Consider the following 72,089-nt stretch of genomic DNA (forward strand, 5'->3'; position numbering starts at 1 on the left):
CCCATTGAATGGAAATCATAGGATACCTTATACTTGTTTACCAAGAACTAACAATAGAATACACCTCAGAAAAGCTTCTGCTAAAGTGGACAGCCTCAGGCATACAAGAGGAATGACTGTTTAACATACAGATTGAGGGCAAACTGTACTGTGACTGTTTTATGGCTGGGCACACCCAAATCTTCCCTTTACACGTTAACTTCTCCAGGATGTGTATTTATCTAAATATCTTTTAACTCATTGTTTCTGCTTCTAGGAAGCAACAGCTAGTATTTTTTATTTATTTTTTCTGCTGGAGTAGAACGGCTAAGCTTTACTTAAATAAGTCATTGGTCGTTTGTAGACTAGTGTACAAGGACATTAAAAAAAATAAAAATTTCTTTCCAAAGTATTTTTATTATACAATATATCAAATGGTACATTTAGTATAAGGGAGAGGATTTTGTAAATGTGATTTATTATATTGTTGAGGGAAGAAAGTCAGTGGTAAAGCCTGAGGTGTGGAAATGTTGTAGTAGTATATACTTTATATATACACACATAGTAAATGTGTCACAGTCAACCCACCAGGCGTTGCAGTAAATAAACTGCTTAGCTTTGCGGGGGGGGAAGGACTCCCATTATCAATTCAGTGCATTTCCCTTTGGCTTTGCCACTGCGCCACAGGCTTTTACAATAATCATGGCAGTGATGACCACACGGTTATATTACTTTGGAGTATCCATAGTCCCGTCTGGACGACTTGCTCATAAAGGTGGAAAGCGGCTCAGACCCTTCTGTGCCATCTCTTGGACTATAAAAGTGCTGGAACCTGAAGTCCCAGTAATTTCCCTGTCAGCGGATGTTATTCCTCAGCCTCATCTTGGACACCAGAGTGCAGGTGGTGTTCCTTCCAGACAGCAAAGTGCGCTCTCTCCAGCCTTTTCCATCTCCTCTGTATGAAGCTGATGGGGAAGCTGGGCTCCTGGACAGCCTATGAAGGGTTATTTAGGGGTGTAGTAACAATAATAATGAGGGGTCTGATTCATTAAGGATCTTAAATAAAGAGGTATGTTATTTCAGTCTCCTGGACAAAACCATGTTACAATGCAAGGGGTGCAAATTAGTATTCTGTTTTGCATTTAAGTTAAATAATGACTGTTTTATCATGTAGCACACAAATACTTGATAGCTTATTTGTACACTGAAATTTAAAGTTGATATTTGTGTGCTACATGAAAAACAGACAGTATTTAACTTATGTGCAAAACAGAAAACTAGTTTGCACCCCTTGCATTGTAACATGGTTTTGTCCAGGAAACTGAAATAAGATACCTCTTCATTTAAGATCCTTAATGAATCGGGCCCCAGGTTCCTGCACATATGTGCATTCAGTGATGTTTAAAGCATTTGTTCTAGCAAGGATAAGCACTAACAATTGTTTTGGGGGTTTTAATTCATAGGGGCAGATTCAATTGATAGCGTTACTGGCAAAAGTAATGCAGCGCGCACACTATTGCCGTCATTACAGTAATAGTGCACGTAAATACCGTTATTACGGTACCTTTCACGCTGGAGGGAACTGCGAGCTGAAATCCGGCTTCATATTACCGTAATACTGGTAATAGTTTTAACGCCGCTGGAACCGCAGACAATTGAATATGCCCCATACAGTCTAATGTAATCCTGTAAATCTGGTTCTATACACTAGGCAAAGTAGTAAATAGTCAAAATTAAAAGTACCTTATGAAATTTAAGTTTCTCCTTACGCTTTGTATTTGCGATGTTTTGCACATTTTTATGAAGCATCACTTACATTAGGGTTCTGTATTAGCTTTTTTATAGTGTACACCAGTGAGGGGTAACGTGATAGAGGCACACGCACAGAGGACGGAGAGCACAGTGCACTTCCTCCCTCCTCCGGGTATGCCCTGTGACCTCCCTTACTACGCAGAGGTCAAGTGATACGGAAGTCCGCTGCCCCCATTCCGCTAACATGGGGAGCAGCCGGCTCCAGGTGAAGGCTCTACACCAATGAATGTTACATATTTAATTGGATCACATAAAGCTTTTTTTGGTTACATAGTGAAAAAAATATTTATTGCATTGCAGGCAAAAAACAAAACGTAAAACTTTCTCCACTTATATGCAAATGGTGTATAAATCCACCCTTTCACCACAAATAAATTTATTTTTAGCTTTGAGTGCTACTTTCAATATGAATGAAATTGTTCACCCTGAACCAAGCAGCTGGTATTGGTTAGGTTTAACCGTAATGTTACATAATACACTACAGACTGAAATGATAACCATCGTTGCAGAGACATTAAAACTGTACTTATTGAAAAACTATTATAACAGTTCTTCGTTTAGCTCAATGTCTGTTTTGAAATGAATTCCCACAGCGAGACAAAGACACACAAGACAACGAACAGTCAATAAATAAAAATTGTGTTTATTAAAATAGTTTTAAAATGTTTCTATTTTACACATAGCACTTAGAAATATTTAAGATGTAATGATAAACCATATACATTCATCTTTGTTTACATTTCAATCTGTTGGTTGGTAAGTCTGAAGAGATCAGTGGGTATCAACACTGCAAGTGTGCTCAGAAAACACAGTTCTGTAGCTGCTTCTTATGAGCAGGTACAAAACTTACAGGTTTCAATCCTCCATCCTAACAAGGTAATCCTGCAAAGATCAATCTTCTGCCAGCACAACACACCCCTCAATCCAACGTCAGTCCAACACATACCATCACGCAGTCCTCTACCAGCACTCGGCACACCATTCAAGCTCAATTTTAAGCCAATATCGAAGAGCTCTCAACCCTACAACTACAAAGTTCTGAAACATTTGCCACCATTCCACACGAGAACCCTACAGAGCCTCCAAAGTTTAACAAACATTTTAACTTCAAAATTTAATATTCATTCTCTCATTATCAGTCACCCTTGAGGAATGCAAAACTGAATATTTTCCCTATACACCACTACACTCCTACACAATGGTGTCTCAATCCTGCTGCACTGCTCTAAAGAATACCTTTCACCCATGCAGCATAGGCTGTCAATCATTTTGCAACCTGAACTAAAAATACAGCCTCGGTGGACCAGCGACCTCAATTCAGTATTAAGGCTCTTTGATATCAAGTGTGTGAAATGGAATCAGAGGTGTCATCAGGAGATACCAGGCTTCCCAATCTGCAGTTTACACTCTAGTGCTTTGCAGGTATTTATCAAGGAACATAGAGTAACAGGTGAGAGAGCAAAAGTAGCAAACAATAGGAGCTTCTGTCCCCCCCATGGAGTCCACCAGGACCACCGTCCGAGATACTTGATGCAGATTCATTACAACAATCGTCTGGATGAAGGAACTCAAGCACGGCCCGCCACAGTCACATGTTTTAGCCACAGACAAATCTTGGCAAATGTTATTAGGAATGAGTTGTGGTCCATATGGGATTCTGGAAAAAATAAAACAAACAGTATTGTGAAAGAAAGAAAAAAAAAAAAATCTACAATAATTTACTGTGGAAAATGTAACCCTGTATCCACACACTAAGAGCAGCTGGCCAACTCATAAGGCTACTTGAACAACAAGCTTGTGCAGTTTAAAGGGACTGCAACCTCAACAACTGTATTTGCTTAATTGTGCATAGAGCAGGGGAATGTATTTTATCTACCCCTGGACAAATAAAGTAGAAATCAGAAGCCAGAGTCAAATAAAGTCATTGAGAGCAATAGAGATGGATCTTGAAAGTTTGGCACCAACAGAAATGTTTTGTTTAAAGATTCATTGGTTACCTGGCTCCAATGAATGGTTCACACCTGTGCTACACGTAGTTCTATGTGATACCTCTGTGCAGGCTATTAGCAAAATCGGGGTCTACTATCCCCTTGCCTGCAAAGCTATCATACTGTCACCTAGCCATGCTCCCAATAACTTAATACCCAGCCCCCTAGTACCATCATACATATCCCTCAGGATACTGTACTATGAGGATTATCACATCAATAAGATAGGTAACAGGTGCAGTACAGACGGGAAAGGATGAATATTAGCAGATGCACTAGTTGCCGGTGTCATTAAACTGGAATTCTTCTTTTAAGAAGCGTTTCACCTTTGGTAAAATGTAGGAATCAGGGTTGTCCACACCTAAGAACCCCCGGGGCTCTATACCTGAAGCCAATCATGTATGTAATCTGCTCACATTAGAACTATTGTTTCAGGGTTTTGTTTTTTTGAGAAATTCAAATGATGCCAGTTTTGTTTATTCACATGCAAATAAAAATATATTTTTCATGGTTTACAAAAACATTCCATAAAAGCCTTGTTATCCCACCTCCCCAAAAAAACAACTAAATGCAGTTTGGGATGGAGTAAGGGGAGGAAATAAAAGAAAACGCTTCCTTTCTTGATCTTGCTCAATCATACAGGTCCCTGAATGGCTTTAAAAAGGTCCAAGCAGGAGATCATCGGTCTTGCCTGAAGCAGGCTCTTCTCAAACTGGGGAGTTATGGAGAACGTCCTTCACAACACTCAGCAGTTTCAGAACGTTTCACCCTGTGCAGGAAAGATGATCTCCTACTACAGACATTGAACATCAGTGAAGTGCAAGCAAGAGATCTTGTGTTAGTTTACTTGCCTCACCGAACACCACACAAAACAACATTTATGGTTTGGATCAGAGTTAGTGTAAGAAAGGGTTATACCATACGTTTCCAAATAACTCCGATAGGCATCTAAGAAAATATGAGACATTGATCCCTGTGGCATTTTAAGATCCCTACACTGTTATACTGGAGATGTAATAAGTGATGGTCGCCATCGGTCTGGGTAATAGAATTACCCAGTCCCCACCAACTGTCCACAATCATCTCATATACTTTCAGCATAGAGAAACACGGAAGCCACATGCAAAGCCATTGCCCTTTATTTTCCTGGACCATTGCCATGAGACGATTGATCCCGTTGTGGAAGTAGGCCAAAGACTGATATAGAAGGCTCTATGTAAACACATAAAGCGGTTTATTGCAGTGACTGATGTGTACAGAGTGTAAACACACTTCCAGGCTGTACATAATAAAGCAGTAAAATCATTAGTGTATTAACAAGGTGCTGGGTCTATAGAGTCTACTAGGGTTTAGGGAAGGCATGTTAAACATGAATGACAGAGGACCAAATAGACTTAAATGACAATATAGCGGGACACAACATTTGGGAGATCTGTCCCTTTGGAGCTCAGGCCAAACCGTCAGATGTATTTGGATTTATACATGCGGCCAAACTGGACATAGATAAAGCTGCTCTGATTGATAGGCTGGATCTACTGCGCGTGTGTAAACTTATTGGATATATGGTATATCCTGACAGTAACAAACAAGACGTTTTGGTGGAATCTCCCAGACTCTTGGCAGTAAAAGGGTTAATTGATAGCTGTGGAATCATTAGAAATGTAGGGAAAATATTTTACTTTTTTTGGTGTTTAAATTATAAAGAAACCCCAATAAACAAAAAAAGGCTTAGACAAGTATAACAGAGGTGACTAACTGTTTAAAAGTGCAGAGAGTACGTTTAGTGGAAAGTAATGGAGAAAAACATCTAAAGAGAAAGAATCAGTGTTCTGATAATAGATCAAAAGATATGAAATTAAGTTAAAATTAATCATAGGAAACAAGAACAATGCTTAATGGCATATGAAACAATCACCCCAATGAGCTTTTATAGAGAGTCTTTATAATAGAACATATGGGGGCATATTCAATTAGGGTTCTGGTCCGCGGATTTTTGTACACAACCCTATGGGCTGCGAAGGAAAATCCACGTTATTGCGGTAACAGATTAAGTTCGCGGCCCGCTCCGGCGCGATCCCGTGGACCAGAATTGTAATTGAATATGCCCCATAGAATGATTAATATGGAGACGATACATCTGTGAATATTTATCTTCCAACACTGCAGATACAGGAAGGATCAATATATTGTTTTTAATGGTTTTAAAATGAATTGGTTTTAGATGTGATCTTAAATGACATGTGTGTTATTTGATCATTTGTAGTAATATTTTATTGTGTTAAAAAAACCAAACAAAACAAAACACAGCTTCTGGTTACTCAGGAAAGGAGAAACTTAATTTGATGGTTCCTGGAGTGTATGTAAAGTTTGACGTTCCTGTGTATATTGAGCTTTGCTAAAGTCTTACCAATACAAAACGCGTTAGTGAAGAATTGGAAGAACATTGATTCAAGGGGTGAAATACACCGAAGATCAGTCTTTCAGCCGTCTCTGAACAGTACATTATATTACAGCGATCGAACTAAAAGAGCTCTCAATTGGGCTAAATTTATATCCGATTAAAGAATGGTCTAATAGCGGCTGGGATACTGAGAGTCTACACAAACTGGGGCAGTACCGGCGAGAGGTTTGGCTGCTGATTAAATATCTAAACTGGGAGTCTCCAAACAAGCAAATAATTTAAGGCGGAAATATCTGTCCTACATTTGGAATTGGGCATCACTGTATTTTCAACAGGTATGAAAAGTGAATGGGTCACTAACCCTAAAGACACTGTTAATCCCAACATCAAATTTTAAAGACAATTAGTTCCTAGGTGGGTCCAGTCTTCGAATAGCCATTTAATATATTTATATGCCCTAAATATGAGGTGTTTGAGAGAAAATAGACAAAATATGTACCAGGTGAAAAACTAATCTGTGTATGCTAGAATATTATGATCTATTGTTAATAAGTTATGGACAGCACGGTGGCTCAGTGGTTAGCACTTCTGCCTCACAGCGCTGGGGTCATGAGTTCAATTCCCAACCATGGCCTTATCTGTGTGGAGTTTGTATGTTCTACTCGTGTTTGCGCGGGTTTCCTCTGGGTGCTCCGGTTTCCTCCCACACTCCAAAAAACATATACTGGTAGGTTAATTGGCTGCTGACAAAAATTTACCCTAGTCTCCCTCTTTTTCTGTGTGTGTGTATGTTAGGGAATTTAGACTGTAAGCTCCAATGGGGCAGGGACTGATGTGAGCGAGTTCTCTGTACAGTGCTGCAGAATCAGTGGCGCTATATAAATAAATGGTGATGATGGTGTGGTCATTTTTATGCTTTTGTGTTTTAGTACTTTAAATCTAATAAAAGCCTTTTGTTACAATTAGTCTGTCATATAAACAGTTTTAGCCATATAAATATTCTCAGGTGTATATCAACACTGGTCTGAAACCCCTTCAAACATCTGTTTCAGCTTCCACCTGTCTTTGATGCAAGACTGATCTTCATCTCTCACCGCCTCACATCCACAGCACCACTCTGCAATTTATACCTCCGGAATCCTATTTACTCACCCCCACCATCCATCCATAGATCTCAAAACTAATCTGGAAATACTCTCCCTCCTATAGCTACACCTCACCTCCGATAACCACCTCTCAATCCTGCCTACAAGACGTCTTCTGTACTACTACCCGCCTATAGCAGTCCCTACCACGCCTGGTCAGACTGTCCCCCAGCCGTCTGCGGAAAACCCAACTCTTTATCAGAGTCTATACTAATCCCCACTGGTCCACAACTGTCCCAATCTCCGCTCCAAACCACACACACTCCTCTTCTCTTTTTCCACTAGATTGTAAGCTCTATCCCTACCCTTTGTTTTTATGTCTGCATTTTGTCTTCCTTATTTTATGTATCCCCTGTCTAGCATTTATGAGTTACACCAACAAGCAACTATTACTGGTAGTGTGAAGTGGCCTCATGTGAAAGCAAAAGCCCTCCACTAATAGAATACAGTAACAATAGGCTTCTGACAATGGAAGGCACACACATCCCTGCCTCAAAATAGCGACGCTTCACAAAAAAAAAACCACCAAAACATTTAATCCTTACTTTATGAACTGGGCAGACATGCAAATCTTTTCTAATTCATCTTTTCTGTATTCTGGATATATGGCTATACCTCTGGTATTAACCACCAGCTTCTCCACTAACCTCTATTTTGTGTGCATGGGCCGGGGTTATAAGACAATAAAAACATATATTTTATAGCAGGGACATGCGAAAAACTTCTGGAGGAGAAAGGATTTTTCTGTAAAGAGCTGCACCCAAAGTAATACTCCTACCTGTAACTAAGAGTTATTCTTGAAGCGGTTTCCAGTAAAGATAGTGGGACTTTCAGCTGAATGTCTGGAGCCATTGGGTTTGCCTTTACAAATGGATTACCAAACAGATCCAGGTTTTCAAGCACTAACATCTTGAAGCTGTTGGGAAGATACGGAAGTTTATTTTTGGTGGCGGTGAGAAACCGTAGTTTAGCCAGCTTGCCGACTGCAAACGGTAGTTGTACCAGTTCATTGCCGTCCAGCTTCAGACTGACAAGTTCTTTGAAGTTGCAGAATTGGACAGGAAGAGCCTTCAGTTTATTCTCACTCAGGTCCAAAGACTTCAGCGAGTGTCTCAGGGTAGAATTACACAGCGCTACCTCAAAGGACTCCAGGAAGTTACTGTGTAGGGTAAGTTCCTGAAGGCACGCGAGGTCACCTATAGTCTTTGGCAGCTTCTTGATATGGTTGTTGCTGAGGTCGAGTTTCTGAAGTTTCTTTAAACACAACATGCGCATGTCCACCCGAGCCAGCTTACAGTACGATACCTGAAGGTGCTCCAGGGAGTATGGGAAGTTCTTAGTAAGGGGGTAGTCTCTCTTGCAAGTTATGATCAACTTAGCCCTGGGCTTCTCTATTTCAGAGGTCTTGGCGGGAGTTAGACGTGACAACGGTAAAGGATTGGCATCTGTGCCTTTATGTGCCAGACCCACGGCAGAAATAAAGTTCTTTAGATTAGAGGCGTCTGCCTAAAACATGGAAAAAAAAAATCAGAAAATATAAATATGAGGGGAACTCCCAAAGTGATTCAAATATTAACTCTTTCATAAAAAGAAACCCCAACAAAACAAATATATAGAATCTAATATCAGGAATGTTTTTTCATGTAAGGGAACATAATATTTTGGAGCGCCATGCCTAAAATATATTATTTTACAACTATAAATTAGCCCAGCCATTCCCTACACTGCGCTGGCCATTCTCCCCCTTGTTATATTGTGTAGCAGTGCTCCTAACAGTGTCTGTAAGAGGCGGAGCTCTAAAAGTTTATGGTGATTAGCGACTCCTGTTTTAAATTAGTGGCCCACATGGCACAATGCAGCCATTTACATTTCATGTGTTTGCTATACAAGTTCCCTGGTCTCCTTTGTAAATTATTTTTCTTTTATTCTATCACTTCAACTTTTTGATCAGGGCTATTGTGTCATCATAAGATGAATTCCTTGTTATATTTAATTGCATTATGTTGATCTGTGTTTGAGCTTTGAATACAATTTATTACTATTTATTGGCCTTAGTTTGCGTTTCCGTGGATAACCACTTTTTACTAATATACTAATCAGTAGTGTTGTATAAGGCCTTCAGTTATCTTTTATTCATTGTTTTAGGTTTTCTTCTCACATAAAAATCATTAGATAGAGCTGTTTCTGTCTTTGTTGTGGGATACACCATTCCTGTGCTGAGCTCACCACCTAGGGTACCTATCGGCTATGTGTCCTATCCAGGACAAAGAGTAAATAACCTCTGCCCCATGACATAAGGACATGGCTAAAAGACGGAAAAGAAAGTACAGACAGAAACTAGAAGGGAAATGTCACCTATTTATCAAAGGTTGTAAGAGGGCATGTAAAAAAGACAATACATTAAAGTCATCAGAAGGTACAAAACCTCTAATATGTCCTAATTCAACAGCTACTCAGAAGATACAGTACCTATAGCTTATCTTGCTGTCTCGCAAATACAAACTTGTTAGATGTGTTAAGTGTACTCCCCATACTCCCCTAAAAGCTCCTATAGAAGTGACACTTCAAGGGCCACAGATCAGCCTTAGTCTCCTGTAACAATACATTTAATCAAAGAAAGAGGCACCTTCTGTAATAAAACATCAGCAGCCACTTTAATAAATTAAACAAGTGATACAATCTATAACAAACAAAATCGGACATTAAAGCAGAAAGGAGCTGGGGCAAGTGTAGGCTAGAAGGGCCACAGGTGGCCTTAGTAACTGTTGCCCATCACTGTCCTGTAGCATTACTTGACTTTTTAAAGGAACGCAAAAATCTAAAGTAATATTTTTAAATTTTTTTGCTTACAAATTACCTACCTCTGCTCTCTCTTTACCCCCATTAGGCAGGTTAAATAAGAAGAACTGCTGAGAGTAACAGTGTTGCCTGTTACTGCATAGTAAGATGGAACACAATTTCTGCTGGTTTGTATTTAAAGGCAGGCGGCACGTCTTCTCTGATGGAGTCTTGCTGTTGTAAAGTCACTGATACATGGTGAAAAGGCCTTGCTGTAGGGCAGTGATGGCTAACCTGTGACACTCCAGGTGTTGTGAAACTACAAGCCCCAGCATGCTTTGCCAATAGATAACTAGCTGATAGCTGGCAAAGCATGCTGGGACTTGTAGTTTCACAACACCTGGAATGTCACAGGTTAGCCATCACTGCCCTACAGCAAGGCCTTTTCACCATGTATCAGTGACTTTACAACAGCAAGACTCCATCAGAGAAGACGTGCCGCCTGCCTTTAAATACAAACCAGCAGAAATTGTGTTCCATCTTACTATGCAGTAACAGCATTACCCCAGAAGCGTCCCATTGAAATCCTGAACAATTTAGGGAAAAAGGGAAATGGGATAAAAAAAAAAAAAAAAAAAAAAAAAAAAAATTTACATAGTTAAAATGTCCAAACGTCCACTATATACAAACATATAGGGAAGATTAGCAGGCATACTTACAGCAAACAAATAACAGTGTTATATTGCAAGTGAACATCACTTGATTGTACCTTGCTCAGGCATATATCCACAGCTGGTTCTTTAAGTCGTATTGTAGCCTTTCCCTCATTTAAAAATTTGGAAAACAAGTTCTCAATGTTTGCCTGCAGCTGTATAAGAGAAGAGTCAGGGTATTAGAATATGGTTTACTTTACATAGCTGCTTATAGACAATTAACATGTTCTCATGTTTCTGTTACACACATCGTATGAGCAGTTTAGAAGAACATTTATTAAAAACAAAAACCACACATCAAAAAGCTTGGACACACTGATGTTTCTGTGGTACTTCCATCTGAACTGTTTTCACCTCAATTAAAGTAGGGATCATTGATCCCTATAGAGAACGTACCTACAGGACAGACAAGTGTTTATATTAAGTTTTAAACAGAGCATGGACACAAGAAAGCACAAAATTCTACATCTGAAGTCTAGTCAATTTGTCTTTCCTGTGGGTGTGTTGCCAGTAGGGACTGAATCACAATGCTGACATGTACTGTACATCAGTCACATATTTATTTATTTTTTTACTAGCTTTAGAATTAAAATCTTCAAAAAATAAATATTGTGAATTTCGCTCATTTAGTTTTTATTTCTCTCAAATTTTTGCCAATTTCAATGGCAATTTATTAAATCAATTTCCATATATTCCCCTATATTATATAATGCAGATTTCAGTGATTTTGTCAAGTCTGTCAATTCTTTTTTTAACTTTTAAAAAAACAAATTACTTTTTGCAATTTCACTTGAATAGATCTTCCAATTTAAAAATCACCCATGTAAATAGCTAAAAACTGGCGATGTCAATAACTATTAATGAATATCACACTTTAGAAGATTTCCCCCTAAATGGTTAATTGAAATTCATTTTTATTTCTTTAACATGTGATATTGAGGTGGAGGGAAACATCTTTCCACATCACACTACAGCAAACATTACACGCAGAATTGTCAGTGTTTGATCACTCCTATGTAAAGGGCAGCATGGTGGCTCGACCATGGCCTTATCTGTGTGGAGTTTGTATGTTCTCCCCGTGTTTGCGTGGGTTTCCTCCGGGTGCTCGTTTCCTCCCACACTCCAAAAACATACTGGTAGGTTAATTGGCTGCTAACAAAATTTACCCTAGTCTCTGTCTGTGTGTGTGTGTGTTAGGGAATTTAGTCTGTAAGCTCCAATGAGGCAGGGACTGATGTGCCCAAGTTCTCTGTACAGCGCTGCAGAATCAGTGGCGCTATATAAATAAATGGTGATGATGATGTAATGGGAGGAATGACTCCCTCCCCCATTTTAACTTGTCACCATGAGATCATTTGAGACTGTGATTTGTAGTTGGTCCTCCCTCTCCATCACCCTTTTATAAAAAAAAAAAAACCCAGCTGAGCTGCCAGAACATCGGTCTTAGGGGCACATTGGTAAAGACTTATCTAGGATGAGGTGATAGTTGTAGCTTTACAACTGCAGACAAACACTGCATCCCCAATTGTAAAGCGCTACAGAATATGTTGGTGCTATATAAATAAATGATGATGATCCCCACTGATATAGCACCACTGCAGCATGTGTTGTACATGCAGCACCTGATATTGCACTGTCCACCTGGGGGCGGTATGGAGAGAGGAGGTGATGACAGGTATTTGCCCCAGTGATAATGAATATATAGAGAATGACATTAACTACTCAGTGCACTAGATGCTACAGAACTTCTCCTGTTGCCATGGTAACAGCCCCCCCCCCCCCCCGTTGTCATGGCGACTGTCAGACTGAAGAACCAGGGACTCGCCTTGTATCTGGATCCGGCCTTGTCTTTAAGGGTACAGATCATTAAATAGATAGGGCCCCGCTCTCTGGAGCCCTTCTCCTCCTGTCTCCCCACGGACAGCACTGCCCGGGTGCCCTTCCCCCTGTTCCTCATGCCGAAGGTGGGCAGCATGCGGCTGATCACCTCCACCTCACACTGCAGCTTCATGGCGGCAGCTCCACTCCTCCGGGATGATAGAGAGCGGGCCAGGAGTACAACCGCTCTATCCCGCCACATACATCACAACTTTGTGTTCCCGCTCGTTACACCTGTGACGTAGAATGTCCTCCGGGATGATAGAGAGCGGGCCAGGAATACAACCGCTCTATCCCGCCACATACATCACAACTCTGTGTTCCCACTCGTTACGCCTGTGACGTAGGGGAGTCCTCCAGTCCTCCGGGATGATAGAGAGCGGGCCAGGAACACACCGCTCTATCCCGCCACATACATCACAACTTTGTGTTCCCGCTCGTTACACCTGTGACGTCCAGTCCTCCGGCATGATAGAGATAACACCAGAATGTCTCTCGTTCTCTGTACTGTTCAATAGGCAACTCTCTTGTCTACACCAGCAGATGTCACTATAATTAATGTGCGTTTGTCGCCACCTTGCGGCGGAGATAGTAATAATACTGAGGACTGGACCAATCCAATCACAAAACTTTGAATAAGAAACCTGTATAATAACAAATAAGTAAAAGGTGTTTTTCTTCTTACAATATTGTGCATGTCCCTCCCTATTACCTTCCACAAATCTCTCTTTTTTGTCTTACTCCCTCCATTTTTGCTTATAAAGACTATTGCACCTAATACTGTTGCACCTTATCTCTAATCCTAACCTAGGGCAGTGGTACTAAATCTTCTGTTAGCTGGAACCCCAAACAGGAAACCATAGAGGAGGCAATCCATGGTTTTATCCATACCTCCCAACTGTCCTGATTTAGGTGGGACAGTCCTGATTTGAGGGGCTCTGTCTAGATAGGGAAAACTTGTCATATGGAACTTGAAGTTGGTACAAATGTCTCGTTCACCGCTGCTGTGTGGGTGCAGATGCCATAGGTGTGCGCTGCGTTGAAGAGGAGCTTTTATTTTGAGGGGAAGAGGACTGAGGGTGGTCCAATGTTTATAAAAAAAAAAGGAAACTTCTAGATATCATCATCATCACCATTTATTTATATAGCGGCAGTAAATTCCGTAGCGCTTTACAATTGGGAACAAACTTTAATAAAACAATACTAGGTAATACATACAGACAGAGAGGTAAGAGAACCATGTCGGGGTCTGTGTCCATGAGGACCTGGCTGCCCCTAACAGCCTGATTGGGATGCCGGAGGCAGAGTGAGCTGGGTGTCAAAATCAGGCACAATTGTTGCCTATATAAGTTGAGTTAGAGAACCTCTTGTGAGCATTGTCGAATCTAAATCAGATTGTTCACCTGTAAGTGTCAGTTTATGAGCTCATCACCTGGAGAGAATTAAATACACAGCAAGTTCTGTGTGTACAATTAGCTCTACTTTATTAGTTACAAGTCCATAGCTATATAGCAAAGAATCATGTATTACAGAGAACAACACCCCGAAAGGTTTTAACCACTCATGCTGCCTCTACACAGATCTTGCTACATTCTCACATTTTCACACAGGAATACTCCCCAGGGGGGAGTTGGTTTATCTCCTGTTCTGCCATAGTCAAGGTAATGGGTATAGTTTCTTGCAAACAATGAAATACTCCTACAAACTAGCTGTATCTAATCTGTCTTTAAGCTATAAGAGAACAAAATGGCTATAAGGCAACAAGATGGCGTCAGCTTAGCAAAATCACATTTCACAGCATCTTACCTCATACGTTACCAGCCCGGCCCTCCCTGCCTATATATAGTAGTTTTTAAAAAAGAAAAAAATAGATCATATAGTTGTATTGTGCAAAATGCAGGGTTTTATTATTTTAAGCAGTATTAATATATATTTATTTATAACTATCTGTACTTGTACTCTTTTTAGAACTTTTATATATATATTGCTAATTTTTAATTACAGTTATATATATTTAAGTTAGAAGTTTGTGCTATTAAGAGGGGACAGGGGAGGGAAGGTGGGGTCTAATATAGGCTCATGTTTCTGCGCATTTGTATAACTGAACAGGAGCAGACCCACACGGAGATGCAAATATGGCTGACAATAGCTTGATGTGGGCTGTTATAGGGCGGTATGATAAACCAGAACTTCTCCAAACTACTCTGTAAACAGGAGCAACTAGGAGCTGCAAGTAAAGGCTCCTGTTCGTTTTCTCAGCTGGCAATGAATCTCCTAATCAGTGTGACAGCTTTTTTGCATTTAACTATGGCTGTAATTAAACAATACATTAAATAATAAACATACAAATTATTGATATAGGTTTTTGTGGACACATTTGTAGCCAAATCAGCATCAGCCCCTCATCCTCGTGTATCAAAACTTCTATTTTTATAGATTGTAAACTTGTATACCAGGCCCTCTTGCCACTTTCTCTTTTTCTTAATGTCCAGTCTTGTTTTGTTATTGCGTTTGTTCCAATTGTATAGAGATGCGCAGTATGCTGGAAGTATTAGAATAAATTTATATATATATATATATATATATATATATATATATAAATATATATTAGAATAATATAATTACATTTTGAATGAATTGTACTTATTATGAGAGAATATTTGGATTAAGGAGCCAATTTACTAATGGCTGCATTTCTCTACTGTTACGTATCATTATAAATGATGATACAACACGGCGATGCCTTTCCTTCACTAACAACCCTGGGTTCTGACACAAAGGGCTAGATTTACTAAACTGCGGGTTTGAAAAAGTGGGGATGTTGCCTATAGCAACCAATCAGATTCTAGCTGATTTATTTAGTGCACTCTACAAAATGACAGCTACAATCTGATTGGTTGCTATAGGCAACATCCCCACTTTTTCAAACCCGCAGCTTAGTAAATCTAGCCCAAAGTCTGTATTGCACATTTGCGACCTTAGGTCACTCTTGTGAAGGGCCATTTTCATTACTTAGCGGAGGGGAAAGCAGGAATGCTGCGGAGAGAGATCCGAAGATCCTACTCCTGCGACGCTCTCCCCATAGGGCAGAACGGGGTCAAGCTCCGAAAAACTATGCTTTTTGGAGCTTATTAATTTGGCCCAGACTGCATTCCCCATTGAAAATTTTGGGGACTCCAGTTTAATATGATACTTAGCCAATCTATAATATCTCCTGAGTTAGACTTTTGTTAGATAGATGTATTACATTACAATGCCTAAACCATGCTGAAAAAAATGTTTCTGCATGGTTTATGGCTCAGTAAATAGGCCCCTATGAAACATAATGGATATTGTGTAATTAAAATGATGTCAATATACCTAACACAGTTGTATAAACTGTAATTTCCCATAACACTATGTTACTCTGTTATTCCTTCTCTGATTTTACTTTGATTAGATTTTGTGTAATTGTAATATGAGTATTTCACATACATTGTTCTAATGGGTGGGCATTATTCATCCTCTGATACATATTGCACAATTGTTGAGTTACAATTAAAATCGTAACTAAGAAAGTCACATCTGCCCACTAATTGGTGTCTGAAACTCATTGGACAACAATTAAATATCCTAATAAACAATAACCACAAAAAAATTATAAAAAATCAACTGTTCTCTCTAAGCTAGAATGCTGGTACTGAAAAGAAGGCTTTTGCTGGTCTTAATTATGAATATTGTCATAAAAGGAAAGGAACATTGTTACAAATGGCCTACATTCCCCCTTCTCACCCCCATTCCGCACTTGAAGTCGTAGGCAGTTGTGTCAATTGTGTTCGGACATGAGTTACATGGAATTGTGTACGTCCCATTGTAATGCATGTGCAGAGCGAATTCACACAAAATACGTCGCGCAAATGGACTTTCGTTGGCAGATGAATCAGGCCCAGTATCTTTAAATGCAATATGTTTGATTCAAGTCAGTTCCTATCTGTGTGGAAGTTTTGTTCCACACAGATAGGACCTTTGTTTCTTCTCACAGTCCAAAGACATACTAGGTTCAAGGCCAGTGCTTGATTCTCCTTTTTGGGGTTCCGCTATATGTAGTTTTCTGTAATACATGATTTGTGCTATAAAGATATGTACTTGTAACTAATAAATCGGAGCTAATTGTACACTCAGAACTTACAGTCCCTTTTATTCTCTCCGGCTGATGAGCTCATAAACTGATAAACTTGACGCTTACAGGTGAACAATTTGATTTAGATTCGACACACCCATGATGTAAAGACGATTACATGGCGTTTTACAGAGGGGGTGGGGCCAAAATATTGCTGGGGGATGGCCTCCTCTCCCAGGAGATCTACCCGGAACATTGGCGGATCCAGGGGGGGGGGGGGCGATCGGGGCGATCGCCCCCCCCTAGCAGACACTTGCTGCCGACAGCTGCACAGTATGTGCAGGTCCGTCCAGCCGTGACAGGCAGGGACAGTGTGCTGCCCGGCTGCTCAGAGCAGCCGGGCAGCACACTGTCCCTGCCTGTCACGGCTGGACGGAGCTGCACATAGTGTGCAGCCGTCGGCAGCCTAAGATGTTAGAAAGGGGCGGGGCCTAAATCCCCCCCCCCTAAATCGCCCCGGGTACAGCATTTTTCTAGATCCGCCCCTGACCTGGAATTTCAGGAGTCTCCTGGATATTCCGGGAGAGTTGGCAAGTATGATTTAGACCAGGGCCGTAACTAGGGCTGTGTGATAGGGGCGCCCACCCAGGGTGCAATGCTGAAGGGGGGCGCAGTTTCTGATTGTTTTAGGTTCATTTGGCTAAAATTCAGGGCTGGGGCGGGGCATTTTTGTTTCTCGAAAACTTTAAGTTACGGCTCTGATTTAGACTGTAAAGCTCCAATGGGGGCAGGGACTGATGTGAGTAAATTATTCTCTGTACAGCGCTATATAATGAGGTGGCGCTATACAAAACAATTATCTTTATATAAAGTGGTCGAAGTGGACGTTTATAAGCAGTGGGATGAAAATGTAAGTGGATGAATCTTTATAAGTTCAAAAATTAAAGCTGTAGTGGGAATTCTTGTTCCTACTGGATTACTATTAACCTGTGAGCAAACCCTTTAAGTTGGGGAAAATAGGATTTTAAATTATGGCATCATAAGTACTTTGAGTTAAATATTTTGTGTGAGGTACCTGTTGCCCTATTCAGGACACATGGTCGGTGTATCTGCATTTTGTCTCTCCTGACAACACTGCCTGATGTTGTACGTTGTCTGTAAATCTTTGCAATAAAGTTGTTGAATAGAAAAAAAACCCGACGCCATCTCTCCATTGTGTCTGGATGCTCGCGATGCATTGTGGGATGTACTGGCAAGCGAGGATGCGCGTTGCATGCTGGGAGGCCTCGGCCGGGTTTGAATAGCGCCTGCGCGGCTCCGCCTCTTCCTTTTCACGAGCAGAGAGTCGGAGAAGATGGGTCACCAGCAGTTGTACTGGAGCCACCCCAGAAAGTTCGGCCAGGGATCCCGCTCCTGGTGCGTGTCTGCCGGCTCTGGGCTCTCAGCCGGGGGGTGGGGGAGAAGGGACCTGGGAGAGCGGGGTGGATGGAGGAGGGGGGCTGAGGGTGCAGCGTGTGGGGATAGGCCGCATGGGGAGCATCATGGCGGATGAGAGACCCGGATGATGGCGGTGGTTGGGTGGAGCGGACTTCTAGCTGTAATCCTCCCAGCGTAGAATGGTTCTCCGTCACCTGTGCCTGACCCCCCTATAGTGACCGGACTGTACCCCGTTATACACAAGACCACTCCCCCTGTGACGTCACACACCGGCTATAGTGTGTGTCTAATATATAATTTTTAATGGTATTGTATGGGGGGGGGCGCTTGGTGTTGCACCCTGGGGTGTCCTCTGTATACTGGAAATATTTATAATCTACATATAGCTTAATCGGTGTAAAAAACAAAACAGAAAAACAACCCCAAAAAACTATGGTTACATTTACTCTAAACCAGTGGATCCCAAACTTTTTCAGTTTGAGGCACCCTTATAGTCTCCACAATTTTTTTCAAGGCACCCCTAAGCCAAAATAATTGCCAAGTAGTCCCCTGTCTTGCTTATCACTGGCCCTATCCGGGGCACCCCTGTGAGATCACCGAGGCACCCCAGGGAGCCTAGGCGCACAGTTTGGGAACACTGCTCTAAACTAACCTGTCATCTCACAGCTTATTTCCATTATATACAAATGATTCTCTACTTTCTGGTAATTGCATAAAATGCACAAATTTTCATCTTAAGGTCATTTAATTGTTTCCAATAAATAATGATTTTGACTATTCACTGTTAACAATATATACATTGTGTTCTGTCTACCTATTGCAATATAGTCACGATAAATAGTTTGTGTCTGCAGACTTTAAAGTATTTGATCCCTGGTAAGGAGGGTGACATATCAATGGTTTTAATTCAAAATAGGCATGACCTGTTGTCTGCATTATAGGTAGTGGTGCATTCTGCATTCAAACTTTTTCCAATAGTCACCAGATAAATGATTATGATGGTTTGTAACTTTCCATCTTTTAATGCATACCATATTTTTGTCAACACAAGTTATGTGACTTTAAACTCTCGATTTTTCAAATGAAAAAACTGGAAAATTTGAAATGCAATGTAGAAGTATTGTATCTTTTTCCTGAGGATGCTTAGCAAGTTTGTTGCTTGGCTGTTGCACATCAATTTCATTAATCAGATTATTTTTTTTCTCCCTTTACAGCCGTGTATGCTCTAACAGACATGGATTGATCCGCAAATATGGCCTAAACATGTGCAGACAATGCTTTAGGCAGTATGCCAAGGACATTGGCTTTGTTAAGGTATGTTATTGTGGTCCTGTTGCGCTTTCTGTGGGTAATGTACATGGGATTCAGCACAAAACCAATAACATCCCATAGGATTATCTCTATCAGTTTGACTTGTGCCAGTCTTCAGCTTTACTGTTTAGCATAATTTATCTGCTGTCATATTCAAGACCGTTAAAGGCTTTATTGGCTGATGCAGAATAATCAAATATGAAATACTCTGCTGCTTGTGTTCATCACTCGGTATTTGGACATGTTTAGCACACTAGGTACAGGTTAAGTTGGGGGAGAACTCTCCTGCGCTGGTAACACCAGATGGTGTTGTTGGGTCTGGTCACTGCTGTCTTGTCGGTTGAGAAAAAAAATTGTTTAAATTAGAAGCACTCCCTGTTCTCAGCTCTGTGACACTTAGTGAATTGCAGGGTTCTGAAAGTTGGGAATACAGAAGTGTTAAATATATAGGGGAGAATTCAATTCCCTGAACGCAGGCCACACTCAATTACTGTTACTATGGTACTTTTAACGCATATTTTTGCTTGCGGCTCACAGAGCTGACAGGAAAAATCAGTGTTGAAATGACCATAGTAACGGTAATGCACATCTACTATCGTAGTAATGGTAATAGTGGGCGGCCTCCGTTGTTCAAAGGAACGTGGGAATTGAACCCCCTCCCCATAGAATCTTAGCTTGTCTTTAAGATTTGCTGTTAAAGGCTTCTCCGCCTTTGCATAGGGATGTTTTTTTTATCAAGCATCTTGGCAGTACTTGTACTATTGTAATACCTGTCATTGCCACCTTAGCTGTTATAATATAATTTAAAATAAACTTCTATTCGTGGTAACTGGTTAAGTGATTTACAATGTTTGTTTTTTTTGGTCTGCTCTTAATTGCTTATGGTAAAGTGCAAACTGTAGAACTGAGGATCCAGTTAATAGGCTGGCTTAGTGTATTTCTTGGTTCGGTGCTGTTTATGCAATTTTTGTTGAAAGACAGATTATTTGACTGCTGCAATTCCTGTTCAAAAAGAATGTGTGTAACTTTGTGAATTGCTGAAATGAGTCTCTACAATGAACAGGAAAGCCATGGTGAAAATATACACAAATTACAGAGCATTGTATTGAATAAATACTAGAATTGGTTAGATTTTAGCTGCAAGCTTATGAGGCTATTCGCCAACCTAGAGACTATATGCAAATCCATAGCAGGAACTTATCCTCTAAACAACACTTACATTGCAATGGTTTAAGTCTGTCCTACCCCTGGGTGCCCAGAGCACTGGCTAGTATTAGCCTGAATTCCACATAGACAGGGTTGCCCTATTTGGTGCTCATTAACACCTGTGACTTATACACTGGTGTAAATCAAGTGTGTATAACTGAACTAATATAGAAATTATTAGAAACCCCTCCTTATAACTAGGTAATGTAATTTCTTTAAAAAGTAGTATAACTATGTATTATGTGTAGAATAGAACTTTATTTGTATGTAGTGTCCTCTTGACAACGCCTATTCTTTGTTTTGTAGCTGGATTAAACAGCGGTTTGTACAAGATCCATGGCCAGAAATCTACCACAGACATTCCACCATCTTCACATCGGCACCAATGGAAGATTTCTGACATCACCCTGATTTGTACATAAACAAATAAAATTGGTGCAGTCTTCACAGCTTGTTTGTCCTCTTTTTATTGTAATTCTAAATATATCATGAATATTCATACGTAATCCTAAAATAGGAATTGGGGCAAGATATTCAGAAGAACACTGACTGGGATCCATAATGGGTTTAGTAATTTGTACCTACAGCCCACACTAAAGTGTACAATGCTTGCTTATTGTAATTAAATACAATGTATGCAACTAGGCTATTGGTGAAAATAGTCATCTTCTTGCCCTAAACTGTTCCTCCAGATTATTTATAAAGCACGACTGTTAAGCAGCACTGTTCATTTGATGGGATTAGGATACAAATTGTGTACAAAACAAGGTAAATATAGCTCTGTCCAAATTAGTAATGAAGACCAACAGGCTAACATACAGAGGGCTGGTGATATTTTACTAGTCGGGCTTGGACTGACCGGTTGCATACATTATATGGTTCTACTGTGATCATACTGATGTTCTGAATCATTGGGGAGAGAGACCAAATAAGATTAAAAGGGCTGGACAGCATGGTGGCTCAGTGGTTAGCACTTCTGTCTCAGCACTGGGGTCATGAGTTCGATTCCCGACCATGGCTCTCACTGGAGTTTGTATGTTTTCCCCATGTTTGTGTGGGTTACCTCCCAGACTCCAAAAACATACTGGTAGGTTATATGGCTGCTAACAAATTGACCCTAGTATCTCTCCGTCTGTGTGTGTGTTAGGGATTTAGACTGTAAGCTCCAATGGGGCAGGGACTCTGTGCAGCGCTGCAGCATTAATGGCACTATATAAATAGATGGCTGTGCTCTACTATACCTGTGCTAAACACCAAGTGTATTCAAAACTTGCATTAATCATCTGAGTGTCAGGAGCCGCGGCGGCCACGGGCTCCGCCGCGACTCACCTCCCCCACTGTTCCGATGTCCTCGTAGTCTCCATGATGACCGGAGCGTCACTTCCTGTTTTTCGGCCCCGACCGCAATGGTCGGACTCCAAAACCTCTAAACAGATTGCCCCGGCATTACAGAGCAGCCGGGCACATGCGCTGCAACAAGTGTACATTCTGTGGGCTGATTAAACTAATTAAGGTCCTACTCCTGATTGGTCTCTGGCACTATTTAAGGCAGGGAGGGCTCCCTGCCGGTTATAACGTCCTAGTTTAGTACTTGTGCTGACCTGCTCTGATATACTGCTGCATTTCTGTTGTGACTTTCTCCCTGTTTACTGGACATTGCCTGTGACCCTCACCTTTTGGTCTGTACCTTGGATTCTGCTGATCTGTTGGTGACCCTGACCCTTGGTGTGTTTTTTGACTATTCTACTCTGCAAGTGACCCCTGACCTTGGCTTTCATCTGACCATCCATTACCATCTGTACTGCGGTTAGTATAATGAACCTACACTACTTGGCGTTAAGTCCTGGGGGCATCCGAGTACCTGTGAGCGCGTCTAGCTCTGCGGGAAAGGTGTCTGCTATAGGAGAAGACCTCCACTAGTCTGTTCTGCAGGTTCATTATCTGACCACAAGCAGCCTAACAGTGAGGTGCACAGTATTCACATCTGATTACAATGTAACATTTCTAGTGTAGATAAAAGTAAATAACCATCTTGTACCACCACTAGCAGCCATCTGTAACACTGGTAACAAGTAGTATTGTTCAGTAATGTCAACTGTTTTGGCGCATAATGTTGCTTCTGATACGGTCTATGTAGTACTAGTGCCTATTAATGGCAGTGCTTGTGCCTATTGATGTACCACCAAAAGTAGTGTCCTGAGTATTGTACAGCTAGAACAATAGGCCTTTACCTGGCCTGTTGCCATTGTCTCCTCTCAATAGAGCTTCTGCCCTCATCCGGATAATACTGCTCCAGAGTTAACTCATCAGTTGGTGCGACAAGAGGGCCTAATCATCTAATGCAAATTAACTACAACCAGCAATGCTTTTACAGTCCCGCTCCCCCCAAAAATCCTAAAATTGGGAGAGAGGAAAACCTATAGCTACTGCCAGCGGAGAGCAGGAAGTCACAGCCTGCCAGTTGTACACCAATGACAGAGTTAAGGATACAGATGGGTAGATAATAAGGAACTATATTAACCTGAAGGTAGAACAAACCCTTCAAAGGAAACAGGTTTCAGGATCAAACAATAAATATCAAATTTAGGGCTGTACAAATGGCTCAGGTAGTTTGATAAACCAGCTAAATAATTACTGCCTATTAGTAGTTTTTTAGCAATGTCCATAGATGTACTGTCTCTGGTTCTTTATAAGATAATTGTGGATCCTAGATTTGTAGATGGTCTCAAGCTTGGTTATATAAATCCCCATATGAAGTGCATATACTGTATGGTTTTATTGCCTCTAGTTCACATGAATGCAGGTGCAGTAATTGCAATAAAGACATCATATATCCTAGACATGACAGCAGTCTCTCATTGGTAAATTTCATCAATGCCATGGTATTCAGCAACAATGGATCCATTTGGGAAATCATACTAACCACCTTGACAGAAGCTCCCATCATACCAATAAAGGAACCATCTTAAGTCACAATATAACCACTCTAATTTCCCACTGTAATGTATTGCGTACAGTCACATTACATACAGGTGTACACATAACAAGCTCAGACATTTCTTCTAATAGCACTTCCTTCTCACAGCACTGGGGTCATGATTTGGATTCCTGACCAACGCCCCCTATGTGAAGTTTAAACAACCTTTCGGTGTCTGCATCGAATTCCTTACACACTACAAAAGCAGACAGATTGGTTACCTGGCTGTGACACCATTAGGGAATTTAGACTAAGCTTCAATGGGACAGGGAATGATAAATATCTCTACATCGCTGCATAATTGGTGGCGCTACATTAGTGGCATTCTGAGCCCCAGAAATACCTTAATGATTAGAGAAACGTGCACCGCTGTCAATACAATTGTTATAATCAACTGGCCACCATTCACGTATTACTAATAATGAGCACAACAGGATTTTTTTCTTATTTATACACTGAAATGTCATTGGCACTTGCACCCCTCTCTCTCATTAAATAAAAAAAAAATGTTTTCCTTCTGCTTTTCAGGACCATCGTCGTGTGTGAAAACAACGGATGCCTGATCATAATCAAAGTGACATCAATCCGATAGTTTTATATAGCTGTCAAGTGAAACCAAGTAACTAGTGTAGAAACAGTGCGTCTGCAGTGACCAACACGGGCAAACCAAAAGTGAGAAATGTACTGTACTGACCCTTTGTCTACCCTTTACTGCTCCCTCCGCCCTTCCCTGCGCTATTGAGGGTCTATGATCAGGCCCAATTCTTAAGTTACAAGCAGAGCCCTATGTCCGCAGCCTGAATAAGCGGCTGACATTTGAGTTTTCCCGCACCAGGAGGATTAAAGACGGTGGGGCAGACACTCTTTATAGCATGAGACAGATATAATCATGGATCCCACTAGCACACAGGAGGATGTTCAAAGGTCAGTGACCCCATTGCTAAAAAAAGGGAGGGGGTTACCTTTGTGTATAGTGAGATTTTGAAAAGCATTGTCCTTTAACAAAAATGATGACAAGAATCTTACCTTATTCTGTTCTCCTGAAGTCCTGTGTCAAACCCCCCCCCCAATTCATGTAATATTTCCTGATGGCTGCACTTTGAACTATTAGGGGCATATTCAATTCCGATCCGATGTAACGCGCGTTACCGCGGAAAATGTGCACTACTGCCGGTAATACATGGGCTGCGAACGAAAATCCACGGTACCGCGGATTAAGTTCGCGACCGTTCCGGCGCGATCCCGCAAATCGGGATCGGAATTGAATATGCCCCTTAGACTGTAAGCTCATTAGAACAGGGCCATCTTTACCTTCTGTTTCATGTCATCTGTTTATGTTGTGACCCCCTAAATGTTCAGCACTGCCTATATCATACTTATAACTAAATGATACTAATGATGATCATTGCACTGTTATACCTTTGTTTAGTGTACTCACAATCCTTAGGTTATAAAGACATTAGAATGTATGTGAAAGGTATACAGACACCTCTTATGAAATGTGCAGAATCCATTAATGACTGCCAGAACCCAGGTGGAAATGAAGTGGTCACTGGCTTAAATCTATCTTTGGTAACCAAATTTTTAGGACACCACCAACTGGTGCCAGGTAAGGAAGGGTCCTGTTTGTTGTTTCATAGTATAAGCTGGGGGAAATCCTTAGGAAGCCTCATGTGTGACAGCCCTCAGCATACAACCAAAGTTAATTCCCATCACCCAGTGTTCAGCCAATCACTTTAATGATTCAATTCCATACTGAAGATGTTCCTCTGGATTGTATCCAGTCTGCCCACATGAAACCCATATCAAACAGGAGTCCCGTTTCTCACTGCATGTTTGGTGCAGATACTCTTGTTTCTACCATACAGATTTTTACCCAAATTTGCATGGTAATAATCTTCATGGTTTTGCATTTGTTTCCACCATGCATTAAAATAAAAATAATATGTAAAAACAAATGAAACAAGTGTGGAGAATCCCTGTAAGTGAACCCACTGCATGCACACATTGGAGGCAGCTGTTTCATGCACTAGTGATGTCCACAGTTCCAAATGAATTGACTGGCAGCATTTATCCTGAAATCCGCTCACAAACCGGCTGCCTCCACTCTGCAGACACCATGTCTGTTTTCAGTAGACAATAAAGAGACAACATTCCATAAGAAAACGCTTGATGGGGTTGTGCGGTTTTTATTGTTTTTTTTGTTTTTTTTTCAATGGAGAAATACATCATCTGTTTACAAAATAGCTTTTGAAAAATACAAGGAGTACGGGTACTATAAAACAAAGCAAACTCCAGTCATAAGACAAATACATACATCATGCGGAGGCAACAGTCTGATCCTCAGGTTGTGGAAACGAGTTAAAAGTTACAACACAGTGGGTGGGCAAAGAAAACAGCCAACTTCGTCTTGGGGGGAAAAAAAAAATACCCCAAACTGTTTAGTTGCTATGAACTAGAAGACCATAATTAAATGGAAAAGAAATATCTTGGTGTGTGAATGACTATACCAATCTGGTGACCGGTGTAACCACGCGGAATACACATAGGCCTTGCATGGTTCAATTTGCGTGTTTAAAATGAGAAAATGAAGATTAAAGGTAAAAACATTTATGAGCCTAGGGGGGTAATGGTCAGCTGGGAATATTACACTTAAAGAAAAATAAAACACACCCAAGTCAGACTCAGAAAACGTTTAGGACCGTTAAAGTAGAGTCGTTTCAAATGGTTACCCCCAGAAACCCAACACAGAAAATGTACATGCCGAGTTGAAGGAAAAAAGTAACCGGCACTATGTTGCCAGCGGACTGGACGCCAGGCATCTACCACCTCGACCAACCAAAAACTTCATCTTGGGTTCAAACTAATATTCTCATTGTTTTCTCTACCCATGCCATTACTACTGACACCCTGTTTGTGATATATTTCCTATAGCTATGTAATTTAGAAGGCAGATAATAGCTTAAATTCTGAAACAAAAAAAACAACGGGTGAGGTGGTCGGGCCTAGATTTGTTAGCCAATCGTTCTCTAGCTTTGCTCAGCCAGCACAATTTGAGGCATGGGTTTAACATTGAACAAAAAAAAAACCCCTTCCCAAGAACCCCACATTCTAAACAAATTAGAGACTAAATATAAATCACATCTCATTGGCCATCATAGGTCATGTGATTACAGACATTTACACCTTTTTCTTTTTTTTGAAGGGGTGGTTTGACCATTTCAACATCTCCCCTGTACTTTGTGTAACCCAGTTACAGGTTAACTGTCATGTTAGTAGCAGAACTTGTTAAGAGAGCTAAATTGTACTTCGAATGGTCACCAATATTCATGCCCCATAAATATAAACAAAAGAAATAAAAAGACCCTTTAAAATTGGCCTAAGTAGAAGTTTCAGAGCTCGCACAAAAAAATAATAAAAAAAAATAGCCCAATAAGACAAAACATCAAGATTTCACTTTCATTTTTTCGGTAAACCCATCAAAATTATACGTCCAGTGTTGGGGTCCAACATGTTAAACTGTAGCACACGAATGAAACCAAAAGGACAATTAAAAGAAACCCGTCTACATGTTCCTCACTACTGTTAAAAGAAACAAACATAAAAGTGCATCTGCTGAGAGATTTTTTAGACCAGTTGTATTGTCAATTTTGCAAAAGACACATGAACTATCATTTAGTACAGATACAGTTATCAGTCTCGTTTGTTTTCTTTAGAATTTGAGTCCTTTAGTATAATTATAGAACCGATGGCAACACGTTAATAGTACTTCATTTTCATCATACTAACCTGGACTTCCAGAAAGGATGCTTACAGCCCAATAAAATAAGTCTAAACTCTGTGTCAATCACGCCACACTGTCGTGCTCTTCTCGGGAGATTCCAGGAGACCACAGTTTCTCTGGCGGATGGATTGTTAATGGACCCTGAGGTGCTAACTTTGTAGGACTTTTACCGGTTCAGTCTCAGTTTTATAGAATTCTTGATAACTGGGATAGGATTAGCAGGTAGAGCAGGGATATCAGACAGGTCTGTACTGGACGATCGCTGGAGAAAAAATAAATGTCGGAAGGGGTGAGAAAAGGACAGAGGAGTCTTACAAAAAAAACCCACAGAACCACTCCCCCGCCCCCCCCATAAAAAGTAGAATATATTAACCAAATAAACAAATTGTGAATTCAGTGTCATAAGCATACTGTAACAATGAACTAAATAAATGCTTTCTTTACCAAATGATGGGCTCTCAGAACTAGTAAAAAATAAATAAAAAATATATATATATTTTTAAAAAAAAACAAACTAAAAATCATACCTTGGTAAGGCTTACCAAATATCTTCTATGAGTAGGAACTTACTAAAAGCAAAGGTTAGGAACACAGATCAAGTAGAACTTTACAATGGGAATAATGTGTCCCTGATTGCAAAATAAGGGTATTAGAAGCTTTATATTTGCAGGATTCAGTCCTCATACAGGTCAGAGAACGTCAATCTAAGTTCGATCATATTTCCTATTTTACAGTAGGAGATGATATTCCTTATAATGCAATTCCTCAATTAAGAACAAAAAAGTTGCTGTATAAGGTGGTCGGAGTTCAGATGCTTAACATCTCATCACGGAAAACGTTCAGTCATGTGACACAAATGAGCAGTACTCACATAATATGGGGAATTTTATAAAAAAAATATGTCATTTGTGTATTACATAAGGCCCCCCCAACCAACTCTTCTGAAAAATAATATACCCAAAGTCAATGAAAAGTTCTGCAACTGTAACCAAGTTAAGATAATCGTAGGTGGCTCCTAATATTCTTTTATTCACAATAAGGGTACATTATTCACTATAACACGAGTAGTTTTATCACAAAGAAATGGATAAAGGGCTGAATATGGGTGTCATGTTGTGTGTATTTTATTATAGTGTATAGTTTTTTTTATATACTGTAATAGCAGAGATAAATTGTGAGGAAAATGAAGGAGAGAAGCTATAAGTACTATGCAAAGACAGTATGAGCAAATGAAGTGTATATTAGTCACTCTGGCATGGATAAGCAATGTCCCAACATTTCTTCTGTAGTGAAAAATATTTGACAGTGTTGACAGAGGTATCTTACATGATTAGTGTGAATTGTTGTGTAAACAGCTGTGTAATATATACAAGATAATGTACAGTCTACTGTATATTACAAGGTGTTATAGAGTTCAGAGCCCACATAAACATTTTATATAGGTCACGGATCCTGGAGAGGACTTGTAATATCCATAACTTACAGTTTAGATGCGCTATTCTGTGCACACAAGTTAATAATTCACACACATGCTTTTCTAACACTGAAGTGATGAACTCACCATTTAGACAGATCTTTCCAGGAGTCAGTGTGTGTGTGAGTGAGATATATATATATATATATATATATATATATATATATATATATATATATATATATATATATATATATATATATATATATATATATATATATATTACTGTCACATGTATAGTATAGCTATTAATGTACCTGGATCTCTACTGGAAATTCAGAAGAATAAGCCCCAGTAAGGTGACTATACAGTGTGTTTCGTAAAGCCAGCGTTGCCAAAAGAAAGCCCTGGTATGGTCATCCTAAACTAAACTGAAACTGAGTGGATGTACCCCAACACTCAAAATAATGTGGATATCATATCTGTTTCAGGAAACGTAAAGGCCATTTCAAGAATGATTCTCAAGATCTCTCTATTTTTTTTTTTTAAATCTGTTAATACAAGAGTTTACAAAGGACAATAAATTAGGCAATGACAACAACTTACAGCAACAGACATGACAAGATAATGTTGGTAAAACCTTAGGGAAATAAAAAAAGGTCTCCAATAACTACTTTTGACCACAGGTTTAGTCACAAATTGTTACAATTATTAAACACTGTGTAAACTACTCCATTAATCACAAGGAAACAAAGGATTTTTTTTTTTTTAAAACCAAACCCAACAAAAACCCTCCCACGAGGACTCTACGTGCCCCTGTCGAATCGGCACAGAGCACAAGTAGGTCGTCAGTGGACCTACAGAGCCTCACGTACTCCAGCCCTACAGGTAAGATGGGGTATAAACTGTCCTTCCACCTAAAACTCAATTTTTCATGTTGGGTGGAATCTTAACCCAAAATCTTCAGACTCCGATATGCAGAGAGGGGTTGTCTGAAGTTTAAACGAAGAGCAGTGAGCTGGGAGAAGGAGCTAGACTACATATAGGGACACCACAGCGAGAGGATCCACGGACATCCTATGTGCTGCTTCCTGTGTCAACTGCTGGAGTACCGGCGTTTCCTTACACAACATGAGACGATGGAGGAGTTTATAAAGCGTGTTCATGCTACATGGGAACGAATCTGTAATGTGGATTTTCAGTTTGAGTAGAATTATTCTTTAACGGTGTCCTCTGACATCACCTAAATCTACTAGAAACCAATTTAGGCAAAATTTAGGGAGAAGTTAAGCTTAAAAACAGTAAAATAGATTAGCAGGAAACCCCCATTTCCTGTGATGGACATAGGCAGTTATATAACAATCACAGGACCCCTCTGATTTTGTAAGTAAAATTTGAGCATAATTGCACTTTACGTTGTTTCTGAGAAAAGTAGCAGAAAAACAGCTAAAATATTAAGTTATTTTTGTTGAAAAACAGCTAAAATATTAAGTTATTTTTGTTGTTTTTCATCTTTTGGGTTTGATTCAGAGCTATAAATAAAACAATCACTTGGGTGTGACTAATAAACGCTGTTCGAGCAATTAATAGCCATGTTTGAAACCTACAGAAGCCTTTACATACATGTCAATGTAACAGTATTTACAGTTAATGTTTTCTACGATAGCTTCAAACATGCCTCTCCCACAAAAACCATTCCAATCACGTGAAGGAGAAAGTCACATAAAATGGGCATCGATAACAGCTGCCATAGGAGAGAAGATAGCCCTCCTGGACCATTGGGGGGAATGAATGAAGGCCATACCAAAGACAAAACTTTCATTAACATCTCATCTTACTGCACACCCCTCAAAACTATATTCTGTTTTGGGTGAAAGCCTTCAAAAGTACGCTTGATGAATGATCTCCGGCCTAGTGTTTAAATGTTAGATTAGAACATGCAGAAATTAGACACTGAATAATACCTGAGACGATGGCAGTGATCCAGGGACAGGAGATGAAGATTTTAGGTCAATGTCTTGATCCTACAATGAGGAAGGAAAGTCAGTTCCATCAAGATAAATTTAAAAATATATAGTAATACTGTTACTCAAGCGGCAACCATCTTCTAAATGGAGAACATTTGATTTGTGACATCCAGAGGAGGAAGTCAATTTTAGCCCATTGAACTTCCCTAACTTCAGCTCGAGGATGGAAATAAATCGGAATACAATTCTGTTATGTTCCCCACAGTAGAAGTCGTCGGTAAAGAACCGTATCAGTACCATTTCCTTGGAGCCACTCCCCTGGCCTCACCTTTACAGTCTCCGTTTCCTGTGGTTCCTCTGAGTCTGTCGCTGTACAGGCATCAACGTCATCCTAGAGAGAAGAACATCATTCTTTATGCAGTTTCGGTTACTAGGAATTATGTTTATGTGGCCATTTTATTGGACTGTTTTTACTCTAGGTTGTCACACTCTATATACCCAGTGTGCCCCATGGATGAAGGAGAAGACAGCATTAACAACCTATGTAAGGATGCCTGGCTAGCCACGACAACATTACAATTGCACCCACAGACACAAGAAAGACCTTTAGACAAGACAATCCTAAACCAAGCAGGGATGGGGGGTTGGGGGTCTGTAGAATACATACAAAGTTAGAATAAATAATACCTCTTCAGTTTTGGTTTTCTTGGGGCTCTCCTCTTTTGTTGGTGAGGAAGTCCGCTTTACACCCGCTACTGGACTGGGCATTTTTGCCGCTATGCCGGCAAATGGCTTGGGGACTTGGTTCACCAAGCGGGTTGCCGTCACAACTCTGGACACCACAGGCTTTGGTGTTGACGTAACGGCTGGCGGCACGGTACCATCACCAGGAATGCTTTCGTTCAAATTACCTGCAATTAAATCCTTCACTTAGACATTACAAGCGTCAGTATAGATCCCCGAGTCCATGAGCTCAAATGCATTTACCTACCCCAAGACGTGTCTGCAGAATTGCTCTGTGGCACAATGACTTCAGTAGAAGGTACGTTGGTCACAGAAGAGTTCACTGTTGCTCCAGGACTGTTCCTACTAAAAAGGGAGGATATAGATAGAAATACTTTGTAGAACAGTTTATTGCTTATGTACAGAGCAAACAAGTGGTTAGAAAAACGTTTTGTTTTGTGCACAAAAAAAAATATAAAAGTGTCTTACCCCTGAGACAATCCAGAGGCATTCAATGGACTGGTTTTTGTGGCATTGGTGGGAGAAGGCACAGACATACTATTGTCACTGTCCATTGACAGGTCCAGGCTGCTTTCATGCAAAGAGACCAGTTTAACGCCATCCACTGAATGCTGGAATATAAGGAGAAGAAAACAATTATTTATACTTGCAATTTGGTAAAGCTTTGCCATAGGAATGAAGGTACAAACACAGAGTTCAGCTACTGTATCTAAGTCCTCATATTCAGAGTCAATATGTAGTATCACAAAATGGCTTCCAGTGAGTGGACTGATGAAGGGCATCCACATAATGGTTCCTAATGAACTGATGAAGGGCATTCACAAAATGGCTTCCAGTGAGTGGACTGAGGAAGGGCATCCACAAAATGGTTCCTAATGAACTGATGAAGCACATTCAAAAAAATGGCTCCTAGTGAATTGATGGGGTGCATTCACATCAAGGTTACTACCCCAGTAAGTAGAAAAGAATCAAGTTACGACAGATAATGAAGAAAAATAATGTAAATGTTGTCGTATCTGGGTCACAGTTTAATGGGAGGGCCAATGAACTAAAGAACTACAACAATCATCTATTGGTGTAAATGGGAAAAGGGAGGATAAAATCTACTTTATATAAACAGTGGGTCATCTGTTAGCCCATTTTAGCGTCTAGTGACTGTCAAATGAACCTCAAAACAATAAGCAAAATAATGGATATTAAGGTGAAGCAAACAAGACTCGGTCACAGATAGTCAGAGCCGACTAGCAGAGCCATGCGTTATTGTACAGCCACTTACAGAACACATTTACAGTTCTGTATCTCAAGAAAACATTTTAAACCTTTAAAAGAAATGACTCAAGCACTGCTCTGCTCAAAAATGCTATTTAAAAAGCCACACACAGCCTTGTTACAGTGTAAAGCCAAGAACCCGAGACCCGGGATAATGCAGTGACTCTGGCGCTGGATATTTGAGGAACGTTTACCTTTTTCTTTTTGGGGAGCACGTGTGTGGGGAGGAGCTGGTGGAGCTGCTTCTTTTTGACATGCATTGCTGCAATTTTCATGTCCATTTCAAACATTTTGCTGTTAATAGCCTGCCTGTAAACTAGACAAAAGTCACACGTCGTCATTTCACCACATTGAAGACAAGATGTACATATGCCAGCAGGTGCACTAGATACACAGCCACGTCTATGGCGTAGGCCAAGGTCTCTTACCAGTGTCTGTGAAAGACTGGATGTCATAAGTGAGATCAACACTGAGATTTTCTGAGTTTTCCATCTTTTTAAACACCAGTCCAATGACCCACATGGTCCGAAATTCTTCCCTATAATAAAGAGGGAGCAAGTAATTGCCTGGTACACATGTTGATTCAAAGAGTTATGTCTTTCATACATGATGATATTGGAGACTTTTAAAGTGTATTGTTCGGACGTTGAGGGGAATAGATGGGTCCCACTAATAAGGTAGCTGCCACCACTGTGTATAAAGTAAGATGAAATAAACAGAAGGAATCGGTGTAACTATCAAGCTGTTATTTGTTCTATATAAAACCCATGACCTTCAGTTAATTGCACAAACCGTACAAATCACATGCTTTATAATATGGTTAAATAATGTCATTGATGTTATAACTGATTGTGTTCTCCTACAGCCTTGGACGAAGGGATTTGTAGCACCCATAGAGGACGTGCGGAACTGATGGAGAACTCTTCTCTTCAGTTTACAATTAACCCAATAAGAGCAGAGTCCAGGCACCCCTGGATGAGTTGGTCTGCGCCCTCCTACAGCCACAGACAAAAAGATTTAATGGCAAGGACAAAAAAAACTCAGGTATCTGCTTCACAGCTATAGGGTAGCAGGTGCAGAGATGTCTCAAAAATACCCTTAATGGAAGGGGTGGAATGCTGAAGAACGCGTCCACCAAAGGTGCCCTCCACAGAGGCGGCAATGTCCAGTTTGTAAAACTTTGATAATATGCAAAGACGACTATGTAAGCCTTTTTTTAAAGACACCCCATGATGTACTGCCATCCCTGGTCATTAACTGGTTTACACTCGTGCCCTGAACTTGTCATAGCTGAAGATTTGCCGGCTTAGTGGGACATACTGTTTATTCTGAAACAGACATTAATGGCAGTGGACTTACTTTTCTGGGTTTTCTCCGGGGGCTGGGAATGATTGGGGGTTCACGTGAGCCAGCGTGATGAATTCATTCTTCTCCAGACTTCCAACAAGGATACGGATCTTTGACTCCACCAAACCCACCCTGTAAAATGGGAACACCGTTACATACAGGATTTTCATTTTTTGTTTGTTTCTTTACAAAAGGAGCATGCTGTGAAGACCTGTCAACTCTTAATCCGGTTCCTTATTTGTTAATTACAAGCTGCTCAGTATATTTCATACAGATAGATGCCTGTTCCACCACAATGCTTCTCACTGGTCTACAGCACTGACAGTGCATGGGGACAGCAGGGGCAGCTATGGCATGTAAGTTGGGAAAGTTTGCATGCTAGTTAGATTCATTAGCTTACTCCTTGCCTAATCTATCCGCACCTCTCCAGGGCCAACCGAGCAGAAGGGATGGATTATTATTATTTTTATTTTTTTTACACTTAGGCTTTACACAGCCGTTAGTTAATTAACAGAAGACAACCAGTCTCAGAGGCTACAGGAGCACGCTAAGCGGGGATGCGTTGTTTCCTGAAGGATAGACCCTCACAATACTAGCAGCACGGCTGACGTCTCAGGACCGAGAACAGAACCGTTCCTAAAGCATGGCACCTTCGAACTTTGCCAGACCAATTTTAGAAAGCATGTGGCTGTCCGTTTCATGGCTTCTCCCTGGTGCAAGGAAATTTTTCATCTAGGCTACAACTAAAACTCTTAAAATAAAGCAATTGGTCTTTTGCTACAAATTGCCATAAAAGGCATACCAATAACAATATAATGCACTAGGTTCCCGCACAGTATCAAGAAAACGTAGCAACACAAATCAATCTGCAACATGTCGTGCCTAGTATGCCGTGTGCCTAGTATGCCGTGTGCCTAGTATGCCGTGTGCCTAGTATGCTGGGCTCCTATACATCTGGCTTCTCACGCACTGAGCACTGCTCGATAGGTGCACGTGCCTGCAAATACCAAGAGGTGCGTATGTGTTTGACCACACGCCTATGTCAATTAGGTCTCCAATATGCCCTTTCACTAGCACTTGTGCAGCAGGTTGTGTACCTACAGTAGAGTTTCTCTGTTCTGACTGCATCCCTGTACACCAACCCAGTTTGTTTTGATCATGATAGTTTGATTGTGACTTTGAAATTTGGCTCCGTTACCTGCCTCTGCCCTTGGATTTGTATTCTGATGGTGTACCGGAGCTGCCAGGCCCAACCGCGGCCTGTATCTGACCACTCCGGTCAACAGTTGTCTAGCGAGACTAACCCGAGGGCCCGCAACCTGTAAGTCTCCCGCAGTGAAGTCCCACAGGTCAATAGTGGTCATCTATGTTCATCTACCAATCGCATTAAACATTTCAGAAAATCCAATCAAAATCAAATGTATCATTATCAAGCATTACTGTTGGTTTTGGGCTACACACTTGGACCAATTGCCTGATAATTACATGCTCCCAATTAAAGCAACTTAAATTGCAGACCTATGGGGTCCTTTAAAAGTTATGGACTAAAGTGTTTTTCTGCCGCCTCTAATTATATAGTTGTGACCAATCAATTGCATAATACAGAGGGAATATGGTATTTAATAGGATTAGAAGGTCCTTGCAGCTACCATATAACCAAGTGCAATTTCCCCAGTTACTCGACTCAAAAGGAGCAGTCCAAAAACTGGGCAATAGGTAATATATGACAGAGACAGAAGAGCACAGATTCAGTGAAACAGCCTTGTGTCCTCCCATCATGGTTCCAGCGGGTCTGTACTCACCACTCCAGATGCTGCTTCTCTGTTGGCGCACTTGCGAGAAGAATAATATAATGCCTTTGAAGATAAAGACAACTATTTTAACGAGTACAAGCACCATTACCCTTTATGGTGTCAAGATTGCTCATAACATTTACAGACAAGACAACCTATACAACATCTGGTAAAGCAGACCAATAATGTAAAAAAAAAAAATCCCTTTTAAAATCACATTTCGCCCTCCACTACCACCTCTTGTTTAATGTGTGAGCAACTATCTACTTAGAAGTTGCTCACAGCTTTCAGGACATTTACACACAACATAAAACGGCTAGATAAGACCATTAGAAAATGAACGGCTTTACAAAAGATATCTGCAACCAACTCGACTGTCAACCTGTCACTGCCAATCACTCCTTACATCTACAAACAGAGGCTCTTAGATGGATTTATAAGAATTTTCGTTTATTGTGGGGGCTTGGTTTACTTTTATATAAACAAAAGTAACGACAATACCATTGATATTTCAACGTATGGAATAAAACATTTAGAATCCATGTTACACAGGTCTGTGAGACTTGGGAGTCTTCCAACGTCAATGACACACATAATAAAATAAAAATGACATTACGATAGACGGTCTCAGACCCGAATCCAGCCCTCTTCCTACTGGAAACAAATGTGATCTGGGGCAGCAGTAGATGTACAGAGGAGCAGCTCTGTGTTTCAACTTCTGACCCCGGGGTGGGGTCCCCCAGCAGTTGATGTAGAAACAGGTAGAGAACAGGAGGGGGGGGGGGGGGGGGGGGGGAGGGGAGAATACAAACAAATCTTACCTGGTACTTTTTTTTTATTCTAAGGAAACAAATTCAACTGTAAGGTGAATATCTACACAACACAATATACCCAACAGCATGAGCCATGGTTAAAGAAAAAAAATATCACAATACTGTTTGTCTACAAATTGCCAGTCCCTTTTGCACCCCTGTAGACTCCAACTACAAGCAAAGCTAATCCTTCCAGTCTGTGTGCAATGCCTCTAATTATGAGCTGCTACATGTACCATTTAGCAGGTTTTAACTCACACTATAAACATTTAAATGTGCAACTTTAGATTTCGCACAGGCTGATTTCTGACCTGTGGAGCCACCAGTTTAGGATCATGGAATGTAATATACAACGTCAAGACTAAGAGCCTGATTTTGAATTAGGAGCAAAGCAAAGAAAAGGAGCAAATTTGCACATGGACAAAAAATGTTACCATGCAAGGGGAACAAATTGACTTTTTTGCATGCAAGGAAAATACAGGCTGTGTTTTCATGTAGCACACAAATACTTTATAGCTTTATTTTTACACAACGAAATTAAACTTTATCTAGGACATGCCGTATCCCAACTATGAATCTGTCCCTACATTTTAAATTTACCTCCCTTCTAATGCAACATGGTTTTGCCCAGGTGCAAAGTTACTCATTTTCTTTGCTTTGATCCTAACTGAAAATCAGGCCCTAAATCTTTTGTATTAAAGCTGGTGGATTTTGTTATGCTCACTGCTTCCAAGGGCCTCCCATATTTGAATGTTGCATAGGTAAACTATTAATGCTGTAGGTGAGCAGGAAGTATACATCACACAACTAGCTCCTATCCTGTGCCCATCTATACTACAGACACTGACACACCATTACTGCTGCCCCAATCTCGTTCCTCTTGTCTCAGCTCTGCCCTTTTCCCACTAAACTGTAAAAACTCACAAGCAGGACCCTCCCTACCCTTTATGTCTGCATTTGTTGTGTCTATCATATATTGTCCAGTTTTATGTTTGCTGGTAGTGCAGGACCTTACAATAATAATTAGAGCTCATTAATGTGTCAAGTGCAACAGAAAATAGCACTACGACCCAGCAGGACATCTCAGGTCACTACAAACAGCCATATGAGACTGCATTTTAAACGGTCAGGAAACAGTGGGATATATTGTTTCCTGCTAGAACCAGTCATTTGTGTATGTGTGTGCTTTACTGCACTGAGCAGCATCAATATACCAATCTTTCCTTATAATAGGAGGGGTTTTTTTTATTTTGTAATTGCCAATAATTACTTTTTTTGTAGACAGTTAAGGGGACACAATAGTTAGGTTGTTTTACGCCTATGTCACAGGAATCCAGGGGAGTTAAGGACCCAACTGCTGCTCTACCCATAAACCCATCTGCTCTTCCCAACAAGACAACATTAAGAGCAGAAACATTCCTGGGTGGTCTGGTCTGTGTCCCTGGGGAAAAGAATTTACACTTGACTTCTCCCTCAGGAATAGGGGGACAGACAGTGGAACGTCACATTGCCACCCTGAACGGGAGGGGAGGGATGCCTAAGATCAGCTGACTGCATGACCTCTATGTCAGCCTTTGAGGCAATAATGTAAACCTTTTATAAATTGCAAAAAGAGACCACCAAGTAGCCACTCTGCATACCTAGGCCCATTTAGCACCCCCCCCCCCATATACACTAATTGCCCTTTGTTGAGTAGTTTCTACATAATATCGGAGTAATTTACGAGAAAAATATATAACTGCCTTTAAGAATGCATTTTTACTTCAGCTGTATTCCTGCTGGCCCTTAATGCTGCCTGCAGATTTCTGAGCTATCAGACCAAGAAATTGTCCGTTGTAGGCAACGATCACTACAGTACATAGTATAGTTCAGGGCACAGAAACTAGTCACCAAAATATGACACATACAGGTCTGCATTTAAAAGACCACTAAAAGATTGAAACAAAACACAGACACAATCTCTTCTTTTGTTTTTTTTTCTTTTGTTGTTTTTTTTTTGTTTTTTTAATATTTATTATCTATTAATATACAGAGAGAGAAAAAAAAAATACAGCGCACAAACCAACCCAATCTGCAAATCAACCCAAAATATCACCTCCCCAAAATCAAGAAATACAACTTTCCGGTGTTCAGTGTCCCTGATATCTTCAAACTGTATCCAGTACCACAAGATTTTTAAAATACACCAACTGAGATTTGACATGCACAGTGGTCTTAAAAAGACAAACTTTATTCTTACATTGGTTTCGATGGAAAACGGTCGGAGGTGAACAGTGATTGGTGAGGCTTCATTGCACATTTCTGCAAACAGTTTTCTAGGAAGCAGATAGCCAACTTCAAAGGTTGAGCATCTCCATTAAACTGAAGTTAGGGTGACTATAATTCAAAAGCAGCTCTGGCAAATATTTGTGATGTTAAGCATTCTTGAAACACTATACAAGGCTATTTTACATGGGATCCGGCACTAAAATAAGAATAGCTATGTTTTTGTATAGTAATGATTCATGCAAAAATCACTAGGCCAGTTGTCAACCTTTAACAGAAAATGTATTCACTGAAACCCCAAGTTAAAGACCATTTTTTTTTTACATGAATTGCTCTCCAGATTTATTTACTTGTGAGACGGGGTTGTACTCTTCAGTGACTGAATAAATAGACCATGTCTTATATAGAGTGGTTTCCAGATTACTAACTGGGGTAAAGCCAGCTGGTTATACATGGGAAAATAAATGGGTAAAAAGCTACAATACTAGACAGAAAAAGTATTCTGTAATTCTTATCTATCCCGACCTTCACAATACAGGTCCAGTTTGAGTTAGTTTGTGGCTGCCTGTGATACAACCAGAAGAATTGTTGCCTAGATCCTGGGAAGTCTGAAACTTTCTTTTAAGCCATAAGTGTTGTGTTTAAGGAGGGGGTGATGTACAAAAACCCCCGCAACACTACCAAAAAACAAAAAAAAAAAAAAAAAAAACCTTTTACATTGTCCTCATATGCACATATATTGTAATGTAACGACCATGTGTTTACAGTACACTTAAAGCAGCAACCCCCCCACACGATTTTTCCCCCCTTTAAATAGCAAGATAACCTTTAAAGCATGCACCAGATAGTCTTATTCTTAGCTATACTCCTACATCATATAATTTTCAATTCCTCTCTGAATGGCAAAGTATGGCTTCCACAGGGTTACAGAACTGAGCATATCATGTGATGGCAGAGGGGATGATATCACAGTGTACAGATCAGACAAAGGTCAAATGGGTGTTCCAAAGGGCCATGTAACTGTGGTTGCCATGGTAGTCTATTACCCTGCACATAATTATACATCATAAACAGGCTTATAGCTTGCCACAGTGATTTGTGATTTTATTGGGATTGCTGCTTCAAGTTATAAGTCACCTGATACAATAGAGTTACCAATATTAACAATTTTTTAGTTATAAGACCTATACTGTGCCAGAACTTGATAGTTAAAATTGCATCTAGATTTGCTATGCAGCTAAATGCAAGATACAGTTTTGTATCAACAGCTTTTTTTGGCTAAAGGTGACAGAGGCTGACGACAAAGTCTTTCAACACGATTCCTGTCTATGTCAGCTGTGTGTAGGAAAATCTCTCCTCAGAACTTTCTCAAATATACTCTATTCTGATAAAAGTGCTTAAAAACCATTACATGAATATTTCTGAACCTTATTAGTCCTTTCATAAAACACAACTTGGTATGTTGGGTTCAGTGGTTCGAACTTCATATGAAAAATTAATTGTGGCTTAAAAAAATACAAAAAACCAAAACCCACGCACATTCATAGTCTAAAAACCAATGAATATTAAAAATAGAGATTATACAAATATTCTAGGTATTTAGTTTGTGGTGAATTTCTTATCTGGGCAGGAAAAAAATGTTGTACCTTGTAAAAATCGAAACAAAAATTTTAAGTGAATAATATGTTCTTTAAAACTGCACCTACCACCAATTGTTGTCCTAAGGTGGCCGCCCTCCCAGCCGAAGCCCCTGGGGCTCAGCCAGCTCTATAACACAGAACCGGCAAAAATAATTTTGTTGACCAAAATTAAATCACATCGGAGGGGGAAGTATGGGCATTTTTGGCCAAGGCTGTGAATAAAAGAGGAGCCTTGGAGAAAAACCTGTACATATAGCATCTCGGGGCCCCAGCCAAAGCGAGGGCCACCTTACGAAAATCCATTTACCTGCAGAGCATTATAGGTTTTTAGAGAACACTTTAGACATTTTCTGTCCTGATCTACAAAGGCTTTTGCCATGACGATGGGTGGCAGGATCGTTAAAGGGATAGATTTATCAAACCTTCTAAAAAGGAAGAGTGTAGGCGTTTCCCATAGCAACCAATAAGACTTCTGGTTTATCTAATACACTACAAGAAAGTGATCGCTAGACTCTGATTGGTTGCTACGGGCAAAACCTCCAACTTTAGGTGGTTTGATAAATATATTCCAAAGAGACTTTTCTGGTTCAGATCAAACTAGGTTTAATTTCGGATGCATTGAAGTTTTCAGACCTTAAAAAAATAAAATAAAAAAAATCCTATAATGTCTTTACCATATTTGTTGTGTCACACTGTAATTCATTTATCAAGATATAAAACAATTACATTTTGACTTTTGCCTTCTACAATAAGCGGTCAAAAAGTGTTGGGAGGATCTGCAGAAATCCAACTTAATGTAGACTTGTCACCACAAAACAAATACATTGTCTATGGTATTTACAACTCAGCTTCCTCTTCCCACAACTAAAGCAGAACCTCTCTAATGTCAGTAACATGTAAAGCAACATAAACGAGGGAGACAGACACGTGAGCATACATATATTTATATGACCCATATCACTGTAGCTTTTAAGAGGAATGAAAGAATGAATGTCTCCATTTCAAAACAACCACTATATTCCAAAATAACCCTCAATTATGAAAAGCCCACCTATTACCCCAACACTGAAGTTCTGCAGGGGAAACCACTATAGGGGAAGAGTCCATCCATCTGTGGATGGTCAACCAAGCACTTGGCTTACCAGTTGGAATTCCCTCCTTTTCTACAAAGCACCTATTATACCACTGCAGGACTCCAATCTAGCAAGGTGGCAATTATCCACACCGCCTACTTCAAACACTCAAACAGAAGCAGGTATTCAAACCAAGTCCCAGCTGAGTGTGTACTTGCCAAGGGGTAACAATATTTCTCAGGTAAGATAAGAGTAGGTTACTAAGGACGTGCGAGTGTACTTTAATGTCACTCATTTTCAACACAAGAGGAACAATTTGATCATTTAACAATCACTGGTTGGCAAACTCCTCTATAATGTCATAGAAAAAGAAGTATAGTCCACACATACCTCATTAAAGGAATTATTTTCGTTTTATTTTTAATTCCACCCCCAAACATTGCAGACAAGTTATAATATACATACTTGTATTTTTGAAAGAAGTTTGGAGCTTCAAAAAGTTTGGACCAATCTGCTTTACCAAGCAAGATCTCATCGGTTATAGCCAGCCCTGCGGAAAGTGACAGGGGAAATAAATGGAGCAGATTTAAAAGTTAATATGTAAAGTAACTAACTGCAAAACAGAATAACGGTGTATGGTTGTAAAGAGTCCAAAAAACGATGGGTGGCGGTAAGCAAGAAGAGACTATACAAATGGTGCAGAGATCTCAAATTGAAAGTATATGTAATCGGTGTAAGTAGTAAGCAATTATGGTACCACATCCTATTCAATATTCTTGGATGACTGTTGGATGTAATGCTGGACACTGACTGGGACCGGACGCACAACTAGTTTTTCCATCAGGTAAGTGCCTGTTACTTTGTATGCCAGGTGAACCTACCTTGCTTGAATTCTTCCACCATCACCATTCGTGTGGAAACGGACACATTGTAGGTAGAATTCTGCTGGGGGTAAGCCGGTGTAATGATGGGCATGAGGTGGTACCGGTCACTGGGATTCACCTACAGAAAAATCAAACTTTTGCATTTACTTAAAATGGACAAAATAGCACAGGTTTCAGGTACAGTGGTTCTGTTTTTACAGAACAATTGTAAAGTGTAAGGGGCTGAGTCAATTCCCGGCAATGTGCCGCTGAGTGTCTCTGGTATAGTCATGATGGCACTCCACGGCAATGCATCTGATGATTTCTCATTGCACCCCACAGGAAAATCAGCAATGTTCCGGGTACCATAGAAATGAGCGCAGCCAGACATTGCCGCAAAATCTGGCGGCACGTTGCCGGCAATTGAATCGGTACCTAAGAGCTAAAGATCTCAGTGATGCATTAAATTGTTCACAGTTATAGTACATTAGAAATTTTTACTTACCCTTGGGTCCCACACAGGCAAATTAAGATTGCACTCTTCTGGCTGCTTTAACAACACCGGGTTAGGCCATTCCCTGCATTGGAATAGAAAGAAATAAAAGGATAGAATGTTACATGTAAAAGAGTGGTTTGTAGAAGAAAGGTGGAAGCATTGACTGATGGGTGCAGAGACTCAGGGGGGCAGTGGTGCAGGGCGACAAATGGAAAACGGACAGTTTATTTTGTTTATATCATTTTTTTAAATGAACAAAGTTTCTCTCGTCCTTTTTCCAACATTAAATTATTAACGCGCTCATAAGCAGTCTGTTGCATTTTACCTTCCAAGGTTATAAGCTAAGAGTTTCTACCAGTCAAACTAATCCTTCGTATTTCAGGTACATAAAGAAAATAAACGCAATCCTCCAGTGTAAACTTACTGTTAACCCAATAACAAGACCCTTACACCTGCATAGTACATAACTTATTTAATAAATCACATTACTGGACCCAAAATCATGTCTTAAAAACTATCTACGTCCCGCAAATATATACAAGTTTCCGCCACGTGACTTCTTACAACATAAAAATGATAAAATCCAAAACAAAAAAAACACCACAAAACTAATTATATTCTGCTATAAACTCACCATTTGGAAAAGACCAAGAAAAACTTATGCACAAGAGTTGAGGCTATTGCATTTGGATACAGTTGGCATGTCCTCGCCACCAGCATAGCCCAGGAAACACCTCCAAGAAATCCCAGGATGTTGGAATATATGTTATGGCCTGAAGAAAGGAAAACGAAATGGAGATCAACCCATCTTATAAAGCACTAATGCAAACATTATAACTACCGTATGTTTGGCAGAGGAACTTACGCTTGGCCCATAGCTTGATTGCTCTCAAGGTTAACCTGAAGTTATCAATGTTTGGTACTAAATGGAGGATTTCATCAGTTACCCGACAACCTGTAGATAAAATAAAATATTGACCTAAACCTAAGGAAGAACATTTACACTCTAATTTGTGTTTAAAGGACACACAACAAACAACTTTAATAACTATTGCCTCCTTTTCATTTGTTCATAGTTAAACATGAGAGATCGACACTAACGACAATGAATACACAAATATTCTGCACACTGCCATCCTAGCAAAGTGGTTGACTAACAGGGATGGGTAAAGTAGACATGCTCCCTCTGTACACTACACTGGCACTTCCTAAAGGTCAATTATCACTATGTGACAATCAATGTCTACTCCATTCATCTGACAAAACACAATGGAGGAGACGCAGATTAAATGTTACTTGTGTGTACAAGAACATAGGCTAAAAATGGAAATAAACTAAATAGAGACTTGAATACCTTATTTACAAGCATTTAAAAAAGGTAATTCTGGAATGTCGCTACAGTAAAAACAGACAGCTACAATTATAAAACAGGGCTGGATGAATACATCCCAAATCTAGGAGAAAAGGGACAAAAGTTAGAGCCAGCAATTTTGTAAAGAAAAATTGTGAGGTGAGCAGAGTGCATATATCAGGATGGGGATTAAGCAAATGATATAGCCCATAACAACTGGTATAGTCTATGCAGCTAGTGTCCAACATTAGACCACACCTTCTCTCCCCCCCAGAACACCAACAGTGCACCCACAGTACATGATCATTATATGTGTGTCAGAACGTTGCCTGATCGTTATCAGCGAGCGTTACCAACATCCAATGGAAGATAAGCTATGCAGTATGTTTACCATTAAGACTCCGTATACATCTTATGTCTAAATTCTTCAGCAGGCTATCATCTCTCAGGTCCAAGTCCTCAGGAATTGTCTGAAGTGCAAGTCTAGCAAATAAAATATCAATCTGAAAAAGAATTTGGAGAAAGATGACCCCTTAGGAATCAGATGAAGATGGCTGAAGCCCGACTATCACAGGGCAAACCTAGTACACCTGCATTCAGAACACACTATACCACTACAAAAATGTATTAATGGATCAGTCTTTATCTAAAGAGCTCCCTTTCTTAAAATATCCCCCCCCCCTTCCTACACCCCTTCAGTCAGAAGCCCTGCCGGAGAAACTTCTCCAATCAAAGCCTATCTTCGGTACTTAAGCTATGCAAGCTCACACTGGCATATAGACAGTCTTCATTGCCAGTATATACAAATGGGAGAATCGACACTGCATGTCTCCTCGTGGAGTCTGTATAGCATATGACCTATCACCGCAGATGAAGACGGGAGGTCCCGTCCTTATCTGCGCACCCTCGCCCATAATTAGGGTAAGCAGTCACTAGCTCGCATGAGCCAAACATAGGGGGATGTTTCACCAGCAGGGCTTCTAAAGGAAAGTTCTCCACAGCCAGGTGAGTATGGGGCTTAGCGGCGAGGTCATTTACATAAGCATTTAAATTTAGGTTTACTTGTCCTTTATAATACTAATGATAGCATTCTGTTCCATAAACAAGAGAAGACGAAGTAAGAAAAAACAAATAGGCTTATTCTTAGCTTCCCTCTGGCTCAAAACACCAGAACGTGTTCATTTCAATGTCAAGATACATCAAGTGACGTCACACAGGCTCTTTCACTTCACGTTTAAAAGCGCTGCATGTTATTTGTTCCACATAGAAATCATTTAACGGCTTGAGTGGGCTACCAAACTGACAGCAGCATTGTCTAAAGCACTCGTGAACACACTACCACTGAAACCCTCTATATTGCAGCATGCCCTGTCACACAGCGATCATTAAAAGAGGTGATCTGAACAGCAACGTTTTTCCCAATGGCATAAAAATGCTACAGAATTAGGCACGAGTGCTTCTGAAGCTGGAAAAGGGCCAGTGTAACGCCACTCTGCGTCCAAATATTCAGGGAAAGGAAAAATAAACAAATCATGTCTCCCAAAAATACCTCAACCCGTTATATGTGGTCAAAAAGTAAAATATAGTAACTGTTACCTCTATCCCGTCAAAGCAAAGCTTAATCACTGGTACAAATGCTTCTTCCACAGACTAAAGGGGAGTAAAAAAACACAAACACTTATAAATAAAACAAAAAAGTTAAAACAAGACAAAATCACAGATAATTGTAAGAAGTACTACACTACTCCCTGAGGAAGCCCACTGTCATTGACTACGGGTGAAACGCGTTGGTTACTATTGCCTGAATATTGCCAGGATTCATACAATTGGACGTTATTACTTCTTGCATAGCTCTTCCACACCTGGCCAAGGGTGCTTCGGTACCCCAGGAGGGATCACCATTCTGGACCGGACCACTATGACAGCGTTTGCACTCTAAGTCCTCTTTGAACTTCTCACATTTACCAATTTTATTTTTATACAACCCGGATCTTTATTATTTACATCAATACAAGTACTATCGGTTTTACACCTATATATGGACTTGGTAGACACCCAGCTAGCGGGTTGAACAGCTCCTATCAGAACTTTTAACTTATCTGGTGACAACAGTATAGCAAATTGCCACATTTGCATACTAGTGTCTGCCATTGCTTTCATGCACCAGTGTATCTGTATGAAATTCACTTTTGAGACTTGTTGCTGACAATTATCCAACCTTTTTCACAGGCATGTGTTTCTACAATCGGTTATGATTTTGTGTACCATTGTAAGCATATGCTATCATTTGCCACGCTATTGTGTACCAGTCATCATAATACACTATTTGTTCCGGCCGGAACGTGGTATGTACCAAATAAAGTGCTTTTAATTTCACATTTACCTTCACCCTAACTTTCATGTCACGTACCTCAGCGCCCAGAACCTGCTTCAATCTGTATTGAGAATCTATCCTGGGAGGGTAGGGATTTCCCTTCATACACTTTCAGGTTCTATCCTTTGGCTGCTTTACATATTTGAAGGAAGCACGACCTATCCCGATCTTCCCCTTTTTTGTACCAATTGTAAGAAGTAGTTTTACTTCTCACAATGTGATTTCTATAATGTGATGCAACTCACAATATACAGTTTTAATAGTTATGTCCATACTACTATTCAGTGCACAATGACAATCCAGTTGTTCGCACAAAGGGAAATTTTACTTTTCTTTAAAAACCTCTATTCAACTTGCAAACCTCACACACTGGGAGATGCAGTTCAACAACTCCAGAAGCTTATTTATCTATTAACAGAACAATAAACGGTGAAGTTGTATGTGCAATTTCTATCACAACAGGGGAAAACAATTTTAGCACCCGTCACTTGAGCAAGAGGATACTTAAATTATAGCTTTAGTTCTGGAAGAACAAGCCAAAAACAGAGAGATTAAACTTTTGAGAGTATAGAGAAAACTTACACGCAAGTCCTTAACTTTGTCTTGGAGTTTCAATTTGTCATAGAAGGATGAAAAAAAGTCACTTCTGTCGACATGTCTTGGTGCCACACACAATGCATCGATATCAGCACCTGATGTACAGAAAGACAACTCAATACTACAGGAAGGCAAAGTCACTCAGGACAGCCAACAAGGATGTAAAGTGTCGGGTAATGAAATCAGAACATTCCAATAAAGTTCAGGAGACCCATCACCTACACCAGTGTTGGCTAACCTGTGACACTCCAGGTGTTGTGAAACTACAAGTCCCAGCATGCTTTGCAAATATATAGCAGCTTATTGCTGGAAGGGTATGCTGGGACTTGTAGTTTCACATTACCTGGAGTGTCACAGGTTAGCCAATACTGACCTACACAGTGTGGAGAAGCCATTATATGCAGGGTAAAACAATACGCATATGGACTCAAACAAGTGAAAATGCATTTGATACAAGTATTAGTTTTAGCGTTTTGAAAGTCCCTGGAGGTCAAATAATATTCTCACATGTGTTTTCCAGTGGTAAACACAAGGGAAAGGAGCAAGCACGTTCAGAAAAATGAAACGCACCCGAACATTATTAAGGCAAGTGTGTATGGTGCCATAGGAAAAAATTGTTAGTCCCATTTCCATGCATTGTATTAGCATTAAAGGCTGGTAAATGCGTGTGATTTAACCCCAGTGCGTGTGAGGCCACAGCAGGAGGGGGGCTGCATGAACCACTCATGGGACTGATATGGAGGAGTACCAGGGGTTTGCAAAGAGTCAGTAATGCCTGTACATGTGTTAACGTGATCTCTGGATACTAAACAGCTCTACTGTGGCTTATATAGCAGAACTCCAGACAGCATTATTTGCATGAAACTAGAGGGGAGAGTTCTATATTCAGCATTAATAGAGGTCATGGACTGAAACAATCTAAAGTATGGCTCCATCCTGTGGCCTGTACTGTCTGCCGATGCAAAACCAGTGTCATTTACAAGGGGGAAAAGAAACATTCCAGGATGTTCACAATAGTTTTCCTTTGTAAACAAATCAATAGTAGGAAATCATTTTTAATGATAGATCACCTGAACCTCTGTAAACAGGGTTAGTGGAGATAGCAATTATTCAAATACAGAAAAAATATGTAACCCATGCCCCGTACCTTTTGTGTGGACACCCAATCTGTATGACCCAAATGTAAATATCTTGCCTCCAACATTCTCAATTACAGACTGCGGTAGATTCTGGTGGGATAAAGTAGTAATATTAGAGGTAGCAGACACATTGCTTAATTATCGAATAGAAAAATAACATATAGAGAAAAGAAGTTAGTACATGTAGAAACTCCCACAAATAATATCTGGTGATTTCCTGTGTCCTCAGTTTCCTCCTGTTAATTAGGGAAACTTGTGTATTAGAAGGAATACAGTGCCCCCTACTGTAAGTTACAGACATTACAAGTCATTACATCATTTCTGTAACTGGTTCTTAATTACCTGGTATACAACATCATACATTCATTTTATTCACATAACTCTTTGGTGACTTCCTATAGTTAGATTATCCCATATAGACAATAACTGGACTGTGCATTGCATGACAACAATCCCTTTTTTCACTTGGCTTAAAGACATCTTTACGTCAAACAAGAAAGCCTAAAGCCATGAGGATGACTTGTCCGATAAGTGCACATATCCAACATTACAAAGCATTGGAAAGACCCGTCTACACTGTGACTAATATCAGCTTAGACAAACAGAAGATTCTATTTGTACTTATGATAGGTATGTAATATATTATGTGTATTATGATAGGTATGTACCATTCTATTACATGTATAAATATGCCCCCTTTTCATCAAACAGCAACATGAGTTGAACCCTAGAAACCGTTCCAATCAAATAATTATACAACTTACGGGTCCAAACTTACTTTTATTTCACTGATTTCCCGAATCCATTCTTTCACCAAATTGTTCAACTTCCCCAAAATTAAAATTCTGTGCGCAGGAAAAAAAGGGGGCAAAAATTAGCTTTTACTTAATTTAAAGTAAAAAAGAAATAGCCTACAAAATAACCTGTAAATGGTGAATGTAAGTGTGGCAAGGAGAAACTGTATATGATGAGATAATACTGGGTTGAAGAACTCTTGCGGTGCTTTATAAATAAAAAAATATATATTTAATTTACACAACAGTAATATGCACTATCCCTACTTCTGCACAGTAATAATTAGGGGCAGAGTCAATTCCACGCGTTGTTCTTTAGAACACGGTGCACGCATTACTAACGTTAGTACGGTAATATTAACACCGATTTTTCAGAGCCGTGAGCAAAAATCAGCATTGAAGTTATCGTACCAACGGTAAAAATGCACATCTATTACTGTAGTAATAATAGTGTGCGGCCCGTTTTGTTCTAAAGAACAATGCGGGGAATTGAATCTGCCCCTTAGTGTTTAGTAAAACAGAACTTTTATGACAAATTGACCACTAGAGGCACCGTTCCAACGCACTATTAATTTCATTAACTTCAGAAACCAAAGGCGCATTGCAATACTCATCGCAACTGGCCAGGAACATATGGCAGCAGTACTTGGGCATACAGAATCCCTGGATTGGACGAGATCATCATGTGACCAGGCCCGAAACGCCCTCTTTCAGACAGGTAAGCCCTGCTGTTGTCAAAATCTACAAGTAATTGTGATGCGCCCCTTTAAAGTAATCTCCGTTGAAAAAACATTTATAATATACGTTTGAGTGCAGTACTTGTATAAAAGCACTACCTGGGTATTGTAAATTTAAAATCAGACAACTGCACATTATTCCCCCAGAAATACAAAGCTGCAGTTGTATATATTTTCCTCACGAGTATTTTTTAGCTTGTGTCAGCATTCACGGTCACATGTAAGCTAAAATACAGCAAGAATTGTTAAAAGTTTTATCATAATGATCCAATTCCTTCTTCTACATGGTTTATGCTGCAGTCATGATTCATTGAACGCTCCACAGAGATATCAAACAGCTACAAGCTGAGGAAACAGACTCTTCTCTGCACATCATTAAGTCTGATGTTCATGCAAAAAAAAATGTTTACAGTAACTTTAGCTCTGGGAACTTTATGCAACATTTAGATATCAGTAGCTGCTGCAGCTATTTAATAGAAACAAACCAGCACGTCATTCCAGTGACCAAGCGTTTACTCACCTCCGTTGCAATTCCTCCTCCTCTTCAAAGACACCAAAAGGTTTTAAAGTGTCTATTAGTTTGTGTGTGAGGGTGCAATCCGTGTCCTTCGGTGCCGCTAAACTGATAGGGGAGGTGATACCAAAGTTCTTCTGTGTCGGCTGCTGTGTTCCCTGGTTTCCCAGTGGACTAGGGAGAAAGATTGAAACCAAAAACAGACACTTAGGGAAAAATATACTTCTACCTGGGACAATTACTAAACTGACCGTCCTTGTGAGGTTGTAGGAGCAGGGTCTTGGTAAGATGCAGTAATAAGACCAAAGTCTAACAATCATATTGGAGTTCATAAGTAAGCAGATAAAATCAAGTCTGTTTATCATTTAAAGAAATATGCAAAGTAGCGGAATGTTCAAATGTTATGCATTGGTCATTAAAGCAATCTGGTGCACAGCACAAAAAGGTGCTGTAACCAATCGGGTTTGCTTTCTTTTTCTAATTCAATAAAAACAAATCAATCTCATTGGCTGCTATATTTAACAGCACCTATCTTTGCACCAGTTTTAATACATATCACCCTGTAGACTATATATACATTTTGTTGGCACCTGCCTTTTGTTCAAGTGTAAACTATATAAAAGATTAACATTACCGCTAACGTACATTTGAGTCAACCATACATTTTTTTTCCTTCAATTTTTTCAAAACTATAATAACTTTACATAGAGCAGTAAGAAGATACAGAAGTTAATTACTTAACATTTTAAATATTTATTGATCACCAGAATACAAAAAAATATACTAATACTAATGTGGATATATTTTCTGTTTGGTCTGGAGTAGAGTAGGGTCCAGAAGAGGTCTGCTACAACTGCTTTTAGCTATACACTCCCATTTGAAAGGAAAATCACATTGCATTTATGTACAATTTACAAGTGTTTTCAATCTGCAATTCTAACATCAAAAGAGGAAGTTATTTTGTTCATGCAAATATGTACTGACAATGTTATATCTGGTCACTGCATGTCTAACGCAAATTAAGAGCATGACAATGCCAGTACATACGCAGCACACAATATCTTTCTTCTGTAAGCATTGGACTTCCTACAATATAATAAAGAGTATCAAGTTCTACCTTAAAGAACTCATCAGCAAACTATAAAATCTAAAAGATATTGACTCAACTCAACTAAGGTGTACACCATCATATCTATAAACTTATAAATAATCCTATTATGTCTGTAAATATTTAATAAATATCCACTCTGATTTCTGTTTGTCTATTCTTTACTAATAGCTGTTATTATAGCTGAAGTACAACTGAAGCGTTTCTGGGGGTACATGTCCTATATTGAGGAGCTCTGCCCTAGCTGTGTTTGGGGTCAAAATGAGCCCTAAATGAAATCACACAGCTACAACATGATATTCTTAAGCTAGTGTCGCACAAGCAGAGTTCTGGAGCTTTAGTAGCTGAGGCCTATTAGTGAATGAGAGACATGGAAGCTGCTTCAGCTGTGAGAACACTGCATGCAATTTTCAATAGAAACAGCGTTTTCAAAAGGTCATGATTTTGCTGGTGTTTTTCAGGAGAAAATAAAAACACACAAGCTTAGTAAAAGCTCATGTGCGGATTAAAGGTTTGCCAACGGTGCATGAGCTGCAGACAATGCTCAGATGTACACAAGCTTAAATAATTTGTACTTCAGTTTTATCATTGAGTCATAGAGCAAGTTAAGTCACATAGTAATGACAGTCATGTAAGGCTCATTAAGAAATATTGTAGGAGTGTACACAAAGTTCTCAAGCAGAAAAAGAAACTTAACACCATTTCACAATTTATAAACTTTGTTAAAAGTTTATAAATTGTCTAATTTATTTAAAAGCTTATAATATATAAAAACTATTTTTTAGGTAGCATCTCTTTAGTAGACACCCAAAACTAAAAATGGAATTGTGGGTGGAATTATACAGTAAGTTCTACAAGAAAAAGTCAGCTTTCTGCATTCCCCAGATGCCCCTAACAATTACTTGGGAGATTCTACTCGTGCCAGGTTTTTTTTAAACTGCTAAAAGAGTTGTCATGGGCCCTCCCCCATGAATTTCAGAGTCTTATCAGAATCTGAAGCTCTGTGGGAGGGACCTTGACAATGCTACCAGTGTGTTTTTTTTATTTTATTTATTATTCTGCTCGGACAGTTGTGGGACTCTGGGGATCAATGGAGCACAGGGAAGTGACTTTTTTTTACTCACCCAATCAAAATGATTTTTTTTTTTTAAAAAAAACGTTTTGAGTGTAATTCTCTTTTAGGTAATATGTGGGGTGCTGAGAATGAACCAATCATTAAACAGCATTAAGGAAAAAAATATAGAGATGCCCCCCTATAAGTGTTGAACCTTAAATAAAATACATTTTATACATTTTTGAGAAACTGCAAGAAAGGAACTGAAGAGCTAATATCAGGAAGGTGTCTATTGTAACTGATGTAAAGATATTTCTTCCAGTATGTTACCTAAATAAGATACATAAAAATACATGTGGGTATTTTAAAATAGCTATTTTTGGATCACATTATGTAAAAATTGGTTATTGCAATATCTAATAAAAATCATTATATTGGGTACTACAGCTTACTGAAGAGACACCTTGCACTTGAAATAAAACTTCTGGCTGAAATCACCTGGTAAAATATCAGAAACACACTGCTGCTGCAACTATCTCACCTTTCATAGCACCATCTGTGAAAAACGGAAACAAACTATAGTGTGCTGAATGTTTCTGTGGCTACAGATGTTGCTATGGAATGTCAGTTGTCCACAAACCATCCGACAAATGTCAACAAAATGCTTCAGGTTTTGACAGCAATTTAAGGCAGGATTTAGATTTCACGGACCTGGTTTTTTGCAATTTCAAGATATTGAACAATGCCAAAGACCGGACGGCAATAAGAGGAAGACCTACAATATCTTTAAAATGCAGGGATTAAAACTGCCACATGGGTATATTAGGCAAAGCTATTATATATACACATATGGCCCCACTATAACTTTAAAGGTGAATAAATCCTGTAAAGGGGATGGTTAGCTCCAGAATTTGCTCCTTGCTAGTAATAAAGCAGGAGGCCCCTACAACTACAACGTTGCTGACCTAATACACAGAGGACATGACTCCCGTTGAGATCACCGACCAATCGTCATTCTCCAGGAAATATTCTATTGTTATTGTGACAGACACAAGGCATGTCATCTGGATAAGCTGCTACAGCAATATTTTTGGCAAAATCTTACAGTAAGTAAAATGTACAACATGCATATAGCAGGTCAAACTCCTGAGGACTGTTCTCAACTCATGGCATAGATCCTAAGTGGGTACCTTGTGCCCACGAGACTACACAAAATATTTCCTAACAGTCCAATTTGTGCCGAAGGATGTGTGGCAGAGGGCACTCCGCTCGATATTTTGTGGGAATGTCCAAACCAGATACCTACTTTAGAAGAGGTACATTCACTTGCCTACAAGATGACTAAAACCCAAATGCTGAACACAACGTCTTATTCTCTTTGTCTGTGGCCAAACCCAGGTACCACTAAGAACATACAAAAATTTATCTGGCACAATTTAAAGTGCCATAAAATGTCAGATCGAACCCTGAAGTGCCATTGCTTTCTTCCATAATAAATAGAATATGGCACAAAATAAAGCATCACATGGATTATCAACACCCCCCCAGCTAAGTTCTCAGTGCACGAGCGCCATGGTGGGCACACATTAGGACTCCCCCACCTCTCCACTATAACTTTGATAGCCTTGACAATGGCGAGTGTGACTTCTTTCTTCATACTCCTCATTCCCCTGATGCTCATTCTCCCACTAGTTTATTGCTCTAATGGATGTGTCAATTCCATTTTTAGTAATAATTTGCTCTCGTTGGTTTGCACATCTAAAATGCTTTGTTTTTAGCCTTACTAGAGGTTTATAAAACAAAATACTGCATAACAGCGTGGAAGGTGTCAGCATCATCTTTCATGCTTCTGGAGCCAATTAAACAAAAGTAAGGAGCATTAAACAAAAGACTAGCTTGTAGGGGGGGGGGGGGGGAATGTGTGGACAAGTTTCTGTTTAATCACATTGGGTCCATCTATACTTAATTATAAGAGTCCCTCCCTCAAAGCAAACAGAATAGGAGTATGTTTTTTACATGGCTATATTTTTGCCTCCTCTGTTCAAATGCCAGTTTCTCTATTATTTACTTCAATATGGCAACTAATTCCCACCACCCTAATATAACTTATGTTTACATTCTATTTGTGTCCTGATTGAGGTCTATGTAGAGAAAGGTCAATAGCACATGATTTCCTTTAAAGCTGAAACCAATAAGGGCCTATTATGATTTATTGATTGATATGTTAATGGATAATCATGAGGTAACTTTTCTATAACGATTAATCAGAAGACAGTTGTCCACATTAATTTTCCAGGAATCCGGATTTTGCAAAATAAAAAAAAACAAATCAATTCAGTACAGAATAAAAATGGAAAACAAGGTGGCCCAAGAGGATCAGGCACCTCTTTACCAACAGATATGGATAACACTGGAATATATGTGTATATGGTAGAACTTGGTCACAGATGTAGGAACAAGCACTATTTACCTTTGGGACTTACTACATAATCTTCAGCAACTAAGTAGGGTTTCATTTTTAATAGGAAATAAATAATACATATGCAATAGACAATAGTGCGATAGAAACTCACATCAGCATCACGTTTATTTTTAATCACAAACTAAAATTTGGAGAGTATGTGCAAAATTATACTATAGTCATAACAGCAAATGAAAATCACAATGCTAATCTAAAATGGGACATACGGAAACATTGGTGCACCCAACCTATGTGCATAGACCAGCTGTGCAGCTAAGCAGCCCATGCGTATACCACCCCTATGCTATGCATATATGCTGCATACATAAATATAACCATGTAATCTACGGGTCAGTATTCTCCCCAGCACCCATTTCCCAGGAGCTCCACCCAGCTGGCTCTTTGAGCCTAACAGAGTTCTATTATAATAGGATAAACCATAATTTCTCCTGTTTTAATTGGCACTATGTGAGCACTACAGCCAGCAGTGTGTGTTAGACCACCAGTTGGACCAGTCCTGGCAGGTGTGGGCAATTTTTCAATATTACTGCAAAGTGTTGCACCGGCTGGAAACATTTTCTGGGGAGAACCCCTATGATATGTATACTGCATGTATGTATATACCCATGTAATCTACCATCATTTATTTATATAGCACCACTAATTCCGCAGCGCTGTACAGAGAACCCATTCACATCAGTCCCTGCCCCATTGGAGCTTACAGTCTAAATTCCCTAATATAGACACACACACAGAGACAGACAGACACTAGGGTCAATTTTTGATAGCAGCCAATTAACCTACCAGTATGTTTTTGGAGTGTGGGAGGAAACCGGAGCACCCAGAGGAAACCTACGCAAACACAGGGAGAACATACAAACTCCACACAGATAAGGCCATGGTCGGGAATTGAACTCATGACCCTAGCGCTGAGAGGCAGAAGTGCTAACCACTGAGCCACTATGCTGCCCTATGGTTATAACCCTATGTTAGACATATTCCTGTAGTTTATATACATACATGCACTATACATAACATAGGGGTATATCCATAGGTTATATATACTGCATGTATATAACCTATAGGTATACCTCTCTGTCATGTATGCGGCATGTATGTATATAACCTATGAGTATAGCCCTAGGTTATGTATGTAGGCTGCACGTATGTATAGAACCTATGGGCATACCTCTATGTTATGCATGCTACATGTATGTATATAACCATGTCACATATGGGTATATTCCTATGTTATACATGTATGTATATAACCATGTAACCTTTGGGTTTACACCTCAGTGTTCAGCACTTCTGCCTCACAGCACTGGAGTCATGCATTCAGCTCCCAACCATGGCCTTATCTGTGTGGAGTTTGTATGTTCTCCCCGTGTTTGCGTGGGTTTCCTCCGGGTGCTCGTTTCCTCCCACACTCCAAAAACATACTGGTAGGTTAATTGGCTGCTAACAAATTGACCCTAGTCTGTGTGTGTGTGTGTGTGTGTGTGTGTGTGTGTGTGTGTGTATTAGGGAATTTAGATTGTAAGCCCCAATGGGGCAGGGACTGATGTGAATGAGTTCTCTGTACAGCGCTGCAGAATTAGTGGCGCTATATAAAAAGCAGATGAGGATGATGACTGTATGTATGCATATAACCTATGGGTATACCCCTACGTTATATATGTACATGTAACCTATGCATGTGCCCTGTGTCACCCATGTAACAGATGTGTCCCCATGTGACCTGGGGATGGAAGGCACAGACCACCAGTAGACCCTATAACACGGTGAGATTACTGATAGAAGTAACCAGACACAGGGCCGGCACCGTGATCCCGGCTGAGGCAGCGCTGGCGGCACCATGGTGGGGTCACGACGGCGGAGCCTGGTAATGACGTCATGACCGAGCAGTTCCCCCTCCCCCCACCGATTACTCACAAAGGCATGGCGACCTCACTCCTCCCGCCGCCCGCGGTCCCTGGGCATGAGGAAGCCGGCGGACCCCCCACAACACACCCGGCTTTGAAAAACAACAATGAGCGGCCGGAACCTGCCGCCTAAACGCTTCCCGTCTGTCCCAACATGGCGCCCGCCGCTACCACAGCAACGTCAACGTACTGGCGTACCTGCGTCACGCGGTAAACCACGCCCATGTTTTTGGTGAGGCATGATGGGAGATGTAGTCCTGCTCTAAGCGATGAGGACACGAAACTCCCAGCAATCATTGCGAAATAGCTTTGTATCCAGCTCTCTAGGAATGTTTGATGTTATCTGTACTAGATGTGATAGACAGAAGTAATTACTAACCATGGGGGAACTAGCAGGATTATAGTTGAATTAACCTTGGTGCATTTTATGTGAGTGGTGCACACACTTAACTTATTATTATTATTTATTATTATTTAACTTATTATTATTTATTATTATTTAACTTATTATTATTATTATTATTGTTATTAATATTAATATTATTAATTATTATTAGTATTATTATTGTTAACAACAACATATATTTATACAGTGCTGGCATACAGGGTTATCATCAGAAATTGTGGTCCCTACACTAATTAATGTGCTCCTCCACCTCCCTGTTTGCCATACATGCCTCAACTCCTTCCCTTATCAGAGTAAATGCCTCCTCCCTCCCCTCCCTCATCACAGTACATGGTCCAGCCACTTTCCCCATTTAAGTGCTCTAATTCACTTATCTTGTTGTCCAGCCACCTGTCTTCTGTCCCGCTCCGCAATGCGGTGGCTCCCAGTCAGTGATAGGCTGGGAGCGCACTACACACTGATGACTTCACCGCGAAACATGCTCCCAGCCATCCAGTGACTGGGAGCCGCGGCATGGCGGAGGGGGACAGAAGACAGACGGCTGGACAGACCAGGAGCCCTGGACAGACGAAGGGGTCTGTCCAGGCACCTCCTGACTGCAGCCATGCTGACCTGCTCCTTGCTTCATCATCATCATCATCATCACCATTTATTTATATAGCGCCGCTGATTCTGCAGCGCATTACAGAGAACTCACATCAGTCCCTGCCGCATTGGAGCTTACAGTCTAAATTCCCTAACACACACATACACACACAGAGACACTAGGGTCAATATTGACAGCAGCCAAATAAACTACCAGTACAGGGGCGGACGGAGCATTTTTAAGGGGGGGTTTTCCCCTCCACCGGGAAAAAAAAAAGCGAGAGAGCTGCCGCGCATGTGCAGCAGCTCTGTTTAGGCTGCGCTGTACTATACAGCGCCGCGGCTGCTGTATAGTACATTGCCGCAATGTATGGCACTTTTTAGCGGAGGGGAGGGGTTTCTGGAGACACAGAAACCCCCCCTGCGTGCGCCACTGCAGTATGTGCTTACATTCTTTGTTAACTTTATACACAACGTACAAAGCCATAAAGATAGAGGTAAGGGAATAGGAAACAACAATCTAGTTTACTGGCATGGGGTTTAAGAAGAAGCTTGCGGGAGGATCAGAGAGTGTAAACGGGACTGAAAGAGATTATTAAAAATGAAACCGATAAATTGGTTAATGCTGATTCACAGACTTACTTTGGGTGCTGAATAAATAACATTTAATATCTGCTGGTATTGGTGCTTGAGTTTGAAAGGAGCTCAGTGGATTTGTCATGTAACAGAAGTGACAGAGCTTGATGAGCAGGTTATTGAGAGGGATGATAGATATTTGGAGAGGACACAGAGCTCCATCCCCCCCCCCCCACTGATGAACGCATTAACTTGTTCTTTAAGGATTTTTTTCGAAGTCTCTGGCTGTTCAGTGCTCCTTCACCCCTGTACACACAAAAAAGACCCAACATTTGACCTGCTATCTGTACTGTTATGCTCACATACTCCACAAGCAAAGCACCTGCGTGTAAAGCATATGAGCATCTTCAAAAGAAGTGGAGGGAAGTGCCAGTATATCATCCCGCCACATACCGGCCCACTTCGTTGACAATAATGACATTGACATTATTATTAGCTTGACAATTCTTATGTAGACAGTATTATTAGATCAATAATAATATCCTAAACATTACACTATCCCTAGCACTAACCCTGACCTTATAGCTAACCCTAATTTATAAAGGTATGTAGATCGCTCCCAATTGTGAAATGCTGGTCTTAGATATGATAAATTGTAAATTGTAAAGCGCTACGAAATATTTTGGCGCTATATAAATGATGATGATGATAAAAAATTTGGATTTCAGTAAAAAGAGCGCAACAGATAATACTTGTACTGATTGTGGGCACAAAATAAAATAAATAAAAACAAAAGTCTAGAAACGAAAAATATAAATAAGAATAACATTTCTAAGATTAAAAGATAATGTAAATATATGTAAAGCAGAATAATAAATTAAAATAAAATAAAAGACTTGATAGCAGAGTAGAAAATGAAATCAGAATAAAAATATTCTAAAATATGCAAAAGGGATATAAATAAGAAATGAATGGTGTATGTATATTGTATACACTATATGGACCAACATGTTTGGCCACACCTGTTAATTATTGAATTGAGGTGTTTCAATCAGACCCATTGCCAAAGGTGTATAAAATCAAGCACCTAGCCATATATTTGCAAACATTTGTGATACAAAATGGGTCGTTCTTAAGAGCTCAGTGATGTCATGAATCAGGGTCTTAGTCCTGTTTACACCATTCGGCGGTACCATATCACCGTACATCTCCCTTTTGGTCGAAGGCAGAATTCTATCCTGGGACAAGTATGACTTCTGTCTGCAGTACTGGGGGCTGCCATCTTGGGTGAGACATTTGCTACACATCTTGCTGAGTCTGAGCACCTGATCTCATCCACCAAATGGCTTCCTCTGCAGACTATAAGAGTCTCCTCCTACACTCAGCAAATGGCCAGTGCAACACTTTCCTAGTTCCTTTTTTTTTTTTATTATTATTTTAACAGGCTCCCACAGTTGCTGTTGGTTGCTGCTTTAATCCTGTCTGCTGTATACAGATCTCAACAATCATCCTTTGTGTGAATTCAGCTTCACCCTGTTTGCTGTTCTATGGACTTCTACCATCCTTTGAGTGAGTTCAGATTCATCCTGTTGCTTTTATATGAACTGCAAAACATTAACCCTTCATGTGAATTCAGCTTCATTCTGCCTGCTGAAATAAGTACTTTGGTTATTTATTCCTCGTGTGGATTCACATTCATTCTATCAACTTGTGTACAGATTCCAGCTGTTATCTTCTGTGTAGATCCTCCTCTCATCAATCTATTCCTGTCTCTCCTACTGCCTGTCTGGGGTAGTAGGTTGTTGTTCTGAGTCATCCAACTTCTGGAGCCATCTCTGTATCTTGGGGTACCGACTTTCAGTTCCAGGCCTAAACCAGGTTCTGAGTTGTGAGTTGTCCAGGGCCAGTTCCAGGCTTAGTCTTTTCAGGAGGTTGCCACCCCTGTATATCCTCTGCCTGAGTTCTGAGTCTTCCCAAACTCAGTTGTTTTACTATATTTGCCTGAGTCTCTGGTTGTGGGTTCAGGTCTCCCCTGTTCCTTCGTCCAGATTCCAGTCCATGAGCTCCAGGCTCCAGGCATTTATTCCAGTATGGAGTCCAGTCCAGCATTCCTCCTCCTAACTTTCAGTATACGGGATTAGTGCACGCTCTATGAGCAAGGCATTCATCCGGCCTCCCAGTTTCCACTACACTCCTGCCCCAGCTAGCCCCAGGGGTCCCGAGACGCATCCCAGAAACCCTATTGCTGTGAAAAATAACTTCAAGCGTGGTACTGTGATAGGACAGTTCGTGAAAGTTCATCCCTGCTGGATATTTCACAGTCAACTGTAAGTGATATTATCAGAAAGTGGAAGTGTTTACGAACAAAAGCAACTCAGCCACGAAGTGGAAGACCACATAAAACATAGAGCGGGATCAACGACTGCTTAAGGCGCATGGTGCGTAAAAGTCGCCAACGCTCTGCTGATTCCATAGCTGAAGAGTTTTGAAGCACAAAAACTGTGCGGCAGGACCTTAATGAAATGGGTTTCCATGGCCGAGCAGCTGCATGCAAGCCTCACATCACTAAGAGCAAGTGTCTGAAGGAGTGGTGTAAAGCACACGACCCTGGACTGTGGAGCAGTGGAAAACGTGTTCTGTGTAATGACTAATCACGCTTCTCTGTTTGGCAGTTAAATAAGCAAGTCTGGGTTTGGTGGGTCCCAGGAGAACGTTACCTGCCTGACTGCATTATGCCAACTGTGAAGTTTGGTGGAGGAGGGATTTTGGACAATGCTATGCTTCCAACTTTGTGGCAACAGTTCAGGGAAGGCCCTTTTTGTTCCAACATGACTGTGCCCCAATGCACAAAGCAAGGACTACAAAGACATGGTTTGATGAGTTTGGTGTGGAAGAACTTGTCTGGTCCGCACAGAACCGTGACCTCAACCCCATCTAACACCTTTGGGATGAACAGGAACGGAGATTGCGAGCCAGTCCTTCTCATCTAACATCAGTGCCTGACCTCATAAATGCTCTATAGAATGAATGGGCACAAATTCCCACAGAAACACTCCAACATCTTGTGGAAAGTCTTCCAAGAAGAGTGGAAGCTGTTATCACTGCAAAAGGGGGACCAACTCCATATTAAAGTATATGTTTTTGAATATAATGTCACTACAGTCCCTGTTGATGTAATGGTCAAGTGTCTGAATACTTTTGTCCATATAGTGTATATGTAGTTTGAGGTGAGAGTCAATATGGTATTAAAAATGAAGAATGACTCGGATCACTTTTATGACCTGCAAAGCCTTGCATGTATCACTGCTGCTTCAATGATTATAGCTCTTTTGTGAGAAATTGTGAGGCGTGCAGAGAGTACCATGCGGCCACGGCAACCTGTGTTACGTCTGGCGGGAGACGTCTATTAGTCAGTGTTGATACAGGCCTTCCCAGGGTGCGGAGTCTAACGGACCTCCTGGTCTTCACCAAGAATCACCGCAAGGCGGGATACATTTAGCTGCCGGAGACCCGCAGGTCGCGGCCCCTGGGTTAGCACCCTGATGTAATAGATGGAGAAGCATAAGATGAAAGATCCAGCGGACAGACTCAGTGGTGGTAAAGTTGGGCAGGATAATTAGCAGTGAGTAACAGCACAGAAACAGGAGTCCTGACAAGTCTCAGTGAGGTTCCGGGTCGGATACACTGAGGCTAACCACAGATAGAAGAGTCACAGGGTGGATGCCCAGAAGAACAGCAGAATAGTATACAGGAACACGGGAAGCAGAGAAGAATATAGGAGTACCTGGGTTGGATACACTTTCTACAGCCGGGTTGGATAATTCAGTTGGGTAGGATACACCAGGGAGTGAGCAGCAGAATGGTCAAAGGGAAGCCGGGTCAGGTACATGGTGATTCAGCCGGGTCGGATACACCAAGGAGCGGACAGTAGAATGGTCAATGGAATAGCTGGGTCGGCTACACAGTAATTCAGCCAGGTCAGATACACCAAGGAGCATGGTCAACAAAGCAGAGGTATCCATGTTTTTGTTGTTAATACAATTTAGGCACCCCCCTCTTGCACCCCAGTTTATATATTCAGTTTAGTTATACATTAATGTGGAAATGGCTTTCAGCTTATACATATATTATCTTATGCCAGAGACCACTGACTGTGTTAAAAAAAAAATCAATGGGGTAACACTTGAGTTAAGAGTAAATTTATGGAGAGATTTGACATGTCTCCTGTCGTAAGCACTGTTCCCTGTCACTGTAACACTAGGGAGATACTGGAGACTGGAACAGGTTATGCAAATTGGAAGCGTTGCTGTCATTTTCAGTTTATATCTTCAGTGAAACTAACTGTTGTTTCCTCTCCGTCTCGTCCGTCGCATTGTAAATCACCTGATCACTTGTACTATATTCTGCAAAAGCACAGTTTGCTTACAATAGAATAATAACTCTCATCCATTATGCAGGATTCTAATGCAAAATGCTTAGGTAGAAAGTTATGACAGGTTAAGACCGGCTGGGCTAAACTCTCCTTATTTTGCATAAAATATTTATGCAGATTTGATATTCTATTTCGGTACAGCTCACGTAATCCTCAAAGGAGACTCAATAAGGTTTTTTTTAATGTCCATAAAGTTACAAAAATCCTTTCAATTATTTACTTTATACATTTGGCTCCGCCTTGCACCATTTTAACTCCTCCCCATTGTGATCCAACCTTTCCCTAAGGCTCACCTGCAAAAAATTCCTTTTTTGCTTGTGATACAGAGCACATGCCCTCTCCTTACTCTTGTTCATTATTTGTGATCAGACTGTTAATTAAGTTTTTATTTTGAAACTTGGATTTTCTTACATTTTGTTAATTAAAGTGGTACAAAACTCCCTTTGTGGCTCATGGTTCAGTACTGTCCCTGGTCAGTGAATCATACTCCCCCCTCAACATTTAGACTGGTGAAATTTGGGGAAAATAAGTCTCTTCCTGATATGTCCAAACCCTGATCTGCCCAGAAATCCCTACTTTTGGGTGAATCTCCGCCCACTTATGTAAGCTCCACCCCTTTCAAGGTCCAAGAATCAGGACCGTTGGGAGACTATATTTTTACGATTATTAATTCAGTCCACTGGATTTTTTCCTCCACTGGGGGGGATGCCGTGGACCTGTAGATTGCTTTTGGTCCGAAGGATCATACTCACCTGCGGCGGGCATATTTGATGTAGCACCGCCCAATGTGCACTAGGACAAGTGATCTTTATATATGTAAATAATATCTGTATAAACCATCCCGTCAGTCCTTTGCACTTGTGCTTATATATGTTCACCGATCTCCTTCTGCAACTTCTAATATCCATATAATTTATAGTAGGGAGTGCATTACCCCTTATAAAAACACCAATTTATCACTATCACATAGGTGGACACATAACTCCCTCATGAAGTTCTAGAATAGGGGTAGATTTACTAAAGCTTCTATAAAGGAATAGTGGAGTTGTTACCCATAGCAACCAATCAGATTCTAGCGATCATTCATCTAGTCTTGAAAATGATAGCTAGGATCTGATTGGTTACTATAAGCAACACCTCCACTGTTCTTTTTTAGAAGCTTTATTAAATCTACTCCTAAATATTTTAACTTTGGCTCCTCATAAATGTCTGTATATAGTATGGTAAAATCTGTATTTAGAGCTGACCCTCTCTGGGGCATTGTAAGTGAATATGTCCAAAACTAGTAATTGCATTCACTACATGCTCTTCTGTTCAACACAAATACTTATATTATTTTTACTGGGTAAAATAGATGGTTTTAAAAGAATTTGTAGCAAAAAGTAAATGAACGAGCAAAAAGTAAAAAGGAATAAAGATGCAAGTATCACTGACAGGAGCCGAGAATAAAAACATTTTTCCAAATCATTGAGTACAGGCGTTCTGGGAGACTGTTTACTAACTTATCCTGGTGATAAAACTGAACTTGACGAAAGACAGCTCTGGGTTTATGAACCATAGATCACAATAGATGGGTGATACCCGCTCTGCTTATTTGAGTTAATATTTTTCATTTATATTTTGGAACCCTAAGACTAATACGTTAACCGTTTTACCTCTAATTTTAGTCAATGATCGATTGCCTTCTACAATAGTACATCTTTCCCCCTTTTTGAACCCTAATTTATTACGCCACTATGATGACAATTGCTTTCTGGAAAGACTACTCTATTGATTATTAAATTGAGCCAGATGGCAGGATAAGCAAGTCCTCTATTTCAGGGGGTTAATGCGGTGCTCATTTATTCCAAGGAGGTTAAATTAGGTGCTTAAAGGCAATACATGCATTTGTGATCTGGAGATAGACTTTAGGGGGCAAGTGTTGATGTAGAATTGTGTAGTAAGGTTAATAAATAACAATATTCCCAAATGAGTGGAAAATTATTATTATACTAAGGTCTTAGATTTGCTAGTGAAGACAATCATTGTATTTTCCTTATCTGTGTTCATCTGCTGACCAAGCAAAACATATATAGGGCTCCCTTTACTGGATACTGTTGCTAGGCTGTAAATTGACACTCCATTTAATTAAAGTTTAGCCAAGAGATGGGGCAGATGTGGGCGTATAGATTGTGCAGATTAGTAATACTGTAAGATGCTGTATTATCTATCATCCATTACTAAGGTATAGTCTCTCAACAGGAGACTTTAGATTTCAGTATTATTATGCATAATTTCAGTGGAAATGACAGAATAATAATAATATATTAATAATAAAAATAATAATAATATATTAAAAAAACACTGTCTATATAACAAAGCAAAGGGTCATATAAGGTGTATAGCACCCTGTGTGAACATTAAGATCAGCTAAACTATGGCTCAACACTGTTGATGTCAAGAAGCACAAGGATTGATCGCACAACGAGCCCAGGTTTGAGCTACCTATTTCAAGGATGTGGAGCCGAACTTGTCACTGGTCTTCACCAGAGCCCGACGCAAAGTTGGTTGGAATTGGCTGTGTGCGCCATGCAGGTTGCGGCTCCTTGGGTAAGTCTTGAGCGTGGTTTGTGTGCAGGAAAAGAGCGACAGAATAGTTGTACAAACGAACGAGAAATGAATTAGATATAGGGCAGACTTTGGCCGAATAAGGTGGTAAAGTGAGCAGGGTACAGCGCCAGCAGAAAACAGCACTGGAATAAGCTAGCCGGGAATAACGCCAGAAGTAAGTAGTGTACGAACTCCAGCAGGAAACAAGCGGTATATGGAATTCACCATGATATTGCCAGCAATATGAAAGTGCACCAAAATAACACCAGCTGTATAGAACTGCACCAGGATACCAACAATGTTGAACTGCACCAGGATACCAGCAATACAGAAGTGCACCAGGGTACAGAAAATTCAAGGGAGCCAAGAACAGCTAGATAGGTAAGACAAACATTAATGGTGCTCCGAGCAGGTTTATATAGTGTAGAGAGGAGGAGGGGGGGGGAGTGGCAGGAGCGTGCAGTGGTCATGTGACCAAAGTTATAAGAGATCGGCATGCACACGCACCCACAAGTGCATGTTGAGAACCAGGGCTGAGAGCGGACCGCACAGAGTGGAATGATAGAGAACAGTGCGCTGGACTGAGGTGAGTCGCTAACATCTATTTATCATTATCATTATCATCATCTATTTATATAGCGCCACTAATACCGCAGCGCTGCACAGAGAACTCATTCACATCAGTCCCTGCCCCATTGGAGCTTACAATCTAAATCCTCTAACATATATACACACACACAGACCAAGAGAGACTAATGGCAATGTAAAAAGCAGTCAATTAACCTACCAGTATGTTTTTGGAGTGTGGGAGGAAACCGGAGCACCCGGAGGAAACCCACGCAAACACCGGGAGAACGTGCAAACTCCACACAGCTAAGGCCATGGTCGGGAATCAAACTCATGAACCCAGTGCTGTGAGGCAGAAGTGCTAACCACTGAGCCACCGTGTGGCCATAACAAGGATTTTCTTATTTTCTGCTTATCGCAGTGATACCCAGCTGCCTGGTGATAGTGACTGGCAGCGGTAAGAGTAGTTTTACCATTTTGCCAACCAGTCCTGGATACATCGGCGCATGCTTGACCAGGCAATGGTCTTCACTGGCTCGGGGGCTTTGTTAATTTATGAGAGGCCCTAAATCCGTCAAAAAAACGGTTGTCACTTTCTTAAATAGCCTCCCATATCTTGAAGTAATATACTGTAATTTTCTTAGACATTCTCAACATAGTACATGATTATACATGTTTTCCTCTGTCTTTCAATTATTCTACCAGAAACAACCTTATGATTACATTGTTATTGTTCATATAATACAGTTGCTTGGTTCTGGATTAGGCCCCAATTACACTTGGGTTGGGGGTTGATTGACCAAATTGCCCCCTTCTGGATCCGATACTGCTCGAAATCCGTCCGCAACTGCATCAACAGCATAGGTGCCTGGTTTACATAAGTCATCAGAGCGTACTTACACCTATAGCAAAACATGCGGCCCGTAACAGCTGTATGTGTGAGTTTAGAAATGCATGAGCCACATTTGGATAAACACACTCTTAGGGCTAGATTTACTAAGCTGCGGGTTTGAAAAAGTGGGGATGTTGCCTATAGCAACCAATCAGATTCTAGCTTTCATTTATTTAGTACCTTCTACAAAATGACAGCTAGAATCTGATTGGTTGCCATAGGCAACATCCCCACTTTCTCAAACCCGCAGCTTAGTAAATCTAGCCCCTAGTGTACTCGGCCTGTGTGTACTGTGTACTGCTTCAAATCGCTTACAAATGCTACAATTCATGGTATGCAATACTGGAAATATTGCAGCTGCTTTGCTTTCTGTTTTCAACTCAATCACTATGAATCTTAAGGTCCTTGTTATTGAGTAAAAATAATTGTATCACCACAAAGCTGGTACAAAGGTGCTTAACCCTATTACCTGAGATAGATTATATAATTTAAAGAGTCCCTGCTTATTGTAAATCAGGATAAAATTAGCTCTTAATGATTAATCTTCGGATAACTTAATTCTACCAGTGTTAGATAATATGAATGTTAAAAAGCGATTGTCATTGAGTAAATAATGTCTCCTCTCCTTAAGAAAATTCCAAACTTATATAAGGAGGTTCCCAAGGGTAAGTAGATATATATTACTGTAGTGAGTCAATATCCTTCCATTCTTCACACTCCACAAGTCCTCCCTCTCTCTCCTCTCATCTACCCCATCCATAAACGCAGAACATAATCACTACAATATGGGGTCAATTCCATTCTCAGTGCTGCCGGAATGATCACAGAGGGCACTCCGCAGCGATGTAACATTGTGAATTTTGCTTTGCACCACAAAGAGGTGATGTTGGGCACCGTAGTGCCTGGAAATGTGTGATGGTCAACCGAACATCACAGAGAATTGAATATTCATTGAATTGGTATCAGAATCATAATTTCATTAATGATTATAGTATTAAGAAATGTACATTTCTTTTATTGTTGTTTATTTTTGACATGCGTTCTGATGGTACTTTATGTTGCACATATGCATGTACGTATTCTGCACTGTGTTCTTTCTACATACAGCAAGCAAAGTATAACCAGAGCTTATATATATCCAGATTCAGATAGAAACGTATTTCAATGGGGGGTATTCAATTGTTAGCAAGATTTTTTTTTTACCCCACCGTGTTAAAAAAAAAAAAATCTCCCGCGGGTTTTTGCCGGCAATAGCAACCGTTTTGAGTCAGCGCAGCGGGAAAAACTCGTGCAATTCACAATTCAATTGAAAAAGAGGGAACGCTGCCCCCGTGCGTTAAAAATTGGGGGAGCGAGGGGGGGTTTTAACACGGTCATGTATAACACAAAGAAAAAAAGCTTTTGCATACATTTCCATACATTAGATTGCATTACACATTGATCTACATTACAGTACTTTCTTTAGCATATTTTTTTATTGAACTATTTTTTACCATACAATCATCTATAACATGTCAAAACACATTACTACATTCATATTTGTACCAAAAACATATATAAATATAATTAATTAGTGATTTTATTGTTTATATTTTTTATGTTGTTTTTATTTCAATATTTTTTTCACAGGAAAATCACCTTACACAAGTTAGGCATTAGTGATAAACATAAGTTTAACTTTTTTTTTTCAACATTTTTACATGATTTCAAATACTTTTCAGAGGTTTTTTATTTTTAACACACCCTAAGGAGGTGGGAGATAAAACAGCATATTGGCCTGTGTAACGCGCCGCATTAAAAAAACAATTGAATAGCTTTAAACGCGGCTGCCTCTCGCACACCCTATACTTTCAATAGACCGTCTACTGGAGCGCGAGAGGACCGTTTCATGAAAAAAAACGTAGCGTTAAAAATGGAATTGAATTGCGGCTAAAGTTAACCCGCTCGAAAATGATTAAAAAACAGTGTTAAAGTGACTTAACACACTAAAAAAACAACAACTCGCTGACAATTGAATACCCCCCAACATGTGTGTACAAGTTACGTGAGTTTTTTTAAAACGTAAGTTGCGTCCGCATTGCATTCAAAGATGAATCAGGCCCACAGTAGATAAGCTTTAAGCTAAGGGGTAAAGTTTTCAAATCTTTTCAAAAGGAAATTGGAGGTGTTGCCCATAGCAACCAATCAGATTCTAGCTACCATTTAGCTAGTACATGTTAGGAAATAATAGCTAGAATCTGATTGGTTGCTATGGGCAACACCACCACTTTTTTCCTTTTTAGGTTTGATAAATCTACTCCTAAGAGACTATTAAACGATATCCAATGCAGTAAGTCTTAAAGGCAAGTGCATGAAGGGTTATTGCATCTTCAAATAGGTCTCAATAGGATGGTTCCCCTTTGCCTTGTGCACCATGATGTTACATGTCAATAATTTTGTAAGTAATGTTGCAGTACAGGAGAAGTGAAGCAGTAGGTCTCCTATCAGCAGGTGAGTGCACTTTTAACAACAATAAACTTTTGAGACTCTAAAGCTAAGTACACACTACAGAATTTTCAACCAACTTTTTTTGCCGAGCGATTTTACATGCGACCGATGGTCCGATCGCTCGGTCCATGGACTGCATACACACTAGCCTTGTTTAGGACAATAAAGGGAAGAGCGGCCGTCCCGTTAGCGACTTTTTACAGCCATGTTGTCGTGAACAATGATTTTAATTTCGTACTCACTGCAGCGACATTTGCGGGAAATGTAACGAGATACCAAAGGCATTAGCATAAAGGGGCAGAGCTTTCGCTAAAGTTAACACCCAAAGCTGCATAAAAAGAGAAGACTACACTGTCTCTTCATTCATTTCTATAAAATAGAAGTTTAGTAATATACATTTAATTTAGAAAAACATTTAACTTAAGAACACATCAAGACCTGTTCTGCCACAAGCCAGTAGCACCTTTAAAAATACTAAATACTAAAAATAATACTCTGCAGTACTCAGCTCTCTGATTGGTTTGGGCGCGCTCACTTCTCATGCGGATCTTTCAGACGCCTGTGTGTGTGTTAAAATTTTTGTACCTTTTTCCTGCATTAAAAATGTTGCTTGAACACTGTGTGGTTTATTCTGGGTTCTTCACAATTATAAGTTAATCAAGGTTAATATAACTTTAATAGGTTATAAAGGTATAAGTGTATAAAGAGTAAATATGAATGACACACGTACTTTTCACAAGTGTAATGGTCTGCAGCCAGACAGGTGCAATATACATGGATACAAAACACTAGTCAGTGATGTGCGGATTCCGCACCACATGGGACTGGGACAGACATAAAAAAATTAACATACACACGCCCCCCAGGTCGAGGAAGTATCGCAGGATTGTCGTGGATCGGTCGGAAGTTTATACACACTACACAGCGGAAACAAGATTGGAATGAAAATATTAAACGGTTCGACCAACCAAATGAGGTGACAATCGTCCATTTGGGCAGACTTTCGACCATAGTGTCACTGCACACACTGACCCGACTTTTGAACGAGTGGTCGTATGTCGGCTGATTCAGCCGATTATTGGACGAAAACCGTGTAGTGTGTACCCAGCTTTAGCCTTATTTTCCCTTTATTTAGAAGTTGGGCAGGTGGAATGTGGTCCTAGGATGAGATGACATGCTGACTACTTCAAACTCAAGGGATACAATTACAAGCAAACATGATTTCTTTTTATTAATGCGTTTCTGTTTGTCAGAAACAACTAGTGGCAAATTGCTTAATTTCTATTCACTCTGGTCCTGTATGACATTTCCTCTGTAGAAATAAATTATGTTTAACGTACTGCACCTGTCAGCTGTTTATTTAACAATATTTTGTGTCAGTGATTTTCTGTTATATTTTGGAACATCCAAACACCTGAAAAAATGTGATCATTGCCTCACAAGAGAACTAAAGCCTGTTCTATAATTACTATAACTGTGAGAAGGATGCTGATGCTGAATGGGTTCATACAACTGGGTGATTCCACTGTGAGGAGGCGCCTGGCGGGGGACTTACCTGAGCGGCGAAAGGCAGGTAAGTCTTCTTCTTTTCTTCTAGGGTCCCCCAGCGCTGGTGACAGCAAATTGGAAGCGATTGGCTACCAGCCAATTAGTGGCCGAGATGGTAAGTCAATCAGGGCTCACCTCTGGACATTTGAATTGTTGGTGGGTCAGCTCTTCGCCCGTGTGGCGTGGTTTCAGTCTGTTGGAGATGCAACATGGTTTTGCCAAGGTGCAAAGATACTACTTTTTTTTTACTTTGCTCTCCTTAATGATTCGGGCCCCATGAGAGAGGATATCTAACAAACAATTCAGGCAGGGGATAGTTTTTAGAAAATAGACCCAATTGGTCTATTTCATTTATTTACTTTCTAAAAAGGTAAACTTGTCCGTTATATGGTAAACATTAGTTTTATATAAGTACCTCTATAAGTGTTATGAAATTAGTCTACAAAATTGTTTTTGAGAAGACATTCACACTTACTGACGTTCAATTTGCTATTACGCCACTGTAAGATTTTTTTTTGTTCTAAGTGCTGATTATAAAAAGCTGTTTTAAATCTTTGTGACTAGATGATTAATTAGAAATTTGTACAAAAAAACAACAAAACTTTTCAACATTAACAGCTGGATTTTTTTTTGCATCGCTTCTGTGAATTTAGATTATATTAAACTAATGGCATGGAAATTATCATATGCAGTTAGGAGACAAACTATTTTTTTTATTACAGATGCCTAAATCTTTAAATTCTCACCTTGAACAAACCTTCA

The 72,089-nt window shown here is 40.1% G+C and overlaps 3 protein-coding genes across 3 annotated transcripts; 1 reads left to right on the forward strand and 2 right to left on the reverse strand.

Moving 5' to 3' along the window:
• Positions 1 to 2,413: 2,413 nt before the first annotated feature.
• On the reverse strand, positions 2,414 to 13,194 carry LRR1 (leucine rich repeat protein 1). The gene is made up of 4 exons (XM_075193171.1): positions 12,642 to 13,194; positions 10,873 to 10,971; positions 8,104 to 8,831; positions 2,414 to 3,448 (listed from the first exon to the last, which is right to left on the reverse strand). Exons 1-4 carry the CDS (start codon positions 12,894 to 12,896, stop codon positions 3,193 to 3,195), a joined length of 1,338 nt encoding a protein of 445 aa, XP_075049272.1. The 5' UTR covers positions 12,897 to 13,194; the 3' UTR covers positions 2,414 to 3,192.
• A 4,873-nt stretch (positions 13,195 to 18,067) lies between these two features.
• On the forward strand, positions 18,068 to 21,194 carry RPS29 (ribosomal protein S29). Its single transcript, XM_075193170.1, has 3 exons — positions 18,068 to 18,209; positions 19,445 to 19,544; positions 21,054 to 21,194. Exons 1-3 carry the CDS (start codon positions 18,148 to 18,150, stop codon positions 21,060 to 21,062), a joined length of 171 nt encoding a protein of 56 aa, XP_075049271.1. The 5' UTR covers positions 18,068 to 18,147; the 3' UTR covers positions 21,063 to 21,194.
• A 4,703-nt stretch (positions 21,195 to 25,897) lies between these two features.
• On the reverse strand, positions 25,898 to 57,426 carry PAPOLA (poly(A) polymerase alpha). The gene is made up of 22 exons (XM_075192276.1): positions 57,256 to 57,426; positions 50,704 to 50,871; positions 49,431 to 49,497; positions 48,661 to 48,742; positions 47,499 to 47,608; positions 46,139 to 46,192; positions 44,934 to 45,045; positions 44,057 to 44,146; positions 43,826 to 43,964; positions 43,201 to 43,273; positions 42,714 to 42,834; positions 42,298 to 42,382; positions 36,052 to 36,105; positions 34,262 to 34,381; positions 33,331 to 33,440; positions 33,097 to 33,218; positions 32,102 to 32,244; positions 31,881 to 31,978; positions 31,577 to 31,800; positions 31,218 to 31,280; positions 30,887 to 30,946; positions 25,898 to 27,770 (listed from the first exon to the last, which is right to left on the reverse strand). Exons 1-22 carry the CDS (start codon positions 57,261 to 57,263, stop codon positions 27,675 to 27,677), a joined length of 2,199 nt encoding a protein of 732 aa, XP_075048377.1. The 5' UTR covers positions 57,264 to 57,426; the 3' UTR covers positions 25,898 to 27,674.
• Positions 57,427 to 72,089: the final 14,663 nt, after the last annotated feature.

Source organism: Mixophyes fleayi, chromosome 12 (genome assembly GCF_038048845.1).
Source record: "Mixophyes fleayi isolate aMixFle1 chromosome 12, aMixFle1.hap1, whole genome shotgun sequence".
Classification (NCBI taxonomy): domain Eukaryota; kingdom Metazoa; phylum Chordata; class Amphibia; order Anura; family Limnodynastidae; genus Mixophyes; species Mixophyes fleayi.

What these genes read in the sequence shown, in the direction of transcription:
- LRR1 (XM_075193171.1), bottom strand. Translation starts at nt 12,896, where the DNA reads ATGTGGCGGGATAGAGCGGTTGTACTCCTGGCCCGCTCTCTATCATCC. An exon ending in AGGCCGGATCCAGATACAAG is followed by an intron (nt 10,972 to 12,641) that starts GCGAGTCCCTGG and finishes TCTCTTATACAG; the next exon opens with CTGCAGGCAAACATTGAGAA. An exon ending in AGAATAACTCTTAGTTACAG is followed by an intron (nt 3,449 to 8,103) that starts GTAGGAGTATTA and finishes TATTTTTTCCAG; the next exon opens with AATCCCATATGGACCACAAC.
- RPS29 (XM_075193170.1), top strand. Translation starts at nt 18,148, where the DNA reads ATGGGTCACCAGCAGTTGTACTGGAGCCACCCCAGAAAGTTCGGCCAG. An exon ending in GGCCAGGGATCCCGCTCCTG is followed by an intron (nt 18,210 to 19,444) that starts GTGCGTGTCTGC and finishes CTCCCTTTACAG; the next exon opens with CCGTGTATGCTCTAACAGAC.
- PAPOLA (XM_075192276.1), bottom strand. An exon ending in GAGGAGGAATTGCAACGGAG is followed by an intron (nt 49,498 to 50,703) that starts GTGAGTAAACGC and finishes TCCTGCGCACAG; the next exon opens with AATTTTAATTTTGGGGAAGT. An exon ending in TGCCTGTGTGGGACCCAAGG is followed by an intron (nt 42,835 to 43,200) that starts GTAAGTAAAAAT and finishes ATTTTTCTGTAG; the next exon opens with GTGAATCCCAGTGACCGGTA.